This window comes from Bombina bombina, chromosome 1 (assembly GCF_027579735.1).
Source record: "Bombina bombina isolate aBomBom1 chromosome 1, aBomBom1.pri, whole genome shotgun sequence".
NCBI classification, from domain to species: domain Eukaryota; kingdom Metazoa; phylum Chordata; class Amphibia; order Anura; family Bombinatoridae; genus Bombina; species Bombina bombina.
Genome location: NC_069499.1, coordinates 1,221,472,556 through 1,221,544,644, shown reverse-complemented (window position 1 = coordinate 1,221,544,644; position 72,089 = coordinate 1,221,472,556). Strand labels below are relative to the sequence as shown.

At 39.0% G+C, this 72,089-nt stretch overlaps 2 protein-coding genes across 3 annotated transcripts in view; one reads left to right on the top strand and one right to left on the bottom strand.

The window, feature by feature from the left end:
* Nucleotides 1–18,510: 18,510 nt before the first annotated feature.
* On the bottom strand, nucleotides 18,511–35,141 carry PDCD2L (programmed cell death 2 like). The gene is made up of 7 exons (XM_053694737.1): nucleotides 34,998–35,141; nucleotides 29,404–29,567; nucleotides 29,106–29,172; nucleotides 28,534–28,874; nucleotides 19,668–19,781; nucleotides 18,922–19,067; nucleotides 18,511–18,848 (listed from the first exon to the last, which is right to left on the bottom strand). Exons 1-7 carry the CDS (start codon nucleotides 35,094–35,096, stop codon nucleotides 18,718–18,720), a joined length of 1,062 nt encoding a protein of 353 aa, XP_053550712.1. The 5' UTR covers nucleotides 35,097–35,141; the 3' UTR covers nucleotides 18,511–18,717.
* Nucleotides 35,142–54,340: 19,199 nt separating this feature from the next.
* Nucleotides 54,341–72,089, top strand: part of TRADD (TNFRSF1A associated via death domain) — a 266,331-nt gene continuing 248,582 nt past the window's right edge. Inside the window, exon 1 of one of the 2 annotated variants that reach the window (XM_053700348.1) lies at nucleotides 54,341–54,598. Coding sequence is in view for 1 of the 2 variants with exons in the window: in XM_053700343.1 (XP_053556318.1) it covers nucleotides 68,696–68,716 (21 nt within the window). In the remaining variant the exon portion in view is untranslated. Of the gene's footprint in view, nucleotides 54,599–68,574; nucleotides 68,717–72,089 lie in introns of those variants that run through there. The other variant, XM_053700343.1, reaches the window with a different exon arrangement.

The following is a 72,089-nucleotide window of genomic DNA, read 5'->3' as shown; positions in this document are numbered from 1 at the left end:
AATAGAGATTATGATCCTGCCCGTTTCTTTTAAATTCATACATATTTGAGGGGGGTCTGTGTCTCTACAGTATTCTAACTATTTTACTTGAGTATATGTATTATATTCCTTAATCGATTAGTGATGTATAGGATTCAGTATATCAGTTCAGTCTCTATGGAGGCAAAGTATTCACAACATTGTCCTTTGTAAAATATGTTAGAATTTTAAATATGAAATTTTTATTATCAGCCACTAGGTGGAGCGGGAACTCCAGTTTTGGACAAATTGGCACCAATGCTAAAGGTTTAAAGGTATAATTTGCAGTATACATTGTATCAAGCATGAATAAGGGGCTGTGACCCCAAAACGTCGCTGTTTTTCACGTAATAAATTGCTGAAAATAATTTTTTGGAGTGCTGTGGACTATTTACGTTGTATCAACTTTAGGAACAGTTTCCCAAAGTTCTAAATTGGCTACAGGTTAAGGATACAATTTCTTAAACCTAGAAGAAGGGTTAAAAGAGGTACCAGGCTTAGACCATTCATTAGCAATCACATTAGAGATAGCGTCAGGAATAAGAAATACTTCAGGAGTAATAACAGTAGTCTTAAATACAGAATTTAGTCGATTACTATCTTTATTATCAGGAGGTTTAGACTCCTCAATACCCAAAGTAAACAAAACTTCCTTAAAGAGAGAATGAATATATTCTATCTTAAAGGGACATAATACTCATATGCTAAATTACTTGAAACTGATGCAGTATAACTGTAAAAAGCTGACAGGAAAATATCACCTAAGCATCGCTATGTAAAAAAGGAAGATATTTTACCTCACAATCTACTCAGCTAAGCAGAGTAAGTTCTGTGTAAAAAGTTATAATTCAGCTGCTGCCCAGCTGCAGGCAAAAAAAAATAAAAAATGAAGAAATGAACAGCAGCCAATCAGCATCAACAGTGCTGAGGTCATGAACTCTTTTACTGTGATGTCATGAGATTTGACTTAACTCTCATGAGATTTCATTGTAAACTTCCTTACACTGAATAGAGAAATAAGATGAGTGTGCACGAAAGCTCGCTCCTTCCGCTGTCCCAGGACAGACATACTGATTTGCTGCTTAGAAGTCCTTTACAATGGGATGTGGCTACTGAGGAATTTTTGAGGTAAAATATCTTTCTTTTTTACATAGAGATGTTCAGGTGATATTTTCTAGTCCGCTTTTTACAGCTATGCTGCATCACTTTCAAGTGTTTAAAGATTTGGGTATTATGGCCCTTTAAATAAAAAAGATTTGTCTATATCTGTCTCTGATGTGGCATCCTCAGAATCAGAGGAAACCCCTTGAGTTGAGGATACATCAGTATGCTGAAGGTCAGAACTTAATTCACTAGGTTTAGGAAAATGTTGCAAAACCCTTTTTACGTTTATTTGAAGGCGGAATAGCAGTCATTGCCTTCTCTATAGCTGCAGCAATAAAAAGGAAAAATTATGCTTATCTGATAAATTGATTTCTTCTAAGATACGATGAGTCCACGGATTCATCCTTTACTTGTGGGATATTATCCTCCTGCTAACAGGAAGTAGCAAAGAGCACCACAGCAGAGCTCTCTATATAGCTCCTCCCTTGACTCCACCCCCCAGTCATTCGACCGAAGGTATTGGAAGAAAAAGGAGAAACTAAAAGGTGCAGAGGTGACTGAAGTTTTAAACAAAAAATATAATCTGTCTTAAATTGACAGGGCGGGCCGTGGACTCGTCGTATCTTAGAAGAAATCAATTTATCAGGTAAGCATAAATTTCCTTTTCTTCTATAAGATACGACGAGTCCACGGATTCATCCTTTACTTGTGGGATACATTATGATAAATGTATCCCAACTTGTCAGCTATGATTGCCCCACAAGAAAAGGAATACTTAACCCTTAAAAACACAAAACGTTATACCAAAAAACGTTATAGTTAAACAAAAACACCCCCTGCACCTCGCCACAGCCCTGCTGTTGCGCCTACCTGCCCTCAGGGGTCTGCAAAATCGGATTAACCCTTCGATTAGGCCCAAATTGTCCTGAAAGGCCCACCGGAGCTGAAGTTTGCTGCTTGCATAGGGAATACAACTGCGCAACTGAGGCGCGAAAATAGGCCCCGCCCATCTAACTCGATGTCTCACAGCCTTAACAATAACCGCACCAGAGCGGTCTAAAAAACACAATTTATGCTTACCTGATAAATTTATTTCTCTTGTAGTGTATCCAGTCCACGGATCATCCATTACTTGTGGGATATTCTCCTTCCCAACAGGAAGTTGCAAGGACACCCTCAGCAGAGCTGTTATATAGCTCCTCCCCTAACTGCCATATCCAGTCATTCGACCGAAAACACGCAGAGAAAGGAGAAACCATAGGGTGCAGTGGTGACTGTAGTTTAAATGAAAAAATTACCTGCCTTAAAATGACAGGGCGGGCCGTGGACTGGATACACCACAAGAGAAATAAATTTATCAGGTAAGCATAAATTGTGTTTTCTCTTGTAAGGTGTATCCAGTCCACGGATCATCCATTACTTGTGGGATACCAATACCAAAGCTAAAGTACACGGATGAAGGGAGGGACAAGGCAGGTACTTAAACGGAAGGGACCACTGCCTGTAAAACCTTTCTCCCAAAAATAGCCTCTGAAGAAGCAAAAGTATCAAATTTGTAGAATTTGGAAAAAGTATGAAGCGAAGAACAAGTCGCCGCCTTGCAAATCTGTTCAACAGAAGCCTCATTTTTAAAGGCCCAAGTGGAAGCCACAGCTCTAGTAGAATGAGCTGTAATCCTTTCAGGAGGCTGCTGTCCAGCAGTCTCATAGGCTAAGCGGATTATGCTTCTTAGCCAAAAAGAAAGAGAGGTTGCCGAAGCCTTTTGACCTCTCCTCTGTCCAGAGTAGACAACAAACAAAGAAGATGTTTGACGAAAATCTTTAGTAGCTTGTAAGTAAAACTTTAAAGCACGAACCACGTCCAGATTGTGTAATAGACGTTCCTTCTTTGAAGAAGGATTAGGACACAAGGATGGAACAACAATCTCTTGATTGATATTCTTGTTAGATACCACCTTAGGTAAAAACCCAGGTTTGGTACGCAGGACTACCTTATCCGTATGGAAGATCAGATAAGGAGAATCACATTGTAAAGCAGATAACTCGGAGACTCTACGAGCCGAGGAAATAGCTACCAAAAAAAGAACTTTCCAAGATAAAAGTTTGATATCTATGGAATGAAGAGGTTCAAACGGAACTCCTTGAAGAACCTTAAGAACCAAATTTAAGCTCCATGGGGGAGCAACAGGTTTAAACACAGGCTTGATTCTAACCAAAGCCTGACAAAATGCCTGAACGTCTAGAACATCTGCCAGACGCTTGTGCAAAAGAATAGACAGAGCAGAAATCTGTCCTTTTAAGGAACTAGCTGACAATCCTTTTTCCAAACCATCTTGAAGAAAGGATAATATTCTGGGAATCCTGACCTTACTCCATGAGTAACCTTTGGATTCACACCAATAAAGATATTTACGCCATATCTTATGGTAAATTTTCCTGGTAACAGGCTTTCGTGCCTGTATTAAGGTATCAATGACTGACTCGGAGAAGCCACGCTTTGATAAAAACATAATTTATGCTTACCTGATAAATGTATTTCTCTTGTAGTGTATCCAGTCCACGGATCATCCATTACTTATGGGATATTCTCCTTCCCAACAGGAAGTTGCAAGAGGATCACCCACAGCAGAGCTGCTATATAGCTCCTCCCCTCACTGCCATATCCAGTCATTCAACCGAAACAAGACGAGAAAGGAGAAACTATAGGGTGCAGTGGTGACTGTAGTTTAATTAAAATTTAGACCTGCCTTAAAAGGACAGGGCGGGCCGTGGACTGGATACACTACAAGAGAAATAAATTTATCAGGTAAGCATAAATTATGTTTTCTCTTGTTAAGTGTATCCAGTCCACGGATCATCCATTACTTATGGGATACCAATACCAAAGCTAAAGTACACGGATGATGGGAGGGACAAGGCAGGATTAAACGGAAGGAACCACTGCCTGAAGAACCTTTCTCCCAAAAACAGCCTCCAAAGAAGCAAAAGTATCAAATTTGTAAAATTTTGAAAAGGTGTGAAGCGAAGACCAAGTCGCAGCCTTGCAAATCTGTTCAACAGAGGCCTCATTTTTAAAGGCCCAGGTGGAAGCCACAGCTCTAGTAGAATGAGCTGTAATCCTTTCAGGGGGCTGCTGTGCAGCAGTCTCATAGGCTAAACGAATTATGCTCCGAAGCCAAAAGGAAAGAGGTTGCCGAAGCTTTTTGACCTCTCCTCTGTCCAGAGTAAACGACAAACAGGGAAGATGTTTGGCGAAAATCTTTATTAGCTTGTAAGTAAAACTTCAAGGCACGGACTACGTCCAGTTTATGTAAAAGACGTTCCTTCTTTGAAGAAGGATTAGGACACAATGATGGAACAAGAATCTCTTGATTGATATTCTTGTTAGAAACCACCTTAGGTAAAAACCCAGGTTTGGTACGCAGAACTACCTTATCTGCATGAAAAATCAGATAAGGAGAATCACAATGTAAGGCAGATAACTCAGAGACTCTTCGAGCCGAGGAAATAGCCATCAAAAACAGAACTTTCCAAGATAAAAGTTTAATATCAATGGAATGAAGGGGTTCAAACGGAACTCCTTGAAGAACTTTAAGAACCAAGTTTAAGCTCCACGGGGGAGCAACAGTTTTAAACACAGGCTTAATTCTAACCAAAGCCTGACAAAATGCCTGGACGTCTGGAACCTCTGCCAGACGCTTGTGCAAAAGAATAGACAGAGCAGAAATCTGTGCTTTTAAAGAACTAGCTGATAATCCTTTGTCCAAACCCTCTTGGAGAAAGGACAATATCCTAGGAATCCTAACCTTACTCCATGAGTAATTCTTGGATTCACACCAATAAAGATATTTACGCCATATCTTATGGTAGATTTTCCTGGTGACAGGCTTTCGTGCCTGTATTAAGGTATCAATGACTGACTCGGAGAAGCCACGCCTTGATAGAATCAAGCGTTCAATCTCCATGCAGTCAGTCTCAGAGAAATTAGATTTGGATGATTGAAAGGACCTTGTATTAGAAGGTCCTGCCTCAGAGGCAGAGTACATGGTGGAAAGGATGACATGTCCACTAGGTCTGCATACCAGGTCCTGCGTGGCCACGCAGGCGCTATCAGAATCACTGATGCTCTCTCCTGCTTGATTTTGGCAATCAGTCGAGGGAGCAGAGGAAACGGTGGAAACACATAAGCCAGGTTGAAGAACCAGGGAGCTGCTAGAGCATCTATCAGCGTCGCTCCCGGGTCCCTGGACCTGGATCCGTAACAAGGAAGCTTGGCGTTCTGGCGAGACGCCATGAGATCCAGTTCTGGTTTGCCCCAACGATGGATCAGTTGAGCAAACACCTCCGGATGGAGTTCCCACTCCCCCGGATGAAAAGTCTGACGACTTAGAAAATCCGCCTCCCAGTTCTCTACGCCTGGGATGTGGATTGCTGACAGGTGGCAAGAGTGAGACTCTGCCCAGCGAATTATCTTTGAGACTTCTAACATCGCTAGGGAACTCCTGGTTCCCCCTTGATGGTTGATGTAAGCCACAGTCGTGATGTTGTCAGACTGAAATCTGATGAACCTCAGGGTTGCTAACTGAGGCCAAGCTAGAAGAGCATTGAATATTGCTCTTAACTCCAGAATATTTATTGGGAGGAGTTTCTCCTACTGAGTCCACGATCCCTGAGCCTTCAGGGAGTTCCAGACTGCGCCCCAACCTAGAAGGCTGGCATCTGTTGTTACAATCGTCCAATCTGACCTGCGAAAGGTCATACCCTTGGACAGATGGACCCGAGATAGCCACCAGAGAAGAGAATCTCTGGTCTCTTGATCCAGATTTAGTAGAGGGGACAAATCTGAGTAATCCCCATTCCACTGACATAGCATGCATAATTGCAGCGGTCTGAGATGCAGGCGCGCAAATAGCACTATGTCCATTGCCGCTACCATTAAGCCGATTACTTCCATGCACTGAGCCACTGACGGACGTGGAATGGAATGAAGGACACGGCAAGCATTTAGAAGTTTTGATAACCTGGACTGCGTCAGGTAAATTTTCATCTCTACAGAATCTATAAGAGTCCCTAGGAAGATGACTCTTGTGAGTGGGGATAGAGAACTCTTTTCCACGTTCACTTTCCACCCATGCGACCTCAGAAATGCCAGAACTATCTCTGTATGAGACTTGGCAATTTGAAAGCTTGACGCCTGTATCAGGATGTCGTCTAGATACGGAGCCACCGCTATGCCTCGCGGTCTTAGAACCGCCAGAAGTGAGCCCAGAACCTTTGTAAAAATTCTCGGGGCTGTGGCCAACCCGAAGGGAAGAGCTACAAATTGGTAATGCCTGTCTAGAAAGGCAAACCTTAGAAACCGATGATGATCTTTGTGAATCGGTATGTGAAGGTAGGCATCCTTTAAGTCCACTGTGGTCATGTACTGACCCTCTTGGATCATGGGTAGGATGGTCCGAATAGTTTCCATTTTGAATGATGGAACTCTGAGGAATTTGTTTAAGATCTTTAGATCCAAGATTGGTCTGAAGGTTCCCTCTTTCTTGGGAACCACAAACAGATTTGAATAAAACCCCTGTCCCTGTTCCGTCCGCGGAACTGGATGGATCACTCCCATTACTAGGAGGTCTTGCACACAGCTTAGGAATGCCTCTTTCTTTATCTGGTTTGCTGATAACCTTGAAAGATGAAATCTCCCTTGTGGAGGAGAAGCTTTGAAGTCCAGAAGATATCCCTGAGATATAATCTCCAACGCCCAGGGATCCTGAACATCTCTTGCCCACGCCTGGGAGAAGAGAGAAAGTCTGCCCCCCACTAGATCTGTTTCCGGATAGGGGGCCGTTACTTCATGCTGTCTTGGGGGCAGCAGCAGGTTTTCTGGCCTGCTTGCCCTTGTTCCAGGACTGGTTAGGTTTCCAGGCCTGTCTGGAATGAGTAACAGTTCCCTCTTGTTTTGAAGCGGAGGAAGTTGATGCTGCTCCTGCCTTGAAATTTCGAAAGGCACGAAAATTAGACTGGCCTTTGATTTGGCCCTGTCCTGAGGAAGGGTATGACCCTTGCCTCCAGTAATGTCAGCAATAATTTCCTTCAAGCCAGGCCCGAATAAGGTCTGCCCCTTGAAAGGAATTTTGAGTAACTTAGACTTTGAAGTCACGTCAGCTGACCAGGATTTAAGCCATAGCGCCCTACGCGCCTGGATGGCGAATCCGGAATTCTTAGCCGTTAGTTTAGTCAAATGAACAATGGCATCAGAAACAAATGAGTTAGCTAGCTTAAGCTTTCTAAGCTTGTCAATAATTTCCTCCAATGGAGCTGTATGGATGGCCTCTTTCAGGGCCTCAAACCAGAATGCCGCCGCAGCAGTGACAGGCGCAATGCATGCAAGGGGCTGCAAAATAAAACCATGTTGAATAAACATTTTCTTAAGGTAACCCTCCAATTTTTTATCCATTGGATCTGAAAAAGCTCAACTGTCCTCAACCGGGATAGTGGTACGCTTTGCTAAAGTAGAAACTGCTCCCTCCACCTTAGGGACCGTCTGCCATAAGTCCCGTGTAGTGGCGGCTATTGGAAACATTTTTCTAAATATAGGAGGTGGGGAAAAGGGCACACCGGGTCTATCCCACTCCTTGCTAATAATTTCTGTAAGCCTTTTAGGTATAGGAAAAACGTCAGTACACCCCGGCACCGCATAGTATCTATCCAGCCTACACAATTTCTCTGGAATTGCAACTGTGTTACAGTCATTCAGAGCAGCTAATACCTCCCCAAGCAATACACGGAGGTTCTCAAGCTTAAATTTAAAATTAGAAATCTCTGAATCAGGTTTCCCCGAGTCAGAGATATCACCCACAGACTGAAGCTCTCCGTCCTCATGTTCTGCATACTGTGACGCAGTATCAGACATGGCTCTTACAGCATTTGCGCGCTCTGTATCTCTCCTAACCCCAGAGCTATCGCGCTTGCCTCTTAATTCAGGCAATCTAGATAATACCTCTGACAGGGTATTATTCATGATTGCAGCCATATCCTGCAAGGTAATCGCTATGGGCGTCCCTGATGTAATTGGCGCCATATTAGCGTGCGTCCCCTGAGCGGGAGGCGAAGGGTCTGACACGTGGGGAGAGTTAGTCGGCATAACTTCCCCCTCAACAGAACCCTCTGGTGATAATTCTTTTATAGATAAAGACTGATCTTTACTGTTTAAGGTGAAATCAATACATTTAGTACACATTCTCCTATGGGGCTCCACCATGGCTTTCAAACATAATGAACAAGTAGGTTCCTCTGTATCAGACATGTTTAAACAGACTAGCAATGAGACTAGCAAGCTTGGAAAACACTTAAAACAAGTTTACAAGCAATATAAAAAACGTTACTGCGCCTTTAAGAAACACAAATTTTGTCCAAATTTGAAATAACAGTGAAAAAAGGCAGTTACACTAACGAAATTTTTACAGTGTATGTAACAAGTTAGCAGAGCATTGCACCCACTTGCAAATGGATGATTAACCCCTTAATACCAAAAACGGAATAACAAATTACAAAAACGTTTTTTAAACAGTCACAACAACTGCCACAGCTCTACTGTGGCTTTTTACCTCCCTCAATACGACTTTTGAAGCCTTTTGAGCCCTTCAGAGAAGTCCTGGAACATGCAGGAAGAAGCTGGATGTCTGTGTCTGTAATTTTTGCTGTGCAAAAAAGCGCTAAAATAGGCCCCTCCCACTCATATTACAACAGTGGAAAGCCTCTAGGAACTGTTTCTAGGCAAAATTCAAGCCAGCCATGTGGAAAAAACTAGGCCCCAATAAGTTTTATCACCAAACATATATAAAAAACGATTAAACATGCCAGCAAATGTTTTAAAATACACTTTTAGAAGAGTATGTATCTCTATTAATAAGCCTGATACCAGTCGCTATCACTGCATTTAAGGCTTTACTTACATTACTTCGGTATCAGCAGCATTTTCTAGCAAATTCCATCCCTAGAAAAATATTTTAACTGCACATACCTTATTGCAGGAAAACCTGCACGCTATTCCCCCTCTGAAGTTACCTCACTCCTCAGAATATGTGAGAACAGCAAAGGATCTTAGTTACTTCTGCTAAGATCATAGAAAACACAGGCAGATTCTTCTTCTAATTACTGCCTTAGATAAACAGTTCACTCCGGTACCATTTAAAAATAACAAACTTTTGATTGAAGAAATAAACTAAGTATAAAACACCACAGTCCTCTTACGACCTCCATCTTTGTTGAGAGTTGCAAGAGAATGACTGGGTATGGCAGTGAGGGGAGGAGCTATATAGCAGCTCTGCTGTGGGTGATCCTCTTGCAACGTCCTGTCGGGAAGGAGAATATCCCATAAGTAATGGATGATCCGTGGACTGGATACACTTAACAAGAGAAATCAAGCGTTCAATCTCCAGGCAGTCAGTCTCAGAGAAATTAGACTTGGATGGTTGAAAGGACCCTGAAGTAGAAGGTCCTGTCTCAGAGGCAGAGTCCATAGTGGAAAGGATGACATGTCCACCAGATCTGCATACCAGGTCCTGCGTGGCCACGCAGGCGCTATCAAAATCACTGATGCTCTCTCCTGCTTGACCTTGGCAATCAGTCGAGGGAGCAGAGGAAACGGTGGAAACACATAAGCCAGGTTGAAAGACCAGGGCGTTGCTAGAGCATCTATCAGCGTCGCCTTGGGATCCCTGGACCTGGATCCGTAACAAGGAAGCTTGGCGTTCTGGCGAGACGCCATGAGATCCAGTTCTGGTTTGCCCCAACGATGAATCAATTGGGCAAACACCTCCGGATGGAGTTCCCACTCTCCCGGATGAAAAGTCTGACGACTTAGAAAATCCGCCTCCCAGTTCTCTACACCTGGGATATGGATAGCTGATAAGTGGCAAGAGTGAATCTCTGCCCAGCGAATTATCTTTGAGACTTCTAACATCGCTAGGGAACTCCTTGTTCCCCCTTGAGGGTTGATGTAAGCCACAGTCGTGATGTTGTCCGACTGAAATCTGATGTACCTCAGAGTTGCTAACTGAGGCCAAGCCAGAAGAGCATTGAATATCGCTCGTAGTTCCAGAATATTTATTGGAAGGAGTGTCTCCTCCTGAGCCCACGATCCCTGAGCCTTCAGGGAGTTCCAGACTGCACCCCAACCTAGAAGGCTGGCATCTGTTGTTACAATTGTCCAATCTGGCCTGCGAAAGGTCATACCTTTGGACAGATGGACCCGAGATAGCCACCAGAGAAGAGAATCCCTGGTCTCTTGATCCAGATTTAGTAGAGGGGACAAATCTGTGTAATCCCCGTTCCACTGACTGAGCATGCATAGTTGCAGCGGTCTGAGATGTAAGCGTGCAAACGGCACTATGTCCATTGCGGCTACCATTAAGCCGATTACTTCCATGCACTGAGCCACCGAAGGGCGCGGAATGGAATGAAGAACACGGCAGGAATTTAGAAGCTTTGATAACCTGGACTCCGTCAGGTAAATTTTCATTTTTACAGAATCTATCAGAGTCCCTAGGAAGGAAACTCTTGTGAGTGGGGATAGAGAACTCTTTTCCTCGTTCACTTTCCACCCATGCGATCTCAGAAATGCCAGTACTATTTCCGTATGAAACTTGGCAATTTGGAAGTTTGACGCCTGTATCAGGATGTTGTCTAAATAAGGGGCCACTGATATGCCCTGTGGTCTTAGGACCGCCAGAAGCGACCCCAGAACCTTCGTAAAGATTCTTGGGGCTGTAGCTAATACAAAAGGAAGGGCTACAAACTGGTAATGCCTGTCTAGAAAGGCAAACCTGAGAAACCGATGATGATCTTTGTGTATCGGAATGTGAAGATAAGCATCCTTTAAATCCACTGTAGTCATATATTGACCCTCCTGGATCATAGGTAGGATGGAACGAACAGTCTCCATCTTGAATGATGGAACTCTGAGGAATTTGTTTAAGATCTTTAGATCCAAAATTGGTCTGAAGGTTCCCTCTTTTTTGGGAACCACAAACAGATTTGAGTAAAAACCCTCTCCCTGTTCCTCCTTTGGAACTGGATGGATCACTCCCATAACTAGGAGGTCTCGTACACAGTGTAAGAATGCCTCTCTCTTTATCTGGTTTGCAGATAATTGTGAAAGGTGAAATCTCCCTTTTGGGGGGGAAGCTTCGAAGTCCAGAAGATATCCCTGGGATATAATTTCCAGCGCCCAGGGATCCTGGACATCTCTTGCCCACGCCTGGGCAAAGAGTGAAAGTCTGCCCCCTACTAGATCCGTTACCGGATAGGGGGCCGTTCCTTCGTGCTGTCTTAGAGGCAGCAGCAGGCTTTTTGGCCTGCTTACCTTTGTTCCAGGTCTGGTTTGGTCTCCAGACCGTCTTGGACTGAGCAAAAGTTCCCTCTTGTTTTGCATAAGAGGAAGTTGATGCCGCACCTGCCTTGAAGTTTCGAAAGGCACGAAGATTAGACTGTTTGGCCCTTGATTTGGACCTGTCCTGAGGAAGGGCATGACCTTTTCCTCCAGTGATATCAGCAATAATCTCCTTCAAACCAGGCCCGAATAGGGTCTGCCCCTTGAAGGGAATGTTAAGTAGCTTAGATTTTGAAGTCACGTCAGCTGACCATGATTTAAGCCATAGCGCCCTGCGCGCCTGTATAGCAAAACCAGAATTCTTAGCCGTTAGTTTAGTCAAATGAACAATGGCATCAGAAACAAAATAATTGGCTAGCTTAAGTGCCCTAAGCTTGCCAAGTATGTCATCCAATGGAGTCGCTACCTGTAAAGCCTCTTCCAGAGACTCAAACCAGAACGCCGCAGCAGCAGTGACAGGAGCAATGCATGCAAGGGGCTGTAGGATAAAACCTTGTTGAATAAACATTTTCTTAAGGTAACCTTCTAATTTCTTATTCATTGGATCTAAAAAAGCACAACTGTTCTCGACAGGGATAGTAGTATGCTTTGCTAGAGTAGAAACTGCTCCCTCCACCTTAGGGACTGTCTGCCATAAGTCCCATGTAGTGGCGTCTATTGGAAACATTTTTCTAAAAATAGGAGGGGGAGAGAATGGCACACCTGGTCTATCCCATTCCTTAGTAATAATTTCTGTAAACCTTTTAGGTATTGGAAAAACATCAGTACACACCGGCACTGCATAGTATTTATCCAGTCTACACAATTTCTCTGGCACTGCAATTGTATCACAGTCATTCAGAGCAGCTAAAACCTCTTTGAACAGCACGCGGAGGTGTTCAAGCTTAAATTTAAATGTAGAAATATCAGAATCAGGTATCCTACCTGAGTCAGAAACATCACCCACAGACTGAAGCTCTCCTTCCTCAGCTTCTGCATATTGTGAGGCAGTATCAGACATGGTTCTTAAGCGTCAGTATGCTCTGCATTTCGTCTAACCCCAGAGCTATCTCGCTTACCTCTAAATTCAGGTAGTCTGGCTAATACCGCTGACAGTGTATTATCCATGACTGCCGCCATGTCTTGTAAAGTAATCGCTATGGGCGCCCTAGATGTACTTGGCGCCATTTGAGCGGGAGTCCCTTGAGCGGGAGTCAAAGGATCTGACACGTGGGGAGAGTTAGTCGGCATAACTTCCCCCTCGTCAGATTCCTCTGGTGATAAATTTTTTAAAGACAGAATATGATCTTTATTGCTTAAAGTGAAATCAGTACATTTGGAACAGATTCTAAGAGGGGGTTCCACCATGGCTTTTAAACATAATGAACAAGGAGTTTCCTCTATGTCAGACATGTTTACACAGACTAGCAATGAGACCAGCAAGCTTGGAAAACACTTTAAATCAAGTTAACAAGCAAATATAAAAAATGGTACTGTGCCTTTAAGAGAAACAAATTTTGTCAGAATTTGAAAAACAGTGAAAAAAGGCAGTTACACAAACGAAATTTTTACAGTGTGTATAATAAGCTAACAGAGCATTGCACCCACTTGCAAATGGATGATTAACCCCTTAGTTCAAAAAAGGGATCAAAAAACGTTTTTTTTAACAGTCACAACAAACTGCCACAGCTCTGCTGTGGCCCTACCTTCCCCAATAAACGACTTTGGAAATCCTTTGAGCCCTTTAGAGATGTCCTATAGCATTCAGGGGACTTCTGAGGAAAGCTGGATGTCTCAGTCTGTAATTTTAACTGCGCAAAAAAGCGCTAAAATAGGCCCCTCCCACTCATACTACAACAGTGGAAAGCCTCAGGAAACTGTTTCTAGGCAAAATTTAAGCCAGCCATGTGGAAAAAAACTAGGCCCCAATAAAGTTTTATCACCAAAGCATATATAAAAACGATTAAACATGCCAGCAAACGTTTTATATTGCAATTTTATAAGGGTATTACCCCTGGGAGTAAGCATGATACCAGTCGCTATTAAATCACTGTATTCAGGCTTAACTTACATTAATCCGGTATCAGCAGCATTTTCTAGCATTTCCAATTCTAGAAAAAATTGTAACTGCACATACCTCATAGCAGAGTAAACTGCACGCCATTCTCCCGCTGAAGTTACCTCTCTCCTCAGACATATGTGAGAACAGCAATGGATCTTAGTTACAACCTGCTAAGATCATAGAAAACTCAGGCAGATTCTTCTTCTATTTACTGCCTGGGATAAAATAGTACAACTCCGAACTGAAGATAAAAAACTAACTATTTTTCACCACTCTCTCTTACTACCTCCATGCGTGTTGAGAGTTGCAAGAGAATGACTGGGTATGGCAGTTAGGGGAGGAGCTATATAACAGTTCTGCTGTGGGTGTCCTCTTGCAACTTCCTGTTGGGAATGAGAATATCCCACAAGTAATGGATGATCCGTGGACTGGATACACCTTACAAGAGAAAAGCCTAGCCATGTGGGTTCATATACCCATCTAAATGAAGCCATGTGTACCCATTGCCAAATTAAATTGAAAACGTTTGTCACAAAAAAACGTCATTTAACCTCCCAACATAGAATCGTTTGCCCACAAACATCATGCCATCAGTGTCAACCATTTTTTACAGCCCAACATACAGGTTCAGTAATACCCCTCTCTATACATAAGGATTACTGCTTACCCTTTCCCTCATGGGGATACTGTCAGCCAATTCTGAAATAACACAGTCTCTCCAGAAAAAAAAATGACTGAACATACCTCAATGCTTGTAGCATGAAAAAACGTTCCTCACACTGAAGTTTCTTAAGTACTCCTCAGCCATTCTGTGGGAACTACTCTGGATCTTAGTAACAACTGCTAAGATCATCAGTCTCCAGGCAGAAATCTTCATCCATCTGCTGCCTGGGAAAAAATAGCACTCACCGGTACCATTTAAAATAAAAAAGTCTTGCTTGAAGAAAATAAAGACTAACATTTTATCACCTCTTTCATTTTACCCTTCCTATTACTTAGAGTAGGCAAAGAGAATGACTGGGGGGTGGAGTCAAGGGAGGAGCTATATAGACAGCTCTGCTGTGGTGCTCTTTGCCACTTCCTGTTAGGAGGATAATATCCCACAAGTAAAGGATGAATCCGTGGACTCGTATCTTATAGAAGAAATCTTTCATTTCTGCACTAATGCAATGTACATTAGACTGAAATGGAATAACAGTGGGTGTATTTGTACTCATAGATATATTATCATCATTTAACAATTTGTCAAAACAAGAGCCACATAATTAACCCTTTAAGGACACAGCTTTCAGTTTGCTCAATTGTTTTATGACGGAAAAATTCCGTCATATGTCCTTAAGAGGTTAAGCTGAAGAATTTAGATCAGCTTTATTACAACAAACACAATTTATTGGCGCCAAACAAATGGCGCAAAATGATGACACATCACGCTATGACATAAATAGCATCATCAAATGCGAGACATGCAAAGCTGTAGTGGATTTCTAATACACCTATCACTCTAAAAAGCAGGTAAGAATTGTGATTGTATATACAAAAAAACAAAATGTACCTAAGTAAAGCCTAATGGATACTTCTATTATAGCTGCATAAAATGTGATTATCAAAATTCCACGAGACTAACATAATACTTAGAATCCTAATTTATAAATAAATTACTAGCTCAAAAAAAACAAAAAACTGTATGTTTCACAGACTCTACTAACCTTGACAAATATTTACCCGCAAATAATGACGCTAAAAAAGAGCACTGAATTATTGACTCAAGGCATGTATACAAACAATATATAACAAATTTACTTAAAAAGTGCCCAATCCATAGCTGAGAGTGTCTTGTATAATAAAAGTATATACAGTTCTTACCGTGTAAGACACCCATCCACATATAGCAGACAGCCAAACCAGTAATGAAACATATCAGCAGAGGTAATGGTACAAGGGTATATTGTCGATCTATAAAAGGGAGGCAGCAGATGAATCCCTGCAACTGATTTACAGAGAGCCTTATGAAAAGCTTTCCCATATGGTATCATCAGGCAATACTCCCTTCACATCCCTCAGACAAACACTGCACTTAGAGAGGAACTGGGCTTCAATATGCTTAGAAGCGCCTTTCATTGAAGAAATCAAGCACATCATGCTTCACCATTTCCTAAGGAGGTAACGTTTTTAAAACGGAGGTATGAGTGAGGTGGGAGGTGTATTTATAGGCATTTGAAGTTTGGGAATCTTTGCCCCCTCCTGTTAGGAATGTATATCCCATCAGTAACTAGCTCATGGACTCTCGCCACTTATATGAAAGAAATTGGTGTATACTGTCCCTTTAAGTGGTGGCACATAATATAGCCTATGTATGAAGCGAGGGAAGCTAGGCCCCTGCACACCATTTACATTTAAATTAACAAAAGTCCAGAAGTAACTTGGTAGTCTCATCTAAAAAGTCTCAGACTTTCTCAATTCTATTCAATTTTGCATAAAATATTTGTATTTTGTTTCAGTGGGAGATATAATGTACGCTATATGGAGTAATATGCTAGCAACTAAACAATAATTATTTCCTACATTTTTGGGATATTGAAAAGTGATTTTACTAACAGAGTTGCTTTGGCACTGCAAAGTGAGGATAAATATTAAAGTTTAAATGGCAATTATAGTGAAATAATGACATGCTCTAATTTGTTACAGTATTAATTTTAACAGTATCAACGGTGCAACTATGGGAGTTTAAACTTCACAGTGGGGTTAAACACATAGGTAAAGTACCATTAGGGAGCCTCACAGAAATACCGGTCCTGTGAGGAAACTGTCACTGATGCAAATCAGCAGTCCTGTACCTAAATGTTTAACCCCTTTGTGTGGATTAAACACAGAGTTGAAGTACTGATAGTGTTACAATTGCATGCTCTAATGAATTAGAACATAAGGTTTTCACTACAATGACCCTTTAAATATCAATTGCAGTAGGATTTTGTATACAGGGGGCGCTGCTGCAATATGGAAACACTGCTTAAATAGAAATAATTAGGATTTTAAAAAAAAAATTCTAATACTGTATAAGGATAACATTTTTCTAATACTATAGATAATAAAGCATAAACAGAAGTGCCACATGACCTATGAATGCCAGGAATGAAGGGGAGTGGATGTCAAATTGCATCCAAGGAAGATGGTGCAAATAAAGCAGGCTGGAATATCTCAGTCACCCAGCAGACTGGCTTCCCGTGGTACACCGACGACAGGTGAGCAATAAAGTGGTATATAGCAGGTTGTAAGATTAAAACAATAAAATAAGCAACGCCTTTTTCAGCTAAAAAGGCTGTTGAAGCCTGATGAAACGTGTTGCTTATTTTATTGTTTTATTGCTCATTTTTTCACTCCTGCTTTGGAGATAAATCATTAGAAGACCACCATTCCTGTCGTCGGTGTACCACGGGAGGCAAGTCTGCTGGGTGACTGAGATATTCCAGCCTGCTTTATTTGCACCATCTATACTGGGGTGCTATTATACACGTGAGTGAAATTTGACATTTTGTATCCACTACACTTCATTCCTGGCATTACTAGACAATGTGGCGCTTCCACTTATGCTTATTATCTACAGATTGCCGATTCTGGGATTTGGACCACATATCCCCCCCCACAGAGAGCTGCCTGTATATATCACCTTATTGGACTTTCCACTTTGTGCTTATATGAACATTCATTACTATATTACTTGTTTCATATATTGATATTTTGATTGTATGTCCCCATATACACTCTAATATTTTTCTTGTGACATTCTACATAGTCTTAGATTATTTGATAACAATCATTTGCTAATTTGACCTAGGGTGCCCCCTATTTTTCTATATAGTTTCATTTTTCAAATTCGACCGCAAAACGTGGCACAACATAATGATAAAGGCAAATTGTAAGTGAAAGGCCCTTCATTGAATGTTAAGGGGAACATTAGCGCTATATAGATTAGTGAGATGTTGTAAATCCAGGACTATATGTTTTGGTGTAAAACCAATACATTTCCAGATCAATCTAATGTTATTTTTCTTTAACAGAATTTTAAGAAACCTGAAGATTTATGAGAATAAAAAACAATTGGAAATAAAAAAAAAGGTCTACAGTTTCTAAATAAATATTGCTTCTATTTAGTTTTACATCATCACCATCTGAATGTTCTAAAGCAAATGTATATGTATATATATATATATATATATATATATATATATACACACACACACACACATACATATATACACACACACATATATACACACACACACACACATATAAAGTATTATGCTAAAGTTTTAGGCAGGTGTGGAAAAAAAATGCTGTAAGAATGCTTTCAAAAATAGAAATTAGTTTGCATTTTGTTAATTGATAAAAATAAAGTGAGTGAACAGAAGAAATATCAAATGAATATAAATGTCAGCAGGTGCTCTGGACTGATGAGTCAACATTTGAAAGATTTGACTGTAGTAGAAGGCAGTTTTTGTTCACCAAAAGGGCTGGAGAGCAGTACAAGAATGAGTCGTATGAGCAGACAAGAATGTCTGCAGGCAACAGTGAACCATAGTGAAGGTTCCTTGCAACATTGGGGCTGCATTACTCCAAATGGAGTTGAGGATAATAGTCTCCTCAAGGCTGAGAGATACAAGCAAATATTTATCCATCATGCAATCACGGAGGCATCTGATTGGCCCCTAAATGTATTCTGCAGCATGGCAATGACCCCAAACATATAGACAAGGTTATTAAGAACTATCTTCAGCATACATAAGAACAAAAAGGCCTGGAAGTGATGGTATGGCCCCCTGATCTCAACATCACCAAGTCTGTCTGAAATTACAGGAAGAGACAGAAGCAACTGAGGATGCCTAAATCCGAAGAACTGTGTTTAGTTCTCCAGGATGTTTGACCCAACCTGCCTGCCAAGTTCCGTAAAAAACTGAGTGCAAGTGTACCTAGAAGAATTGATGCTGTTTTAATGGCAAAGGGTGGTTTTATATATATATATATATATATATATATATATATATACATACACATACACATACACACACATATACACACAATACATAATAATAATATAAAAGTTAATTATTTAAATACTTAAATGGCACTCTTTGGTTTTGTGCAAAATGTTCATATTCAGTTTTAGAAAATTTCTATTTAAAAAAATGTTGGTCTGGATCTTCTTGCACCAAGCAGAATTCATGCACCGGAACATGTTCACCGTCAGACCAGCAGCTACTCGCGCAGGTGAAAATCAGAACTGTCCCAAACTCCAAGGCCACATCTGAAAGATATGTAGTAGGGTGACTTATGTGCTGTAGCAGAGATGACAATATTAAACAGACTAACCATATTACCTCCTCTTGTACTATGTAGCATGGAGACTAGCGCTGGCATCAGCTGGAATTCGAATACTCTGTGCCCCCCACACTGTGTACATGGAGGGGGTCCTGAACCTAAGGCTGTTTGACTCATGTACAGAGGTGTCCCATTCCAAGAATATCTGGAAGAGAACATTTGAAAAATGTAAAGCAACAAACTCGAGAGTAATGGCTTCCGTTACAAAAATGGTGGAGATCTGAATTATTATCCTGAGTGAAAAACATCATAATGAGGCATGTGAATGAAAGAAAGTCATCACACAAAATCATGGCTACATGCTTTTATTATTCTAGGGAGACACAAAATGATGTTACAACATAATAAAATCTTAATGTCAGATAGTGTACAATTCACTGCCTCAACGCTATAAATGTAGAACTTTTTAGGGACACTCAGCACAAGATTGTACAAGGGAAAACCAATTAAGTCAAAGCTTTAGTTTGGTTTTATAATCTTACTGTCCCTTTATGTCCACTGTGTATAAGTTATCTTATTCACAGTAAGATCTTGTATTCATTTCAGACCTGATCAGACAAAGTATTAATTTACCTTCTCTCATTCTTTATTTTAACTGCATATTTTGAGTACATTAAGAGGTATACTTTTATTAGCTGAAATGTTATAATTAAAGTTTACTTTTTTTCCTTAGAGCGTTCACACACTTGTTATTTAACAGAACTTAAAGGAATTTAGTGTCATAATTCGTATTTGACATTCTGACCTGAGAATCTGATTTTTGCATGGAGAGATCTTCTTTAAAAATTTGTGGAACACAAGATCCTTACTCTTGAAATCATTCTTCTCATACTTCTCATTATCGCCTTTTGTAACAGAACTGAAAGACATGGAGGTTTTTATTTTAGAACAAAAGTTGGGTGGAGGTATACAAGAGAAAAAAAAAAAAAAAAAGCTGGGGAACTTCCGGGCGGCGGCCATATCTAGCCGCACAACTGTATACTGCTCCAGCATTTCCACGGTTTCTATATGATTTTATAATTCTATCAATCCATTCTAGTGCTAACTAACTAGATATCAGACCTACTACAGATCCTGCATTTATTGAGCCCAATCTTACAGAAATAGCTGCTAATTTCAGGGCCCGGAGCGTTGCAGGAGGCTGAGGCCTCTGCTAGACCCCCGGCGAGGTGCCATCTGGCCTTGTTGTTAGGCAGCACTCAGAGCTATATCCACCTAACATGATAATGTCTACCATGGCGACTGCTGGTTACTTATTGGAGGAACTGAGGGCTCTACTGCACACACATCAGCTTGTTTTCTTAGAGAATATACATACAAACAGCCTTTGACCTGCATGGCTCAAATGCAAAGATTGCAACGCGGCGGAGGCTAGAGGATGCGGCCCTAAATGAGCGGGGACATACAGGGGAAAACAGAATTTATGTTTACCTGATAAATTTCTTTCTCCAACGGTGTGTCCGGTCCACGGCGTCATCCTTACTTGTGGGATATTCTCTTCCCCAACAGGAAATGGCAAAGAGCCCAGCAAAGCTGGTCACATGATCCCTCCTAGGCTCCGCCTACCCCAGTCATTCGACCGACGTTAAGGAGGAATAATAGCATAGGAGAAACCATATGGTACCGTGGTGACTGTAGTTAAAGAAAATAAATTATCAGACCTGATTAAAAAACCAGGGCGGGCCGTGGACCGGACACACCGTTGGAGAAAGAAATTTATCAGGTAAACATAAATTCTGTTTTCTCCAACATAGGTGTGTCCGGTCCACGGCGCCATCCTTACTTGTGGGAACCAATACCAAAGCTTTAGGACACGGATGAAGGGAGGGAGCAAATCAGGTCACCTAAATGGAAGGCACCACGGCTTGCAAAACCTTTCTCCCAAAAATAGCCTCAGAAGAAGCAAAAGTATCAAACTTGTAAAATTTGGTAAAAGTGTGCAGTGAAGACCAAGTCGCTGCCCTACATATCTGATCAACAGAAGCCTCGTTCTTGAAGGCCCATGTGGAAGCCACAGCCCTAGTGGAATGAGCTGTGATTCTTTCGGGAGGCTGCCGTCCGGCAGTCTCGTAAGCCAATCTGATGATGCTTTTAATCCAAAAAGAGAGAGAGGTAGAAGTTGCTTTTTGACCTCTCCTTTTACCTGAATAAACAACAAACAAGGAAGATGTTTGTCTAAAATCCTTTGTAGCATCTAAATAGAATTTTAGAGCGCGAACAACATCCAAATTGTGTAACAAGCGTTCCTTCTTTGAAACTGGTTTCGGACACAGAGAAGGTACGATAATCTCCTGGTTAATGTTTTTGTTAGAAACAACTTTTGGAAGAAAACCAGGTTTAGTACGTAAAACCACCTTATCTGCATGGAACACCAGATAAGGAGGAGAACACTGCAGAGCAGATAATTCTGAAACTCTTCTAGCAGAAGAAATTGCAACTAAAAACAAAACTTTCCAAGATAATAACTTAATATCAACGGAATGTAAGGGTTCAAACGGAACCCCCTGAAGAACTGAAAGAACTAAATTGAGACTCCAAGGAGGAGTCAAAGGTTTGTAAACAGGCTTGATTCTAACCAGAGCCTGAACAAAGGCTTGAACATCTGGCACAGCTGCCAGTTTTTTGTGAAGTAACACCGACAAGGCAGAAATCTGTCCCTTCAGGGAACTTGCCGATAATCCTTTTTCCAATCCTTCTTGAAGGAAGGATAGAATCCTAGGAATCTTAACCTTGTCCCAAGGGAATCCTTTAGATTCACACCAACAGATATATTTTTTCCAAATTTTGTGGTAAATCTTTCTAGTTACAGGCTTTCTGGCCTGAACAAGAGTATCGATAACAGAATCTGAGAAACCTCGCTTCGATAAAATCAAGCGTTCAATCTCCAAGCAGTCAGCTGGAGTGAAACCAGATTCGGATGTTCGAACGGACCCTGAACAAGAAGGTCTCGTCTCAAAGGTAGCTTCCAAGGTGGAGCCGATGACATATTCACCAGATCTGCATACCAAGTCCTGCGTGGCCACGCAGGAGCTATCAAGATCACCGACGCCCTCTCCTGATTGATCCTGGCTACCAGCCTGGGGATGAGAGGGAACGGCGGGAACACATAAGCTAGTTTGAAGGTCCAAGGTGCTACTAGTGCATCCACTAGAGCCGCCTTGGGATCCCTGGATCTGGACCCGTAGCAAGGAACTTTGAAGTTCTGACGAGAGGCCATCAGATCCATGTCTGGAATGCCCCATAGTTGAGTGACTTGGGCAAAGATTTCCGGATGGAGTTCCCACTCCCCCGGATGCAATGTCTGACGACTCAGAAAATCCGCTTCCCAATTTTCCACTCCCGGGATGTGGATAGCAGACAGGTGGCAGGAGTGAGACTCCGCCCATAGAATGATCTTGGTCACTTCTTCCATCGCTAGGGAACTCCTTGTTCCCCCCTGATGGTTGATGTACGCAACAGTCGTCATGTTGTCTGATTGAAACCGTATAAACTTGGTCCTCGCTAGCTGAGGCCAAGCCTTGAGAGCATTGAATATCGCTCTCAGTTCCAGAATATTTATCGGTAGAAGAGATTCTTCCCGAGACCAAAGACCCTGAGCTTTCAGGGATCCCCAGACCGCGCCCCAGCCCATCAGACTGGCGTCGGTCGTGACAATGACCCACTCTGGTCTGCGGAATGTCATCCCTCGTGACAGGTTGTCCAGGGACAGCCACCAACGGAGTGAGTCTCTGGTCCTCTGATTTACTTGTATCTTTGGAGATAAGTCTGTATAGTCCCCATTCCACTGACTGAGCATGCACAGTTGTAATGGTCTTAGATGAATGCGCGCAAAAGGAACTATGTCCATTGCCGCTACCATCAACCCGATCACTTCCATGCACTGAGCTACGGAAGGAAGAGGAACGGAATGAAGAATTCGACAAGAGTCCAGAAGTTTTGTCTTTCTGGCCTCTGTTAGAAAAATCCTCATTTCTGAGGAGTCTATAATTGTTCCCAAGAAGGGAACCCTTGTTGACGGGGATAGAGAACTCTTTTCCACGTTCACTTTCCAGCCGTGAGATCTGAGAAAGGCCAGGACGATGTCCGTGTGAGCCTTTGCTCGAGGGAGGGACGACGCTTGAATCAGAATGTCGTCCAGGTAAGGTACTACTGCAATGCCCCTTGGTCTTAGCACCGCTAGAAGGGACCCTAGTACCTTTGTGAAAATCCTTGGAGCAGTGGCTAATCCGAAAGGAAGCGCCACGAACTGGTAATGTTTGTCTAGGAATGCAAACCTTAGGAACCGATGATGTTCCTTGTGGATAGGAATATGTAGATACGCATCCTTTAAATCCACCGTGGACATGAATTGACCTTCCTGGATGGAAGGAAGGATAGTTCGAATGGTTTCCATCTTGAACGATGGGACCTTGAGAAATTTGTTTAAGATCTTGAGATCTAGGATTGGTCTGAACGTTCCCTCTTTTTTGGGAACTATGAACAGATTGGAGTAGAACCCCATCCCTTGTTCTCTCAATGGAACAGGATGAATCACTCCCATTTTTAACAGGTCTTCTACACAATGTAAGAACGCCTGTCTTTTTATGTGGTCTGAAGACAACTGAGACCTGTGGAACCTCCCCCTTGGGGGAAGTCCCTTGAATTCCAGAAGATAACCCTGGGAGACTATTTCTAGCGCCCAAGGATCCAGAACATCTCTTGCCCAAGCCTGAGCGAAGAGAGAGAGTCTGCCCCCCACCAGATCCGGTCCCGGATCGGGGGCCAATATTTCATGCTGTCTTGGTAGCAGTGGCAGGTTTCTTGGCCTGCTTTCCCTTGTTCCAGCCTTGCATTGGTCTCCAAGCTGGCTTGGCCTGAGAAGTATTACCCTCTTGCTTAGAGGACGTAGCACCTTGGGCTGGTCCGTTTTTACGAAAGGGACGAAAATTAGGTCTATTTTTTGCCTTGAAAGGCCGATCCTGAGGAAGGGCATGGCCCTTACCCCCAGTGATATCAGAGATAATCTCTTTCAAGTCAGGACCAAACAGCGTTTTCCCCTTGAAAGGAATGTTTAGTAGCTTGTTCTTGGAAGACGCATCAGCCGACCAAGATTTCAACCAAAGCGCTCTGCGCGCCACAATAGCAAACCCAGAATTCTTAGCCGCTAACTTAGCCAATTGCAAAGAGGCGTCTAGAGTGAAAGAATTAGCCAATTTGAGAGCATTGACTCTGTCCATAATCTCCTCATAAGGAGGAGAGTCACTATCGAGCACCTTAATCAGTTCATCAAACCAGAAATATGCGGCTGTAGTGACAGGGACAATGCATGAAATGGGTTGTAGAAGGTAACCCTGCTGAACAAACATCTTTTTAAGCAAACCTTCTAATTTTTTATCCATAGGATCTTTGAAAGCACAACTATCCTCTATGGGAATAGTGGTGCGTTTGTTTAAAGTAGAAACCGCTCCCTCGACCTTGGGGACTGACTGCCATAAGTCCTTTCTGGGGTCGACCATAGGAAACAATTTTTTAAATATGGGGGGAGGGACGAAAGGAATACCGGGCCTTTCCCATTCTTTATTAACAATGTCCGCCACCCGCTTGGGTATAGGAAAAGCTTCTGGGAGCCCCGGCACCTCTAGGAACTTGTCCATTTTACATAGTTTCTCTGGGATGACCAAATTTTCACAATCATCCAGAGTGGATAATACCTCCTTAAGCAAAATGCGGAGATGTTCCAATTTAAATTTAAAAGTAATCACATCAGATTCAGCCTGCTGAGAAATGTTCCCTAAATCAGTAATTTCTCCCTCAGACAAAACCTCCCTGGCCCCCTCAGATTGGGTTAGGGGCCCTTCAGAGATATTAATATCAGCGTCGTCATGCTCTTCAGTAACTAAAACAGAGCATCCACGCTTACGCTGACAAGGGTTCATTTTGGCTAAAATGTTTTTGACAGAATTATCCATTACAGCCGTTAATTGTTGCATAGTAAGGAGTATTGGCGCGCTAGATGTACTAGGGGCCTCCTGAGTGGGCAAGACTCGTGTAGACGAAGGAGGGAATGATGCAGTACCATGCTTACTCCCCTCACTTGAGGAATCATCTTGGGCATCATTGTCATTATCACATAAATCACATTTATTTAAATGAATAGGAATTCTGGCTTCCCCACATTCAGAACACAGTCTATCTGGTAGTTCAGACATGTTAAACAGGCATAAACTTGATAAGAAAGTACAAAAAACGTTTTGAAATAAAACCGTTACTGTCACTTTAAATTTTAAACTGAACACACTTTATTACTGCAATTGCGAAAAAACATGAAGGAATTGTTCAAAATTCACCAAACTTTCACCACAGTGTCTTAAAGCCTTGAAAATATTGCACACCAATTTTGGAAGCTTTAACCCTTAAAATAACGGAACCGGAGCCGTTTTAAGCTTTAACCCCTTTACAGTCCCTGGTATCTGCTTTGCTGAGACCCAACCAAACCCAAAGGGGAATACGATACCAAATGACGCCTTCAGAAGTCTTTTATAAGTATCAGAGCTCCTCTCACATGCGACTGCATGCCATGCCTCTCAAAAACAAGTGCGCAACACCGGCGCGAAAATGAGACTCTGCCTATGCTTTGGGAAAGCCCCTAAAGAATAAGGTGTCTAAAACAGTGCCTGCCGATATTATTATATCAAAATACCCAGAATAAATGATTCCTCAAGGCTAAATAAGTGTTAATATCAATCGATTTAGCCCAAAAAAGGTCTACAGTTTAAATAAGCCCTTGTGAAGCCCTTATTTACAATCGTAATAAACATGGCTTACCGGATCCCATAGGGAAAATGACAGCTTCCAGCATTACATCGTCTTGTTAGAATGTGTCATACCTCAAGCAGCAAAGGACTGCAAACTGTTCCCCCAACTGAAGTTAATTGCTCTCAACAGTCCTGTGTGGAACAGCCATGGATTTTAGTTACGGTTGCTAAAATCATTTTCCTCATACAAACAGAATTCTTCATCTCTTTTCTGTTTCTGAGTAAATAGTACGTACCAGCACTATTTGAAAATAACAAACTCTTGATTGAATAATGAAAAACTACAGTTAAACACTAAAAAACTCTAAGCCATCTCCGTGGAGATGTTGCCTGTACAACGGCAAAGAGAATGACTGGGGTAGGCGGAGCCTAGGAGGGATCATGTGACCAGCTTTGCTGGGCTCTTTGCCATTTCCTGTTGGGGAAGAGAATATCCCACAAGTAAGGATGACGCCGTGGACCGGACACACCTATGTTGGAGAAAACCCGATCGCCACAACTGTGACCAGTGATCTGATAAGGAACACTAACGCCTGTGCAGAGCTAGCACCTGAGCTGAAACCTGATGATCTCCAGGGACTTGCGATATCCCTTACATAGGAACCTGGCGAGAGGAACCTGCACTTTACTTTGGAGGTAGCTGGGCAATCACCCGGGATAGGTCTTGCACCATATCAGAGAAGCTCTCCTAAGAGACCGCGAAGCGGTCAGCACCGCATAGCAAACCATCTAATCAAACAGGAGTGCAATGTGGGGACTCCAGTTAAAGATTTTTAACACTCTGCAACCCACTTCAATACCGAATGTTTGGCTTTCTCTGGGCAGTAGTGAGTACGATCGCACTGGGGTCAGTTAATATAAGAGACCTGGTCCCCTGAACTCTCCATGTATCTCGCATAAACAATTGATTAGGTTATTTCAGACCTTCACAGTTTTTCAGCACCGGACTTAAAGGGACAGTCTACACCAGAATTGTTATTGTTTAAAAAGAAAGATAATCCCTTTTTTACCCATTCCCCAGTTTTGCATAACCAACACAGTTATATTTATATATTTTTTTACCTCTGTGATTATCTTGTATCTAAGCCTATGCAAACTGCCCCTTTATTTCAGTTCTTTTGACAGACTTGCAGTTTAGCCAATCAGTGATCGCTCCCAGGTAACTTCACGTGCATGAGCACAGTGTTATCTATATGAAAAACATGAACAAACACCCTCTAGTGGTGAAAAACCTGTTAAAATGCATTCTTAAGAGGCGGCCTTCAAGGTCTAAGAAATTAGCATATGAACCTCCTAGGTTAAGCTTTCAACTAAGAATACCAAGAGAACAAATAAAAATTGGTGATAAAAGTAAATTGAAAAATTGTTTAAAATTACATGCCCTATCTGAATCATGAATGTTTTTTTTGGACTAGACTGTCCCTTTAACTTTCCCTAATGACTATCATGAAGCTTACTTAGGCTGATGTTTGTTTATAATGTTATTTCCTTAAAAAGCTGTACATTACACTACTTCATTGTGCACATCTAGGCAGTGAATATTTGTGGTATCTCTGTCCTACTTATTGGCATCCCAAACATTATCACTAGATATTTCTGCTCCTATATTCCATTTATAACTATAATAGCTAATATGACAATAGTCAAAGAGGCACTACTGTTCCCTAGCTGTGTTATTATATGTTGGTGCTATAGCTTTGACGTGAGGTGGCCCTGCTGTCTATGGCCGGGATGGCAGACTATCTCTGCTCTATTATAATGCCTCACAGTCAATTACTTGGACATAGCTTATAATAAGCTTACACTGCATTTTTGCCCTATGTCAATTCGCTACCATAATGCTCATTAAGCACTAAATAGACATGTGGATATTTGTTTTTTAACTCTTGACCTTAATGAGTTAAACGAACACGATGCACATTATATTTTGAACGCAATTTATTTAGGTACTTATACCAATATACTCATCTAGGCTATCCATCTTAAGCTCATTTAAGCATATTACTTCTGTCGCAAAACCCATTGACATGAATCACTTAGTACTGATACTGTCTAAATTATCATAGCAGCTCCCTTTACTCACAACTACTATTCTCATTGGGCTCAGCGTCACTTGTGTGCTTAATATTATAAAACTTACATGAACTGTCTCCACACTTCCATTATAGTGATTTGAGTCTTTCAGTGCATGTGTAGTCACATTTTAGATTCAAAGGTTACCCCGACTGCTAACTGTAAGATTTTTTTTTCAGGCCCAAAGCTTGTTATAAGGTTAATATATTATGTTCAATAGGTATATGCAGTTCTATTAATGTTATTTACAGATGTTTTGTTTCTAACAGACCTTCTTAGAGTGTTTACTATAAAATGAGGCTTGTCAGTTGAGATCCATGAGTGGTCTCCATCATTGGGAATAACCGCCTACTCTTTGGATTTACAGTGATGAGGTCCATGAGTGACCTCTCTTATCTTTACAGAAGTTAACAGAATATTAGGCATTTTATTACTTAATATATCCTTGGACCTTTGTCATAGCTATATACATTGTACACTTACAACTTCATACCGTGAGATATTTGTACTCTATTAATACTGTGTTTCACTGTCCTATGTTTTATGTATGACTTATTTCAAACTTCAAATTAAAAAAAAGGCTCAATATTGCCTCAGCTCAAGTTAAAAGGGAATAAAGGACATGCACATGTGATTAGGTGTAGGGGCAGAAGAGAGTGGACAGAATTGACATGCAGTTTAAGATATAACTATACTTAGCTATGTATAATCATCATTTGTTTATTGCACATTAAGGTGCGTTACCATCTTTCAGGATCATCCTGTAGGACGGTCTCGCATTTTTCATACTCATGTAAAAGATGCAAGGCATGGTCGAGATCCACGGATGATGCAAAGTCTTCCTCTATTTCCACTGCCACATAATAAGAGCGGAACATTGCTTTTGCAACATCCACAACCCATGATCTTTCATTGAGAGAGAGATTCTGAAGAAGGGATGTGCACGGAACATGAGAGGCCTCTACTTCACAACTTGTGGCTTGTGGTGTAACATGAGGAGATGGAGTCGCTCCCAAAGAATCACTGCTGTCAAATCCCCAGTCATCTGCATCCGCACACCAATCATTAGCTGCTAAGCTACCCTCCTAATGAAAGAAAAGGGAAATTATACATTAGTATTATGTCAAATTACAAAAATACATTATTAATAAAAAGAGAACTTAAAAAGTAGGTAAAGCTCAATTTATGTTAAAGAGAGGCCTTATAGTTTGGAATCATACAGGTTTGAAAACATCTGTATGAGTCAGAGACTGAGTACATCTGAAGACATGTAAAGAAAAGTCAATGTAATTAAAAAAAACAAATGAATACATAACCTGTGGTACTAAGCTTTCTTTGATCTTGTCTTGCACTTGTAGGCTCTGGGATCGTAATATCACCCAACTGCACAGGAAGGGAAAGAAAAAAAAATAGCTCTATTTTTTTTTTAATCTAAAATCAGAACGAGAACACTCACGTAAAACCTAAATTGTACACAGGTAAAAAGAGCAAAAGATTTAGAAAGTGATGGCTGTAATTAGTAGACTTTTAAAAATGATGATGTTGTCAATATATATTATTTGGTGTCTACCAACCACTGGCACATTTAGCCTATATATTAGCCTATATATTTACCTCTCCTGTTTTCCCCAGCAAGCCTTGTTGTAACACGCAAACACATGAATGACACGGTGACACAGTGAACCTTCTAGGGGGCAATACACCTGAACGACATGGCAGAGAAATGCAGAACATAAAGGGCAGGATGGGTAGAGAAAATTCACATCAGGAAGGATGTCCTGTTAAATAGAACAAATCAACAGAAGGATAATCAATAGTGCACAGTTGACCCCTATGCTATACGCTACGCTGTAACACTATACTGGCAGGGCAGGCACATCGGAACAAGTCTGCTCAACATTTAGGAGCTAGAAATTTTCAGCAGGCACAATATATATATATATATATATATATATACATACATACATACATACACACACATAGTATACGCATACACACAGTATACACATATGCACACACACGTCTATTCTATTACACATGCACACATTATAAATAAAACTTCAGCAGACTAGAAATAGCTTATGATGTAAAATGTAATGTTGTACTTGATAGGAGCAGTAACCTAACCGAAAGTCACATTTTGCATCATAAAACAATTTTAGATCTGCTAAAGTTTTATTTTTGATTAATTTGTTTAAAAAAACTTTGGAAAATACATTTTAACTGGCGTATTCTTCAAATTTGATAAATATTATATACAACATTTTCCAAAGTCTAGGACATCAACATGGAAATATAAGTTTCTAATAGAAATAAAAATAATTAACTTGCACCCAAGCATTACCCCTCTAGCAAAAGGAGCCCATCAGTTGTGGCATAAATTTTTAAAAAAAAAATTATTTTTGTCCTACAATATGAGCTTTTGTCCCAGGAACGGTTTTAGCTCAGTCTTTTACAGCAGAAAATCACTACACACACTGAAGTAGGTGTAAAAGCATTGGCATGTATTCACAGACAATTTGCAGGAATACAATTTAACATAAACAAACCAAATAATACCTTGCTCAATAGTTCTTTCTTAACAGAATAAAGCAGTCCTGACTAAAGTTGTGTGGCTTCTCTACACATCTGCAAAATACAAACAATAACAAAACTTACAGGGCCTTTATACAGCAGAACAGCATCAGCATGATTTCTGTCTCTCTCTAGCAGCCGCAGCACACACTATTTAATGAGAGCTAATTGCTTCATGTGAGAAAACCTTTATACAGCAGACCAGCATCAGCAGGATTTCTGTCTCTCTCACACAGGTTCTCTCTAGCAGCTGCAGCACACACTATTTAATGAGAGCTTATTGCTGCATGTGAGAAAACCTTTATACAGCAGACCAGCATCAGCATCATTTCTGTCTCTCTCACACAGGTTCTCTCTGGCAGCCGCAGCACACACTGTTTAATGAGAGCTTATTTCTACATGTGAGAAAACCTTTATACAGCAGAACAGCATCAGCATGATTTCTGTCTCTCTCTAGCAGCCGCAGCACACACTGTTTAATGAGAGCTTATTTCTACATGTGAGAAAACCTTTATACAGCAGAACAGCATCAGCATGATTTCTGTCTCTCTCACACAGGTTCTCTGTAGCAGCCGCAGCACACACTATTTAATGAGAGCTTATTGCTACATGTGAGAAAACCTTTATACAGCAGAACAGCATCAGCATGATTTCTGTCTCTCTCTAGCAGCCGCAGCACACACTGTTTAATGAGAGCTTATTGCTATATGTGAGAAAACCTTTATACAGCAGACCAGCATCAGCATGATTTCTGTCTCTCTCACAGAGGTTCTCTGTAGCAGCCGCAGCACACACTATTTAATGAGAGCTTATTGCTACATGCGAGAAAACCTTTATACAGCAGAACAGCATCAGCGTGATTTCTGTCTCTCTCACACAGGTTCTCTGTAGCAGCCGCAGCACACACTATTTAATGAGAGCTTATTGCTACATGTGAGAAAACCTTTATACAGTAGAACAGCATCAGCATGATTTCTGTCTCTCTCACACAGGTTCTCTCTAGCAGCTGCAGCACACACTATTTAATGAGAGCTTATTGCTGCATGTGAGAAAACCTTTATACAGCAGAACAGGATCAGCAGGATTTCTGTCTCTCTCACACAAGTTCTCTCTGGCAGCCGCAGCACACACTATTTAATGAGAGCTAACTGCTGCATGTGAGAAAACCTTTATACAGCAGAACAGCATCAGCATGATTTCTGTCTCTCTCTAGAAGCCGCAACACACACTGTTTAATGAGAGCTTATTTCTACATGTGAGAAAACCTTTATACAGCAGAACAGCATCAGCATGATTTCTGTCTCTCTCTAGCAGCCGCAGCACACACTGTTTAATGAGAGCTTATTGCTACATGTGAGAAAACCTTTATACAGCAGAACAGCATCAGCATGATTTCTGTCTCTCTCACACAGGTTCTCTGTAGCAGCCGCAGCACACACTATTTAATGAGAGCTTATTGCTACATGTGAGAAAACCTTTATACAGCAGAACAGCATCAGCATGATTTCTGTCTCTCTCTAGCAGCCGCAGCACACACTGTTTAATGAGAGCTTATTGCTACATGTGAGAAAACCTTTATACAGCAGAACAGCATCAGCATGATTTCTGTCTCTCTCTAGCAGCCGCAGCACACACTGTTTAATGAGAGCTTATTGCTACATGTGAGAAAACCTTTATACAGCAGACCAGCATCAGCATGATTTCTGTCTCTCTCACAGAGGTTCTCTGTAGCAGCCGCAGCACACACTATTTAATGAGAGCTTATTGCTACATGTGAGAAAACCTTTATACAGCAGAACAGCATCAGCGTGATTTCTGTCTCTCTCACACAGGTTCTCTGTAGCAGCCGCAGCACACACTGTTTAATGAGAGCTTATTGCTACATGTGAGAAAACCTTTATACAGCAGAACAGCATCAGCATGATTTCTGTCTCTCTCACACAGGTTCTCTCTAGCAGCTGCAGCACACACTATTTAATGAGAGCTTATTGCTGCATGTGAGAAAACCTTTATACAGCAGAACAGCATCAGCAGGATTTCTGTCTCTCTCACACAAGTTCTCTATGGCAGCCGCAGCACACACTATTTAATGAGAGCTAACTGCTGCATGTGAGAAAACCTTTATACAGCAGACCAGCATCAGCATGATTTCTGTCTCTCTCACACAGGTTCTCTCTAGCAGCCACAGCACACACTATTTAATGAGAGCTTATTGCTGCATGTGAGAAAACCTCTCACACAGGTTCTCTCTGGCAGCCGCAGCACACACTGTTTAATGAGAGCTTATTGCTACATGTGAGAAAACCTTTATACAGCAGACCAGCATCAGCATGATTTCTGTCTCTCTCTAGCAGCCGCAGCACACACTGTTTAATGAGAGCTTATTTCTACATGTGAGAAAACCTTTATACAGCAGAACAGCATCAGCATGATTTCTGTCTCTCTCTAGCAGCCGCAGCACACACTGTTTAATGAGAGCTTATTGCTACATGTGAGAAAACCTTTATACAGCAGAACAGCATCAGCACGATTTCTGTCTCTCTCACACAGGTTCTCTCTAGCAGCTGCAGCACACACTATTTAATGAGAACTTATTGCTGCATGTGAGAAAACCTCTCACACAGGTTCTCTCTGGCAGCCGCAGCACACACTGTTTAATGAGAGCTTATTGCTACATGTGAGAAAACCTTTATACAGCAGAACAACATCAGCATGATTTCTGTCTCTCTCACACAGGTTCTCTCTGGCAGCCGCAGCACACACTAATGAGAGCTTATTGCTGCATGTGAGAAAACCTTAGCTTGAAGGGAAAACTGGAACTGGATTCCTCACCTACAATGCTCTGCCAGATCCAAACTATGGAGTGAATTTCCAGCCCATAAATCACAATTAATAGCACATTTTCAACACCACCAACAACATTGCAAAGTTTGTGGGGAAACGTATACTCCATTGTACACAACCTCATTATCTCTGTCACAATATGTATAAAGCAAAGCATTGGCAATGTACTGCTCAGGAACAGTCTTAGAGAGCAGCTTTACTTATGCATATAACACACATGTTAAAAATAAAATGCTTTACAAGAAAAAAATCATTTCATTTTTACCCTAGAATGTAACTTAGATATCATATTATTTCAATATATAGGTTCTTAGAATTGTTTACCATCAGTTTCCGGATATTAAAGGGACACTGAACCCAATTATTTTCTTTTATGATTCAGATAGAGCATGCACTTTTAAGCAACTTTCTAATTTACTCCTATTATCAATTTTTCTTTGTTCTCTTGCTATGTTTATTGGAAAAAGAAGGCATCTAAGCTATTTGTTTGGTTTAGGACCCTGGAAAGCACTTATTCATTGGTGGATGAATTTATCCACCAATCTGCAAGAACAACCCAGGTTGTTCACCAAAAATGGGCCGGCATCTAAACTTACATTCTTGCATTTCAAATAAAGATACCAAGAGAATGAAGAAAATTTGATAATAGGAGTAAATTAGAAAGTTGCTTAAAATTGCATGCTCTATCTGAATCACAAAAGAAAATTTTTGGGTTCAGTGTACCTTTAAGAACTATAATTTTTACTTTATATCAATCCTTCAAAGACACATCTAGTCTATTATATTTAAAGTGAATGTCAACTTTCATGAATCAGTGCCTGTTTTTTTAAAAAAAAAAAAAACTATTAAAGGAACACTCAAGTCAAAATTAAACTTCAAGATTCAGATAGAGCATGCAATTTTAAACAACTTTCCAATTTACTTCAATTAACAAAATGTGCACAGCCTTTTTATATTTACACTTTTTGAGTCACCAACTCCTACTGAGCATGTGCAAGAATTCACTGCATATACGTATATGCATTTGTGATTGGCTGATGGCTGTCACATGATACAGGGGGAGTGGAAACAGACATAACTTTGCAATTTATTTAACAAAAATCTACTACTCATTTGAAGTTCAGACTAAGTGCTATTGCATTGTCTTCTTCTTATGCATTTGTTGATTATGCAAATCTATTGTATTGACTGGTCCTTTAAAAACAGGGGCACTCTAATTCATGAAAGTTTACAATGCATTTTACAAAAACTTACCTTCTTCCCCTGAAATGCCGGACCGCCGATCCCATGCCTGCAACCCCTCTGTACTTCGTCAGCAATGACGAAACCGGCTCTCTCCAATCAAGACTTCCCCCCCAGGAGTGTTCATCTGGTGAGGCCACGCCATGATTGGAGGAAGCCGGTTTTGTCATTGCTGTGTAAGTACAGCAGGAAGAAGCAGGTGGGGGAGGATCGGCGATCTGGTGTTTCAGGAGAAGAAGGTATTTGTAAAACCCGGTGCAATGTAAACTTTCATGAATTAGGGTGCCCCTGTTATTAAAAGTTTTTCTAAAAACCTGGCACTTTATCATGAAAGTTGACATTCACTTTAAAACATAATCATACTAGGTGTCTTGACGTCTTCAAAAAGTGACAGTGATCATTTATATAGTGTCTATTACTCTCATCATCAAACTGAGCTTACAATATAAACAGAATGGAACCAAAGGCAACTTCAATAATTACAGATTTGATTTTAACATAGTGCAAAAACTTGTAGAATATTTTTGTACACACAGCTCTTTTCTCACCGGTAGTCCACCAATTTTGCTATCGTGCCATGATGATTCCCCATCTTCCAACACTGCATCTTTAAATCCAAGAAGTACAATAGGTGGAGCCTGTGCCATAGCATCAAATTATACAAGAATGGAACAGATAATCCTTTGTTTAAAAAAAAAAAAAAAAAAAAAAAAGGCCTGGGAAGCACAGAGGAGTACTAGAAAAGAAAGAAAGACATTATTTATTACCTAAGGATACACGTTTTCAAGGTCTTTGAAAAGTCTTTATGGCAAAACGTGTTAGGGGGTTTAAAGAGGAGCGAATGGGAATTCCCTTTTAACTTTAATTTGTTTACATTGGAAAGTTGTTGTTTGTTAACCCTCATTAATCCCTTTAATTCAGGCATAGTTTTATTTGCGGCAAACTCCCTCTGGGCATTTCCATATATGGAAAGTGCTATCCAGGCCTTAGCTATGGCAGAATGCACTCATGCACATGCACAGTAGGGGGCAGTCACATGACACCTGACTAAAGCAGTGCACACTATAATGCTAAAGCTTTCACAACGCATGTGACATTATCCCCATTGAAACAAGCAAGCCTCTTGGTAACAAACAATAGCAGTACCTGCTGTCCCTTCTCAACCCCTCACATGCACACTTTGTTATATGATACCAAATGGTTTTGACTAGGACACTGATAAGGGGGGTGAAGCAGGCTACACTAAGTAAGTAATTTTGCAGATTTTTGGAAAGCTTATTAAAATATTTATACGCTTTTTTTTCACACTTTTTTCCCCACACACAGTTTTACCTCAGTTAATTTTTTTTTTTTGGCAATTTAAATCCCATTGTGTGAGAAAGGAGGGGCAAGCAGTTAAAATAAAAGTGAAACCTATAAAAAAAATATCTAAATTAATACTATTTATATTGTTAAGATAATTATTAAATTTCTTTAGTTAAAGGGACACTGAACCCAAAATTTTTTTTTTTTTTGTGATAAAGATAGAGCATGCAATTTTAAGCAACTTTTTAATTTACTCCTATTATCAATTTTTCTTCTTTCTCTTGCTATCGTTATTTGAAAAAGAAGGCATCTAAGCTTTTATTCTTGGTTCAGAAGTCTGGAAAGCACTTTTTATTAATGGTGGATGAATTTATCCACCAATCAGCAAGGACAACCCTGGTTGTTCACCAAAAATGGGCCAGCATCTAAACTTACATTCTTGCATTTCAAATAAAGATACCAAGAGAATGAAGAAAATTTGATAATAGGAGTAAATTAGAAAGTTGCTTAAAATTTCATGCTCTATTTGAATCACAAAAGAAAAAAATGGGTTTAGTGTCCCTTTAAATAAAACAATTTAAATGCTTATTCTTCTTATTCCAATAACGTACAGCAGAAAAGTTTATCAAATATGAATGATTAACCTATTATACTGGACATCTCCCAATAACTTTATAATTATCTATGTATTTCTAATGGTATATAACTAAACCTGTAATTTTGTGATATAACTGAATTTTTTTTTATCTTAAAAGGTTATTCTAAAATTGAAACCTTTATGTAGAAAGCCACTATCTAAATTTAATTTTACTGACTAGTGATTTAAATCCACCCTAGTTTACGTATATGGCAACCAAACATTTACATAATGATTATATCCTTTGCAGATAATGACCCCTTTAAGAATTGTTTCAAAGATATAAAAAGGCTGGTGAAAGCAGGGGCAAACTTTGCACAGTCTTCACAAATAATACATCCTTTCAAATTTAAGTTAATTATGGATCAATATAAAAAAACAAGTAAAAAAAATCCCTGAATATTTAAATCACAATTACTAAGTCTAACTAATAGTTCCCTAACCAATTCCAAGGCTGTTCGGTGTAGAATAGCTGAATATAGGCCAACATTATATACAGAAAGCCAGCCATGTTACTCACCCCAATCTTGATCCTCCAATATCTTAAAACAAATGTTTGTTATTCCTCAAGTAAGATCAGCGATTCCACTCAATTTGTAAATGTATTAAAAAGCAAGACAATTCCTGATATAACTGGCCTCCCTTTCACCTCGTCCAAGGACTTATGTATCTTAGGGATGTGATGAAGACTGGTAATACAGAATATTGTTCATACAGATACTCATAAGAAGCTTGATCATTTACCCACCACAAAAAAGTCCATCATCAAATAAACTTCTCAAGTGTCACTATAACCTTTTACTGGATTCCCACTTACTCTAACACACTTCTTCATTAAAGGAACAGTATACTGTATTGTTCTCCCCTAAATGCGTTTCCATTGACTTATTATATAAAATTATGAGAAATGCACATTTGGGTTTATTTTTGTATATAAAATAGATGGTTTTGTTCTTTGACACCACATTCTATTAAAATGGGCTGAGCTTGCGGGGAAATCAAATATCCCTATTTTATCACTTTGTATACAAGCAAATAATTAATTTTTTATCCCTATCCATATACCAAGCCCAATACTTTAACACTGAACATTGTATTACTTATCTTTCCTACCTCCCCCATGAGTGTAACTTCTTCTGCTTGCTATCTTTACAATGGTTTTCTATAGCAATTTCTTAAGTATTGAAAATTTCAATATAGGTGGGGAGGGAAAATAGATAACTAGGAACAAACTGTCCCTTTAAGTTGTCTTAAAGCCATCATTCTATCTGACTGACTACTCAGAGCTATAACACTTATGAGAAGAGATAATCCAACACCATGTGTGAATACAGCACCACTGAATGTGCACGGTGTAGAGGAAAAACTGCAACTCCTCTAAATCACTTAGTAATTCATATAATCCACCAGCACTTATGGGTATAAAACTTTCATCTTTTATTGAAGGATCAAGTTAAAATAAGCAACGTTTCGTGACCTTGTGTCACTTAATCATGCTCTCTGTTACATACTAACAAAATATTCCTTTTTAAACATTTGATTTCTCACGCCAAATTGTTGCAAACAATATTCTTGCGCCATCTGCTGTTATATTTTCATATTACATTTCCAGACATTTCTTCTTTTTTTAAAAAGGATGCATATGTAACAATATTAAAAACAAGTGTCACTATTGGAGCATTTATTTGCAGCTACATATATTCTGTTATGGATTTATGGTACTTGTTAAAGTATAATCACATATTATAAATTTGAGATAAATGTTACTGTAATTACAATAACCCATTGACGAATTACCAAGGAAGGTTTACAAAAAACATGACAGATCAAAATCTCTATTTAACCCTTTTGGTACCATGGATTCCATTTTATGAATCCACCACATTTCCCTTTGTTTGAGCAACTGCTCACGGTCTGATCCATTCCTAGGTATCTGTATCTGTTCTATCACTTGCCAGCGTAATTGGCTAATCCCATGCCCCTTCTCTATAAAGTGTTTAGCTAGGGGGGCCTCAACATTTTTTCTCCTGATGTTGCTGCGATGTTGTGTAAGGCGGTCCCTGATCTTTTGGGTAGTTTCCCCCAAATAGATAAGGGAGCACGGACATTTAATGAGGTAAATGACATGTGTACTATCACATGTATAAAAACCTTCAATTGTAAATTTCTTGCCACTTTGTGGGTGAAAGAAGTGTGGACCCTTGATGATAGAACTACAAGGCATGCACCCCAGACAAGGGTAGCTCCCTTTCTTTTTGCTGCCTATATATGTTTGTCTGCATTCTCTACTAGGGCCAACATCTGATCTTATCAAATGGTCCCCTATATTCTTCACCCGCCTATAGGTCATAAGCGGTGGATCTTGTAATTGTGGTATATCTGGGTTACAATTTTTTAGAATGTGCCAATTCTTTCTAATAATTTTGCTCACCTTGTTACTGTACGGGTTATGTTGGGACACAAATACTATCCTATCCTTTGTATCTTTTTTATCTTTTTTCGGTCTAGGATGTCTTACCTCTTCTAGCTTATTGTCAATGAGTTTGGACGGATACCCTCTAGTTAGAAACTTGTGCTTCATCTGTTCTAGTCTAACTGTTCTCTCCTTCTCATCGCTCACTATTCTCTGTACCCTGAGCAGCTGACTCTTGGGCAAGGAATCCACCAATCTCCTGGGATGAAAGCTATCATATTTTAGCAGAGTATTCTTATCTGTCTCTTTTACATAGAGATCAAATTTCAATCCATCAGCAGTTTTGCTTATCTTTGTATCCAGGAAGGTGACGGATTCCTCGCTGTGAGTAATAGTGAAATATAGACCTCTTAACTCCACATTGAGCTCTCTGACAAACCTCTCTAGGGTTCCAACGTCACCCCACTACACGCCGAATATGTCGTCTATGTATCTCCACCAAACTGCTCCATATTTCTTGTAAAGGTGATTCTCATAGACTCTCCTCTCTTCGAATTTGTTCATAAACAAATTCGCGTATGATGGGGCGACGTTGGAGCCCATTGCCGTGCCCTTGACCTGGATAAACTAATCATCCTGAAAAAGGAAATAGTTCCAATATAAGACTAGGCACAACAGTCTCTCCACAAATTCACACTGGTCAGCCGTGTATCTGACGCTCACCATGAGTGTCTTTCTAATATTGGATATTCCAGTCTCATGGTTAATGGATGTATATAAACTCCTGACATCCATGGTGAACAGCAGATACCGGCTGGTCGGTAATTCCAAGATTTTTGCCTTCTCAAGAAAGTTACCTGTGTCCTTCACAAAACTAGCAATTTTAGTAACCTCAGGTTGAAGTAATCTGTCCAGAAATTTTGATATGTTCGTAAAGATAGACTCCACACTGGAGACTATGGGCCTCCCCGGTGGTCTCTTTAAGTCCTTGTGAACTTTTGGTACCGTGTAGAATACCGGTGTCCTTGGTTTGTCCACATACAAATATTCCGCTAATTTTTTATCTATGTTCTCGGCCTTCACAGCCTGATCTAAGATGTATCTTATCTCTTTTTGTATTTTATACACTGGATAAGTGGATATTTGATTGTATGTGTCAGGGTCCCCCAATTGTGTTCTAATCTCTTGTATGTAGTAAGCCTTATCCATTACTACTGTGGCTCCACCTTTGTCCACCCCCTTCAGTATTACATTTTTATTAGATTTTAATGTTTTTAATGCTCATTTATCATTCCTAGAGAAATTATCCGTTGTTACTTTTTTTATCCTAGCATTAGCTTTGTTTTTAGTTGTAGTCTGTAATTGTTTGATTTCATTCTCCACTAAATTGATAAATGTGTTTACACTGTGATTTGCTGTATTAGGACAAAAAGAACTTTTTTTCTTGAGACCATAATCCTGCAACGTTAACATAGTTTTATTTCCTCCACCATTTACACCCTTATTACTGACTATTGAATGACTCATGGACTCTCCATACCACACTTTTAGCTTAATATTTCTGAAAAGTCTGTATAGATCTTTTGATAACTCAAAATAGTCAATGTCTCTAAACGGACAATATGAGAGTCCTTTGTCAAGTACATTCAATTCCTGTATAGTAAGATCTTGGCTAGATATATTTACCACCGTCATCTGCTTGTTTGTTATTTCATCTGTGCGGCTTTTCTCTGAGACTTCCTCACTTTCTCCACCTGAAGATGTTTTTTTCTTTTTGTCTCCCTGTGCGATGTTTGCGGCCTTCCCGGCGATATCCCTCTCGCCGCCGCTCTGCTCTAAAGGGGACCCGTATGCGCCTTCTGATGACGTATCGGACCGGTCTGACCCACTCCCGCTGCGCGTCTGATGTTGTCTCCTCTGATTGGCCCTCTCCCGGCCTCTGTATCTGTTGACGTTCCGGTTACCATGGGGACTTCCACGCCACTTGTATACTCTCCCCATCTTGTAATCATCTTCATCGCGCTGGAACTTTGTGCGCTTCACTTCCTTGATGATCTTTTGTTCGGCTTGGATTTTTTCTTCCAGCTTCTTGTCAAGGCTCTCGACCTCCTCCTGGGTAAGTGCTGCTGCCAGCTCCGCTCTCTGGGTCTTAGACACCTCCGTCTGTAGCTCAATCTCTTTTAGAAGGGCCTCTACTGTGCATACCATGAGGTCTAGAGAACACTTGTTTAGTATAGCCTCAAACCGATCACAGCAACTTTTATTCTCCTTCAGTAAGGTTGGGCAGGTGTGCATTCTCAGGCCTCGAGGGATCCTCCTTACCCTGTAATACTCCGCCAGGGTAGTAGCATGGAGGTCCCATTTCATTAATTTCATTTTTAACGCCTCATATTCCTTCCCCACCACCTCAGATGGGGCTGATCTTAGAAAGTCTCTAGACCCTCTTGTTAAGGCCGTTATTCGTGCCGTATCAATTTCACTATATGCATAGGTTTTGCTGCCGTCTGCTCCAGTGACTTGTCCTTCTGCATTCTCCATATCCCGTAGACTGTGTGCTCGTACTCTGCAGTTTCCAACAGATAATCCAACACCATGTGTGAATACAGCACCACTGAATGTGCACGGTGTAGAGGAAAAACTGCAACTCCTCTAAATCACTTAGTAATTCATATAATCCACCAGCACTTATGGGTATAAAACTTTCATCTTTTATTGAAGGATCAAATTAAAATAAGCAACGTTTCGTGACCTTGTGTCACTTAATCATGCTCTCTGTTACATACTAACAAAATATTCCTTTTTAAACATTTGATTTCTCGCGCCAAATTGTTGCAAACAATATTTTTGCGCCATCTGCTGTTATATTTTCATATTACATCTCAAGACATTTCTTCTTTTTTTAAAAAGGATGCATATGTAACAATATTAAAAACAAGTGTCACTATTGGAGCATTTATTTGCAGCTACATATGTTGAGGCCCCCCTAGCTAAACACTTTATAGAGAAGGGGCATGGGATTAGCCAATTACGCTGGCAAGTGATAGAACAGATACAGATACCTAGGAATGGATCAGACCGTGAGCAGTTGCTCAAACAAAGGGAAATGTGGTGGATTCATAAAATGGAATCCATGGTACCAAAAGGGTTAAATAGAGATTTTGATCTGTCTTGTTTTTTGTAAACCTTCCTTGGTAATTCGTCAATGGGTTATTGTAATTACAGTAACATTTATCTCAAATTTATAATATGTGATTATACTTTAACAAGTACCATAAATCCATAACAGAATATATGTAGCTGCAAATAAATGCTCCAATAGTGACACTTGTTTTTAATATTGTTACATATGCATCCTTTTAAAAAAAAGAAGAAATGTCTGGAGATGTAATATGAAAATATAACAGCAGATGGCGCAAGAATATTGTTTGCAACAATTTGGCGCGAGAAATCAAATGTTTAAAAAGGAATATTTTGTTAGTATGTAACAGAGAGCATGATTAAGTGACAAAAGGTCGCGAAACGTTGCTTATTTTAACTTGATCCTTCAATAAAAGATGAAAGTTTTATACCCATAAGTGCTGGTGGATTATATGAATTACTAAGTGATTTAGAGGAGTTGCAGTTTTTCCTCTACACCGTGCACATTCAGTGGTGCTGTATTCACACATGGTGTTGGATTATCTGTTGGAAACTGCAGAGTACGAGCACACAGTCTACGGGATATGGAGAATGCAGAAGGACAAGTCACTGGAGCAGACAGCAGCAAAACCTATGCATATAGTGAAATTGATGCGGCACGAATAACGGCCTTAACAAGAGGGTCTAGAGACTTTCTAAGATCAGCCCCATCTGAGGTGGTGGGGAAGGAATATGAGGCATTAAAAATGAAATTAATGAAATGGGACCTCCATGCTACTACCCTGGCGGAGTATTACAGGGTAAGGAGGATCCCTCGAGGCCTGAGAATGCACACCTGCCCAACCTTACTGAAGGAGAATAAAAGTTACTCTGATCGGCTTGAGGCTATACTAAACAAGTGTTCTCTTGACCTCATGGTATGCACAGTAGAGGCCCTTCTAAAAGAGACTGAGCTACAGACGGAGGTGTCTAAGACGCAGAGAGCAGAGCTGGCAGCAGCACTTACCCAGGAGGAGGTCGAGAGCCTTGACAAGAAGCTGGAAGAAAAAAATCCAAGCCGAACAAAAGATCATCAAGGAAGTGAAGCGCACAAAGTTCCAGCGCAATGAAGATGATTACAAGATGGGGAGAGTATACAAGTGGCGTGGAAGTCCCCATGGTAACCGGAACGTCAACAGATAGAGGCCGGGACAGGGCCAATCAGAGGAGACAACATCAGACGCTTAGCGGGTGTGGGTCAGACCGGTCCGGTACGTCATCAGAAGGCGCATACGGGTCCCCTTTAGAGCAGAGCGGCGGCGAGATCGATATCGCCGGGAAGGCCGCAAACATTGCACAGGGAGACAAAAAGAAAAAACATCTTCAGGCGGAGAAAGTGAGGAAGTCTCAGAGAAAAGCCGCACAGATGAAATAACAAACATGCAGATGACGGTGGTAAATATATCTAGCCAAGATCTTACTATACAGGAATTGAATGTACTTGACAAAGGACTCTCATATTGTCCGTTTAGAGACATTGACTATTTTGAGTTATCAAAAGATCTATACAGACTTTTCAGAAATATTAAGCTAAAAGTGTGGTATGGAGAGTCCATGAGTCAGTAATAAGGGTGTAAATGGTGGAGGAAATAAAACTATGTTAACGTTGCAGGATTATGGTCTCAAGAAAAAAAAAGTTCTTTTTGTCCTAATACAGCAAATCACAGTGTAAACACATTTATCAATTTAGTGGAGAATTAAATCAAACAATTACAGACTACAACTAAAAACAAAGCGAATGCTAGGATAAAAAAAAGTAACAACGGATAATTTCTCTAGGAATGATAAATTAGCATTAAAAACATTAAAATCTAATAAAAATGTAATACTGAAGGGGGTGGACAAAGGTGGAGCCACAGTAGTAATGGATAAGGCTTACTACATACAAGAGATTAGAACACAATTGGGGGACCCTGACACATACAATCAAATATCCACTTATCCAGTGTATAAAATACAAAAAGAGATAAGATACATCTTAGATCAGGCTGTGAAGGCCGAAATCATAGATAAAAAATTAGCGGAATATTTGTATGTGGACAAACCAAGGACACCGGTATTCTACACAGTACCAAAAGTTCACAAGGACTTAAAGAGACCACCGGGAGGCCCATAGTCTCCAGTGTGGAGTCTATCTTTACGAACATATCAAAATTTCTGGACAGATTACTTCAACCTGAGGTTACTAAAATGGCTAGTTTTGTGAAGGACACAGGTCACTTTCTTGAGAAGGCAAAAATGTTGGAATTACCGACCAGCCGGTATCTGCTGTTCACCATGGATGTCAGGAGTTTATATACATCCATTAACCATGAGACTGGAATATCCATTATTAGAAAGACACTCATGGTGAGCGGCAGATACACGGCTGACCAGTGTGAATTTGTGGAGAGACTGTTGTGCCTAGTCTTATATTGGAACTATTTCCTTTTTCAGGATGATTAGTTTATCCAGGTCAAGGCCACGGCAATGGGCTCCAACGTCGCCCCATCATACGCGAATTTGTTTATGAACAAATTCGAAGAGAGGAGAGTCTATGAGAATCACCTTTACAAGAAATATGGAGCAGTTTGGTGGAGATACATAGACGACATATTCGGCGTGTGGTGGGGTGACGTTGGAACCCTAGAGAGGTTTGTCAGAGAGCTCAATGTGGAGGTAAGAGGTCTATATTTCACTATTACTCACAGCGAGGAATCCGTCACCTTCCTGGATACAAAGATAAGCAAAACTGCTGATGGATTGAAATTTGATCTCTATGTAAAAGAGACAGATAAGAATACTCTGCTAAAATATGATAGCTTTCATCCCAGGAGATTGGTGGATTCCTTGCCCAAGAGTCAGCTGCTCAGGGTACAGAGAATAGTGAGCGATGAGAAGGAGAGAACAGTTAGACTAGAACAGATGAAGCACAAGTTTCTAACTAGAGGGTATCCGTCCAAACTCATTGACAATAAGCTAGAAGAGGTAAGACATCCTAGACCGAAAAAAGATAAAAAAGATACAAAGGATAGGATAGTATTTGTGTCCCAACATAACCCGTACAGTAACAAGGTGAGCAAAATTATTAGAAAGAATTGGCACATTCTAAAAAATTGTAACCCAGATATACCACAATTACAAGATCCACCGCTTATGGCCTATAGGCGGGTGAAGAATATAGGGGACCATTTGATAAGATCAGATGTTGGCCCTAGTAGAGAATGCAGACAAACATATATAGGCAGCAAAAAGAAAGGGAGCTACCCTTGTCTGGGGTGCATGCCTTGTAGTTCTATCATCAAGGGTCCACACTTTTTTCACCCACAAAGTGGCAAGAAATTTACAATTGAAGGTTTTTATACATGTGATAGTACACATGTCATTTACCTCATTAAATGTCCGTGCTCCCTTATCTATTTGGGGGAAACTACCCAAAAGATCAGGGACCGCCTTACACAACATCGCAGCAACATCAGGAGAAAAAATGTTGAGGCCCCCCTAGCTAAACACTTTATAGAGAAGGGGCATGGGATTAGCCAATTACGCTGGCAAGTGATAGAACAGATACAGATACCTAGGAATGGATCAGACCGTGAGCAGTTGCTCAAACAAAGGGAAATGTGATGGATTCATAAAATGGAATCCATGGTACCAAAAGGGTTAAATAGAGATTTTGATCTGTCTTGTTTTTTGTAAACCTTCCTTGGTAATTCGTCAATGGGTTATTGTAATTACAGTAACATTTATCTCAAATTTATAATATGTGATTATACTTTAACAAGTACCATAAATCCATAACAGAATATATGTAGCTGCAAATAAATGCTCCAATAGTGACACTTGTTTTTAATATTGTTACATATGCATCCTTTTTAAAAAAAGAAATGTCTGGAGATGTAATATGAAAATATAACAGCAGATGGCGCAAGAATATTGTTTGCAACAATTTGGCGCGAGAAATCAAATGTTTAAAAAGGAATATTTTGTTAGTATGTAACAGAGAGCATGATTAAGTGACACAAGGTCACGAAACGTTGCTTATTTTAACTTGATCCTTCAATAAAAGATGAAAGTTTTATACCCATAAGTGCTGGTGGATTATATGAATTACTTATGAGAAGAGAACACTCCAAAAGAAATCACCTCCCTCGAACTGAAAAATGGAGCCAATTGGAAACACTAAACAGATGGCAATCTAACTTTAGTCTCAGAAAACTATCACAAGTCCTTTTATCACTAACGGAGGGAGGCCTCCACCTGATAAGAGAGTTTAAAGGGACGTGAAACCCAATTTGTTTCTTTCATGATTAAGATAGAGAATACATTTTTTTTCTAATTTACTTCTATTATCAGATTTGCTTTGTTCTCTTATTATTCTTTTTCAAAGCGATACCTAGATAGGTAGCGTGCACGTGTCTGGAGCACTACGTGATAGGAAATAATGCTGCCATCTCTTGCTAGTGTATAACATTATTACAAAACTGCTGCCATACAGTAATGCAGACACGTGCACGCTCTTATCTTCCTGCTTTTAAACAAAGGATAACAAGTAAACAAAGAAAATGTGATAATAGAAGTATTGGAAAGTTGTTTAAAATTGTATGTTCCATCTGGATTTGGATATGGACCAAGATCTGAAAGATTTGAATTACCAAGAGGTCTAAAACTTTGTGTTGAAGCACAAACACCTTCCAAAATCCAAATCAATAGAGATAGTAGTAATTATATGTTATTTACAGAGCACCAACAGATAGCAGAATATCTGTAGAGAAAGCATTAAATTGGATTATCCAAGAGAAAAAACAAAACCAGTATCAGTAAAACAAAACAAAACAGACGTTATAGGTTTACAAGGCTAAACAAAATCAATTGCAGCAAACAGACGATTTCAGCAACCATGCCTTCAACCTAAAACTATGAGAGTTTGGACACAACAGGAGGATCCTGAAGCAGCATGTTCCGAGATATTGTGAATATCTATGCCAAAAAAGGAAGGATTACAAAAAATGTTACCTTTTCCTTTAGGATTCTCTTCAGTAAATAAGGAATAGGAGTAAAGAGTGAAAACAGAAATCCGACTGAACTACCACATAAGAGTATTCACTCCCAAAGCTTGAACATTAGAGACTAGAGGTGCATTCCGGAGGTAGTCACCTGTCCTGAAGTCCAGCGGCGAAGGTCCTGTTCCAGGAGGTGAAGTCTTCTTCCAAGCAGCGACCTCTTCTTTCTTCTTCCAGGAACCAGTCGGCGCGGAGCGGAGGGCGGAGTTGAAGACCGATGACCGCAGAGCTTCAGGACAGGTGAGGACCACTTGGGGGTTAGACTTAGGTTTTTTTTAATTTTTTTTTTTTTGGGGGGGGGGGGTTATTTTATTAAGATAGGGTGGGCAGAAAAAGAGTTAAATGTCCTTTTAAGGGCAATGCCCAACCAATGCCCTTTTCAGGGCAATGGGTAGTTTAGGGTTTTTAGTGTTAGGTTATTTTATTTGGGGGGTTCGGTGGGTGAGGGGTTTTACTGTTGGGGGGGGTTGTGTATTTTCTTGAAAAGGAGCTGATTATCTTGGGCAATGCCCTGCAAAAAGCCCTTTTAAGGGCTACTGGTAGTTTATTAGATTAGGGGGTGTTTTTATTTGGGGGGGGTTATTTTCATATGGATTAGGTATTATTGTTGTAAAATTTGGTAAATTTCTTTATTTTCTGTAATCTTAGATTTTTTTTATTTTCTGTAATTGTAGCTTAAAGGGACAGTCTACTCGAGAATTTTGATTAGACTGTCCCTTTAATTTATACTTAGTTTATTTGTATTTTTAAAGTAGCGTTAGTTTTTTTTTTTAATTTAATAGTAACTTTAGTATTTTGTTAATTAGGTAATTTGGGTTCATTTAGGGGGTGTTAGGTTAGGGGTTTTAGGCTAGGGGTTAGGTTTATTGCGTTGTGGGCTATGGCGGTTTAGAGGTCATTACTTTAATAAGTTTATTGGGTTGTGGGTTAATGGCGGATTAAGGGTTAATAGTTTTAATAGGTAGTTTGCGATGTTGGGGTTGGCGGATTTAGGGGCTAGTAATTTAGTTATTATTTGCGGTGTGGGTTTGATGGCGGATATAGGGGTTAATAGTTTAATTAGGCTTATTGCATTGTGGGGGGTTGTCAGTCTAGGGGTTAATACATTTATTATTAGTAGTGAGGGGGGGGATTGCGGATATAGTGGTTTTTACCTGTAGTGCTTATTTTTGGGAGGCGTGTTAGACTTTTACGGGAGATTTGTTATTTTCTTTACTTTTCTTAGGCGCTAAAGTGCCGTAAGTCACTGGCGACTCCAGAAATTTGTATTTACGCTAATTTCTGGACATTGCTAGTTTATACGACTTACGGCACTTTATGAGCTGCCGGCGGGGTTTATTGGATACCCCGATATGCAAGGTGAAATTATGGGCGGCGCGGGTTGCAGCACTTGCGCTGAAGCCTGCGCTGTATATATGTAATCGCGCCCTCAGAGTCTAATATAGCCTTAAAGGGACAGTCTAGTCCAAAACAAACTTTCATTATTCAGATAAGACATGTAATTTTAAACAATTTAAAAGTGGCACAGGGCTAAAACACAAGCCAAACACACACACGTGTGTGTGTGCGCATGTATACCAAACATATGAAAACACAACATGCATTAATATAAAAAAAAATGCAACATACCTTGTCTTTTTGTCATAGAGATCCTTAGCAGTCACAATCTCAGAGGCAGTATCCTCTATAATGCTGTCTATATTAGCATACTGCACGCAGAAATTTTAAATCCTGAAATTCAATTTAACGCTTTCCCAAATACCAGCTATAACCGGCTTACATATTTGCAGTTTAGCTGAACATAAATTTCTTCATGGAGTTCCTACTGCTTAAGAAAAGCAGCAAACCCACTGGGGGGTAACTTGGGGTGTGGGTAGTTTTGCCCAAGCCCCTTTGGGGAGGGGTTCTCACTGGTAGGTATTACTACCAGGGAGGGCCAAGATATATGTAATTGGCCATTGTTACTCAAACCACACTGCATCACAAGTGGAGGCAGGACAAAAGACAGATAGCAGAAAACAAAGAACAGTTCCATTTTTCTTAGCCAAACGAAGTTCACTTCTGCTACATTTCATGTCACATGGGTTCTCTGCAGACAAGACTATGTGGCGAGCATCTTAGGAAAATGGAGTTTCAGAGAACAGTAGCAAGAGTAGGCCAAGGCAGGCTAATAGCAAATATTATATAACAAATACAAATATTTGGATGAGGGACTAATTCAAAATTTTGCGCCTCATAAACAATGTTATTTACTTTAAAATCTGTATACTAGAAAGAGACTGAAAGAAAAAGTTTCAACATCAGCACTCATTTGGCTTTTTTGATGGTTAATGCATGGACCTGAAAAGAATGGCTTTAGGTTTCATTTTATAATCCTGAGCGAGACAAGTCCAGCAGGAATATGTGAAATAACAGTCTCTAATTGGGAAACAAATACAAAATATTATTTTACCATTTGTATATGCACAGGGTTCAGTACAAGACAAGCAATCTGAAAAATCTGTAACTACTCCTGCAGTATAACAATGTTTTCTTGAGGTTAAACAGTTACAGCATAGAACAAAAGTCAATAAGTTAACACTTTCAAGTGCTTAGAGGTGCCTATATGTTGGGACCACTTGCGAGTCCATAAATAAACTTTTGTAGTAGTAAGCATGCTGTATTGAGAGTGGTCAAACCTCCCATCTCCTATACTATACAGGGAGTGCAGAATTATTAGGCAAATGAGTATTTTGACCACATCATCCTCTTTATGCATGTTGTCTTACTCCAAGCTGTATAGGCTCGAAAGCCTACTACCAATTAAGCATATTAGGTGATGTACATCTCTGTAATGAGAAGGGGTGTGGTCTAATGACATCAACACCCTATATCAGGTGTGCATAATTATTAGGCAACTTCCTTTCCTTTGGCAAAATGGGTCAAAAGAAGGACTTGACAGGCTCAGAAAAGTCAAAAATAGTGAGATATCTTGCAGAGGGATGCAGCACTCTTAAAATTGCAAAGCTTCTGAAGCGTGATTATCGAACAATCAAGCGTTTCATTCAAAATAGTCAACAGGGTCGCAAGAAGCGTGTTGAAAAACCAAGGCGCAAAAAAACTGCCCATGAACTGAGAAAAGTCAAGCGTGCAGCTGCCAAGATGCCACTTGCCACCAGTTTGGCCATATTTCAGAGCTGCAACATCACTGGAGTGCCCAAAAGCACAAGGCATGCAATACTCAGAGACAGGGCCAAGGTAAGAAAGGCTGAAAGACGACCACCACTGAAAAAGACACACAAGCTTAAACGTCAAGACTGGGCCAAGAAATATCTCAAGACTGATTTTTCTAAGGTTTTATGGACTGATGAAATGAGAGTGAGTCTTGATGGGCCAGATAGATGGGCCCGTGGCTGGATTGGTAAAGGGCAGAGAGCTCCAGTCCGACTCAGACGCCAGCAAGGTGGAGGTGGAGTACTGGTTTGGGCTGGTATCATCAAAGATGAGCTTGTGGGGCCTTTTCGGGTTGAGGATGGAGTCAAGCTTAACTCCCAGTCCTACTGCCAGTTTCTGGAAGACACCTTCTTCAAGCAGTGGTACAGGAAGAAGTCTGCATCCTTCAAGAAAAACATGATTTTCATGCAGGACAATGCTCCATCACACGCGTCCAAGTACTCCACAGCGTGGCTGGCAAGAAAGGGTATAAAAGAAGAAAATCTAATGACATGGCCTCCTTGTTCACCTGATCTGAACCCCATTGAGAACCTGTTGTCCATCATCAAATGTGAGATTTACAAGGAGGGAAAACAGTACACCTCTCTGAACAGTGTCTGGGAGGCTGTGGTTGCTGCTGCACGCAATGTTGATGGTGAACAGATCAAAACACTGACAGAATCCATGGATGGCAGGCTTTTGAGTGTCCTTGCAAAGAAAGGTGGCTATATTGGTCAATGATTTGTTATTGTTTTGTTTTTGAATGTCAGAAATGTATATTTGTGAATGTTGAGATGTTATATTGGTTTCACTGGTAAAAATAAATAATTGAAATGGGTATATATTTGTTTTTTGTTAAGTTGCCTAATAATTATGCACAGTAATAGTCACCTGCACACACAGATATCCCCCTAAAATAGCTATAACTAAAAACAAACTAAAAACTACTTCCAAAACTATTCAGCTTTGATATTAATGAGTTTTTTGGGTTCATTGAGAACATGGTTGTTGTTCAATAATAAAATTAATCCTCAAAAATACAACTTGCCTAATAATTCTGCACTCCCTGTACATACCTACAGTTACCTACCCCAGTGGTCTAGAGGCCATTCACCCACCTGTTCTGATATGGTTAGACAACAGCTAAGACAGAAAGATGTTTTTACATCTCCTTGAGTTTTCCTTGAGGGATGTAAAAGATGATATTAAAATTATTTAGTAACTCAAATTTTATCTTGAGAGATGTTTAATCTCACTATGCAGAGTTATTTGTGTAGAGGAGAGACTCCTACTTTACAACATAAGGTCTAAAAAAAACAAAAAGGTTTTGTGTGATTTCTCTCCATGCCAGCGAGATTTTGATAATCAGGCCTTATTTGGTCTTGCTGTGTATAAAAGGAGATAAGGTAGATGTTGTATAAATATAGAGAAATAAGCTAATAATGCCTGCTCTTTTTGCAGCTCAGCCCATTTGATTTGGTTTGGGTTTCAAATACCAGAGATAGCTATTTCACGTACAGAAATATTCCTAAAGGAGCAATTTTAAACTGCATCAGGTATAACAATTCATTGTAAACACATTAAGGGGAAAACAAGTAAACTTACACTGTCCCTTTAAAGTATTTTTTCATATATACATACCATTAATATTTAATTAAGCATTCTCTGCAAATTAACTTTATATGCAATTCAAACATAATTTCCAGTATGAAGATGCAGAGCTTCACCAACTAGCTTCAGTTTATGATTAAAGGGATACTAAACCCAAATTTTTTATTTCATGATTCAGATAGAGCATGAGATTTTAAGCACCTTTCTAATTTACTCCTATTATAAATTTTTCTTTGTTCTCATGCTATCTTGATTTGAAAAAGCAGTACTGTAAGCTTTAGAGCCAGACCATTTTTTGTTCAGTAACTGGGTAGCACTTGCTGATTTGTGGCTAAATGTAGCAAACCAATCAGCAGCTCTACCAAGGTACTGAACTAAAAAATGGGACGGCTCCTAACCTTTTATTACTGCTTTCTCAAATCAAGATAACATGAGAACAAAGAAAAATTGATAATAGGAGTAAATTAGAAAGTTGCTTAAAATGGTATGCTCTATCTGAATGATGAAAGAAAAAAATGAGGGGTTAGTATCCCTTTAACATAAGAGAATGGTTTTGAAGGAATCTGCAGTATGGCGAGTAGCAACCCTGTTACTGTATTTGCATCCACTTAAGCAGAGTTTTTGAATTGTTTGTGGTAAAAATACAGCATTATTTTACTTCAAAAATTGTTATGGTGGTTCAGATGAGCTCTACCAACAATACTGCAGTGTTTGTGTCTCCAGGAACAAAAAGCAGAGCCATATTTTGGGGTATAAAGTCCCTATTTTCCCCATAGACTTTTTCCAGCCAGCCCTGCTCACCTATATGGATACAGTGTATCAAACCCTCAGCCTACATGTTTTTATACATTTCTGCATGTTTGTATACATATGTAACTGTTTACTGTACACAGAGTCTCAAAGCAGCCCTGTCAGTACCTACTGTACAAACTGCTGACAAAATAATGTTCCCAAAGCACCGCCTTAAAGTGACAGTCTAGTCAAAATTAAACTTTCATGATTCAGATAGGGCAAGCAATTTTAAACAACTTTCCAATTAACTTTTATCATTAAATTTGCTTTGTTCCCTTGGTGGTATTTTTGAAAAGCTAAACCTAGGTAGGATTAAACTGATTTCTAAACCGTTGAAAAACGCCTCCTAGCTCAGAGCATTTTTAAAGTTTTTCACAGTTAGAAAGTACTAGTTAATGTATGTCATATTAGATAACACTGTGCTCGTTCCAGTGGAGTTATTTAGGAGTCTGCATTGATTGGCTAAACTGCATGTCTGTCAAAAGCACTGAGATAAGGGGCAGTCTGCAGAGGCTTAGATACAAGGTAATCACAGAGGTAATACATGTATTAAAGGGATATTCCAGACAAAAAAAACAGATGGGTGCATTTCGGTAATGAACAGAAGCAATTTTGTATTATATATGCATTAGCAAAAATGCTTCTGATAAAAGCTATAGCTGTTTCAAAAGTATATTTAAGTATGCACCTTGCACCAGCATTTTAAACACAGCACTTGCTCAGTAAGCCTAAGGTGCTTTTACCATCTGTACTTGACTCAATTTGTTAATTGCTGACATGATACAAGCCCCACTGATGATCAGAGCAGCTGCATTATTTAAAATGTGGGTGAAATAACAATATCTAGCTATGCTTCACATGCAGAGAAAAATATTAACAATAAAACAGTGATAACTTTTACTAGAAGCATTTTTGCCAATACATGTATATTGCAAATATGTTGTAATAAATCTATGTGCATTTAAATTCTGACTGGAATGTCCCTTTAATATAACTGTGTTGGTTATGCAAAAGTGGGGAATGGGTAATAAAAGGGTTATCTATCTTTTTAAACAATAACATTTTTCAAGTAGACTGTCCGTTTAAAGGGCAGCTCACTCCATGGACTATGACAGTAACCATGACAATAACTCATTAGCACAACTCACTTGGTAGAAATGCCAAAATACCCAATTACACAGTTCCTTGATACTGTATGAAGAGTAAAACACAAACCTGAAATCCACAGCACATGTACACAGCACAATTCGTCGCACAAACGTCAAACTAATTACAACCAATAGAAATCGAGTTAACCGGAAAAACAAGCAGAGTGCGTTCAGTGACAGCTCTCTGACCAATCGGCTTTGAGGAAAATAGGCCAATCAGTATCCTCATGCTAACAGGGTCTCCGTACCTGTCACAAGAAGGGGTAGGGTCGGGGCAAGTTTTAACATTTCCACTAGCCTAAGTCCTGAGATATACCCTTGTATTACAGTACTGTGTACACCCCATACTACATTCGTTCTATCGAGACATTTCTAAATAGTTCTTGTTAGCTTTAGAAACTCTACTGAACATGAACCTATGCTCTCTTATAGGAGGGCTCAGAAGAAAACTGCGCCTTAGAGTAAATGTGACTATAACCGAACGAGAATTCTGTGCAACACACAAAGTCTTTGTAATACATAAACCAATGTATGTCAAACAGAGGTGTTGGGAGGTTCTATAATTCATAAACAAGTCCTTACTCTTAACCAAATAAGTGTGTAGCAAATGTGTTTCTATAATACCGAAATCCGCCTGTACAGAGTGGTGTTTGTAACACGGGAGCAGTATTTTGAAACTCGCATGAGTATTATACAGAAGTGTTTCCTGTTCGCGGCGGTGTGTTGGTTAATTGGGCGGTTACAGACACAGCCTGGTCTGGGCACTGTGAATTCTGGGGTGTGATCTCTGTAAGGAGTTCAGGAGGAGATAGCCGAGCGAAACTCTAAACAGGTAAATAAATAAACCCACTTACCTTATTATAGGAGTAAGAGCAGGCCATAATCCAGTGTAATTACCTCCACTTCCATGATAAAGCAAACTTGTATATGTACAATCACGATAACTTCCTTAAGTGTAGAGTTAGAAGACTGATGAATACCCCTTCATGTCTGAGTTTATATTCTTTTAAAGAGAGAAGAATATTGAGACGCATTGTATTACATTCACTTGCCTGTCTAAAACTTAGAAACAGACTTCTTTTTTTTCACTGAGTTTGCTATCTAGTAAATATACTCTGATTGTCAAGGTCAGCCGCCACAGCACCTGGTTGGTGGTGTCACTGGGAGAAGGGAATTATAAGAATATGTACAAAATGGTGTACAATTTACAAATATGGTAAAATGTTTTGTTTTCACATGTTGGTTTGTATTCATTTGCGATGAGCCATCTGTAAAAGATAAATAAAAAGGTGTATGTATGATACATAACCCTTTATTAGGCATTCCCCAGTTTTGCATAACCAACACGGTTATTAATATATTTTTACCTGTGTGATTACCTGGTATCTAAGCCTCTGCAGTCTGCCCCCTTATTTAATTTCTTTTGACAGACATGCATTTTAGCCAATCAGTGCTCACTCCTAGGTAACTGTTGGAGTGAGCACATTGTTATCTATATAGCACACATGAACTAGTGCTGTCTAGCTGTGAAAACTGTCCAGATAAGAAGGCAGCCTTTAATTGCTTAGAAATTAACATTTGAGCCTACCTAGGTTTAGCATTCAACAAAGAATATCAAGAGAAAAAGCAAATTGAATGATAAAAGTAAATTGGAAAGTTGTTTAAAATTGCATGCCCTACCTGAATCATGAAAGTTTAATTTTGACTGACTTTCCCTTCTAAAGAGACATTAAACGTAAACCTTTCCTTTCATGATTCACATTGAGCATGCAATTTTAAACCACTTTCTAATTTACTTTTGTTATCTAATTTTCTTCATCCTCTTAGTATCTTTTGTTATAAAAGCAGGGATGTAAGCTCAGGAGCGTGCAGTTGTCTGGAGCACTATATGGCAGCAGTTTAAAAGGAATGTTATCCAATAGCAAGAGCACTAATCCCTACCATGTAGTGCCCCAGACACCTGCGTAGGTATCTCTTCAACACACAACAGCATGGGAATGAAGCAAATTTGAGAATAGGCGTAAATTAGAAACTTTTTTTTTTTTTTTTTAAATTGTATGCTCTGCCTGAATCACAAAATATATTTTTTTGTGTTTCATGTATCTTTAAAAAAATAATCAGGGGTGTTAAAAAAGACAAAAAAAAGAAAACAAAGAAACTTCAGAAACGAAAATTGTTGTACCTGGAGGAGTGACAAAAATAAAACAGCTTCTGCTGGGGTTAGTGCTTGAAACAAGTCCGTATTCCAATCCCTGCAAAGAAACAGTCATATTCCCACATGTGAGTACAAAGGCTAGATGCTGATTGCTTGAGTCTACAAACTGACAGACATGAATACTTAGTTATATGCAAGCACCAGTGCAATAATAAAAGGTTCTAGCACAGGGCTCCTACATTTTAAACAGTTTGTTGACCCCTGTTCTAACATACTAGAGCATTTTCTTTTCACACTTTTATGTCCTTTTTAAATAATTTACTGTTTACATTTGCTTGAGTAAACCAGGTAGAAGCAGACAAATATTCACACTTCTTCTATAATCTTGTTGCCCATGCTGGAGCTAAAAAAAAGGCAACAGCCACTTCCACTAGCAGGGGTCAAAAACACAATATGTCACTTTCTTGAGCAATACCGAAAGAGGTAAATATTCACCTACTTGAATAGAGGATTACGGAGACTTTTTCCTACCCTGTCACAACGTCCTGCTGCACTTTGCAAATGCGCAAAATAAGGTCACATCATTCCACACTCCGTGAAAATTTGCTCCCCGATGATTGTGCATGTGCTCAGCTATGTCACTGCATTCATGAGGAATGCGGGAATACGTTTTTAACTATAAAAATGTCATACCAAGCGATGTGCGCATGAGCAAACAGACAGCGCATTCCACACATGCTTTAGGATCATGTAGAATGCTGTGACATCATTTTGTGCATTCGCAAAGTGCGATAGGAAATCTTGACAGAACGCTGGAAGATATTCCCGTTTACTAGAAAAAAATAAAACTCATAAAGCATGTGACATAGAAACAGCCATAAAGAGCTAGATTTAATGATCTATGGATGGACAAGGTTCACATTTCATTGCAAATTGTGGGGCACATTTGTTTCCCATATTTAGCTTGTGCAATACCGCACCCTGTTCTTGCACAACCAATTGCATGAGAGCAGGGCTTGTCATTCACCTAGGTTGAAGGAGTTCCAGGGTGATTTTATTTTGCCAACTCTAAGCTGGAGAAGAGGGTTTTGGAAGCAACTGTTTAAACTTCTGCTTGAAAAATATCAGTTGTAGGCTCAAATGATAGCGTCAGTAACAGATGGGGCATTGTTACAAATAAACCCCATATTCACACTTTCTACACATAAGAGCTGGAAACTACTTTCCCTGAGTGCAGGAGCAGAAGGTGTCTCTACTGAAAGTAATGGCTAGAGTTAAATAATTTCCCATTCCCAATTAAATAATTTTATTCCCTGTCCATAAGAAATAAATTACAATAAAAACAAGCAAATAGTTCTATTTCCTTATATAGATTAGCTAGAAGCATGCTTAGTATTTCAGCACTATAGTAGATAAGAACTAGTAATATTTACACTTCTATATTATAATAAAGGCAGCAGTTAAAAAAGAAAATGTGATTTTTATACCTTCCATGAATTTGCCCAAGATGGCTGCCTCACCCTTTTGCTGCTCCTGAACTTCTCTTGCAAATAACTTAAAGGTTCAGTGAACACTAAAATTATTGTTTAAAAAATGTTATTTTTTAAAAAAGATAGACAATGCCTTTGCCTTTACTACCCATTCCCCAGCTTTGCACAACCAACATTGTTATATTATTATACTTTATAACATTTAAACCTCTAAATGTCTGCCTGTTTCTAAGCCACTATAGACAGACTCTTAATCACATGCTTTTTTTATTTGTTTTTCACAACAGGGGACTGCTAGTTTATGTAGACCATAATAGATAACATTGTGTTCACGCCCGTAGGTTCTGCACAACACATCTAAAATGCAAGTCAATAGATAATACATAACAAGTCATGTGATCAGAGTACTGTCAAGAGGCTTAGATACAAGGTAATCACAGAGGTAAAATTTGAGTTAACTGTCCCTTTAAAAAAAAAAGACTATCTAGCAAATAAAATCAAAATACCACTTCAATTTATTTATATTTTTTCCTTTAACTGTGTGCCACAAATCTCTTTCCAAAGTAAAGTAAACAAACTGAATTTCTATTCTGAGATACACACTGGATTACCTTGCTAGTAAACACAGTGGATGAACTGAACACATCCTTTATATAGTGGAGAGTCTACAATTCTTCATTGGATTCAACTGTATACATCTTGCTACAATGGAAACTGCTACACCTCAGTGAATGCAGCTGAAAACATCCTCATTGCAGTAGAGAGACAAATGATACCCTGCACCACAATTTCACTTACCTACAGACTGAAGGAAATCCAGCAAATATAATTAATCTCTGGTAAAGTAATTTATATCCAGCTTTGAAAATTTTGTAAATATCCTAATTTATCTTGTAAAACAAGCTGTTTTCATTTAACAGACCATTTCATATCACAGCTTTCCTAATCAACACACCCATGTGGCCTTATCAGACCGAATTGATCCAATTAGAATTCTCTCACCTCAGTCAAGCAAAAAATGTTCTCACCTCACTCAGAGCCTCAAAGCAAAACGTATTCCTACACCCCTTGTATTTTGCCTGCACTGTGCAAACCAAGATTCAATTCAGACTATAACACCATCACAAATATCAATTTTTAAGAATCTTGGTATTTCAAAGAAAACACATAGAGGCTGCAGAGGAGGACACCTCAGACTACAACACTTACATTGGAGAAAGACATTTATATGTGGTTCCAAATGCAGAACAGAAACATGTTAATCATCCCAACCCCATCACATTTCCAGCACTAACTACATAAAACTAATATTCTCACCCCCTGATTACCGCGTTTCTCTGTAATGCAAGATATAAAATAATAATAATACAAAAAAACTGCCATTATCTATGACCTTATTAAATCAGCAGACCTAGGGAACATTACAGAAACCTGCCTTAATGGATATGCAGGCCCAATTCTAGAAGCAACAGTACCACCAAATTATTCAACAATCCACCAACTAAGGCAAAACAGAAACAAGTTGAAATAGAAGTTTATATTTCTGTTGTGTTTATAGTAACAACAGTTTCATTAATTATTTAGCAATGTGCAAGCTATGAAAATGATTAAAGTTGTTTTCTCCAGATGAATCAATACTGGATACTGTAGTATGGATTGTTATATTCTTATTCCCTTAAAACTGAAGAGGCCACAAGGATTCCAGTATTTCTTTGGAATTGAGGTGTCTCCAGCATTGCTAGTTTTGCTGCTGGTACACAATGGAGAAAGGAGGGAATTTTATTGAATCAGCTTTACAGAATAAAATAGGAACAGGTGAAACTGGAGATCAGGGTTCGGCAAACCCAGTAGCCAGGGAGCCACTGGCTCCTAGAATTTTACTCCTGCTCCCTAACTTTTTGGGTTATTCTTCATAAATCTATATGCATATATCACTGTCTGACTCCTAAATATTCTTACTGGCTCCTAATTTGTTGACTCCTGCTGGAGATTTTGGAGAAATGTAGCAGTATCTTAAAAGTAATTACATTTGGTTAATTTATAGAGACTAGACTTTGTGGCTATTTAGGAATGGATTTGGACATCCTTGCTCTAAACATTCTAAAGTCTGCACAAAATACAATTTTTACCCTTTCTCCAAGGGCTATTACAGTGGGAAAAATAACGTGCTCCAGCATGTCATTTTAACACTAGTGACCCTGCAGTACTATGTATATGACCCCTGCAAATGTGCTTAACACATACATAAAGTATTACTCAGGAGCCAAAGAGCACTGCTGTTTCTGAGAGGAAACGGCCACTGACCCAAAAAGCGACTTTTTCTGCCCGGAACCAGCAGTGTTCTGCTCCCCCTGAGTGGCACTTTCAGTATTAACCCATTTGTGGGGGGATACATACATAGCATTGTAGGGTTGCTAGTGTTAAAATGACATGCTCTAATGAGTTACAATTTTTCCACTATAATGGCCCATTAAGTCTTGGGATGAAAAGGAATTTAGTACAGCAGATGTGAGAGTTGCAGACTCCATGTACAAAGTAGTGAGAGATGATTGACATATACGCCAGTTTCCTATTTCATTTTTCAGATGTTTGTATGATTTCAGAGTATTGTTCTCTCGTACTGTACCAAGCCCATGGTTTAATGTCCCCAATGTAGTGACCATGTTATGAGAATTTTGATTGTCAAATAATGTGCCAGAGACAGCTCATTCAATTTACTTTTTGATTCACTGTGTCTGAGCTCTTGCAGTCTTACTTAAAAGGACAGTCAACTCCGCAACATTTTATTGTTTAAAAGATAGATAATCCCTTTATTACCCATTCCCCAGTTTTGCACAGCCAACATGGTTATATTAATATACTTTTTACCTCTGTTATTATCCAAGCCTCTTCTGACAGCCCCCTTATGACATGACTTTTCATTTATTATCTATTGACTTGCATTTTAGCCAATTAGTGCTGTGTTGTGCACAACTCAGTGAGTGAGCATAATTTTATCTATATGGCCTACATGAACTAGCAGTCTCCTGTTTTGAAAAGCAAATATAAATGCACGTGATAGGTTGAAGGAGACTTCCGTTGGGAGTAGCGTGAGGAGGCTGCGCGCGTTCCAGGCTCGATTAAGAAAGCCAGAAGGGAGAACCAAATCACCTACACCAAACTCTCATTGGCCGGGGAAAGTTAATCCAGCCCGGAGAGAGCACCACCGTCAGGTGTATCCGGAGGCCTATCGTAGGCGGGATCAGTCGAGTTGCTCAGGCCGCAACCATAACGGCAAGTTACCAGCACTAGGGATAGAGACCGTCTGATACAGCGCAATACAGGTGACGGTGCCTGTTTGCCAGCTCAGGACAGGTCGTGGTGAAACAGAACGGACGAAGTCCAAATTACGAGCAAAGGCACAGCTCCAGGAGTATCTACTGGTGGAACGGTTGCAGTCACGATTTGGAGGTGTCCCGACCTGATCAGCACCCAGAGGAAGCGAAGAACGAAGAGGAGGAGCCAATAAGCCTACACTAAATTCTTGTTTTGCCACAATAAGAACCGCAAGTATTAAAAGTATTTTGGATGGCCTAGAACGAATAAAGGCTTTTTTTTTTTTTTTTTGTGAGCTTGCTGATGGAAAATAGGCCCCGAGTTGCTGGTCTGGTCTAGGCTCTACCTAGTATTAATGTGTCAGGGGAAGAGTATAAATATTCCTGATTAGGAAACTGTTTTTGCTATGCCTATAAGCTGCTAGAGCTTACACTGTCTATAAATAAACTGAGCTATATGAGAGTGATTGGCCCTGATCTAAAAGCTTTGGCAGTGTTTGGGCTCTATATGTTTAATATCCAGGAGGGAAGGCGATTCCTGAAGGCACTGTTACTACAGCAGATTAGAGAAAAGAATCACACTGTTATGTAAAAGGATAGTTGGAGGCTGTACATATTTTTTCCTTTGTGGAAACAGCTATTTGGACACTATTCATACAGAGACATTTATAGATGGTTACTCAGTAGGGGCTAAAATGAAATAGAAAATAGTATTTTATTTATGTAGCTTCCATAGAAGCAGTAAAAAAAAATAAGTATCACTTGTATAACATACTGAAAAGTTTTGCCATGCACTTAAAAAAAAATTGTACTAACCCCATTGTGTGTGTACAGAGCGGAGATATATTGTTTTATATTTAATTTGGCAATATAATTTTGTATTCCTGTCTGGTGGCCAGTCCTAATTTCACTATTAGCACTTTATAGCACATAAGAATTAACTACACTTTTTGTAGAATTAATAATTAAGAATAGCCTGCAAGGTTTAGGAAAGCTGCACATCAACAAAGAACATAATTTTTGCTTAATTTACAAAAATAATAGTTTTTTTTTTAATATATATATTATCCACTAGTTTGTTTTTGTTTTCTAATATACACATTATCGTGTTTTGGTTTGTATAGTTTTGCACATTACACCTAATGGGAAAGATTTGTCACTAGTTCTAAAAATAGATCTCCATCCATGCCTTCAAAAAGAGACAACAAATCTAAAATGGGTATAGATACCAGTACAGATGCTCAACAGACTCACAAACTACTCTGATTCATAGTTCAGAGTTACAGGTGACTAACAATCAATTAGTGGAGCTATTACTTCCACAGTTTGAGGCAATCAAGAAAGAAATAACAGGCCTCACATCGGAAGTAAGACAATTCTCAAACAGAATAGCAGAGGTAGAGTCAAGAGTATCAGAACTTGAAGACTGTTCTAGTTCCCAGGAAACGAACAATAACAATTATGCAGATAAAATAAAAACACTTCAAGCTAGAGTTGAAGATTTAGAAGACAGATCTCTACGAAATAATATAGGAATAGTAGGCTTACCAGAAAGCAGTGAATTTTAGAATCTAATTACCTTTGCTTTGCTAACCCTACCTCAAATGGTAGGTGTAAACACCCAAACAGATAAAATAATAGTAGAAAGAGCGCACAGAACAGGAAATATCAAGAAATACCCAGATGGAAGCACAAGGGACACATAGTTATGATTCGTTACTTAAATTTCCAAGATAAAGTCAACATTATAAGATAGTATAGGAAATCTAACAATTTAATGATAGGTCTCAATAGAATACACCTTTTTCAAGATTTTTCATCAGAGACTGCGTCTAAGAGGAGGAAAATGGCACCTTTCTGTTATTATTCACCACACTTGGTAACTTTGTTTTTTCTGCTCTAATTAAAGCAGGATAAATCTCCCAAAAAACTTTCCAGGATAGATCTATTCTTGCTGGAAGATAAATAATTAAATAAGAATCTAAATACTTTCCGAGATACATGGTGAATAATATTCACTTTTTAAATTGGCTGACTGGAAGATGGCGAGATTATTATAAGAATAATATCAGTTACTTACATAAAATTGAAACTTTTTGGGAAGCTAGAAAGGCAGTTCTCAGAGAAGAAATGAAAGCATATATGGTCAAGATTAAAAAGAAAATGAGAGAAATCTAGCTGTCAAATCAAGTTAAAAATAAATACAAAGCATACTTAAATACTCCCACTAGAATAAACTGGACTACGTATTGTCAGGTTAAAGAGGAAAGGGAAATCTATTTGAAAGAAAAATGGTCATTAGATGATTAAAAGAGTAGAGCTTTCTTTCAGGGCTACCAAGGGATTTCAGCCAAACACCTGGCTTGACTTATACAAATAAGAAAAGGCAACAAAACAATAGCAGCAATTAAAATGGAGAATACAAGATATATTGCGTCATCTGAGATTAGAAAATGCTTTTTCAATTATTATCAAAAAATCTACGCAGAACCGAAAGTCAATAAGAACGAGAGAGAGAGATTCTGGCAGAAAATAAAGCTTCCTAAAATTACTGGCGAGGCTCTTCAGCAACTTAATGACCCAGTTTTAGAGAAGAGATTGAAATAAATAGGTATAAAAAGGATGAAGCATAATAAAGCAACGGGCCCAGATGGGCTACCATCTGAATTCTATAAAATCCTGAAAAAGTATGTATTATGTATTAACGTTAGTTAACCTTTTTTTTGTATTTTTGTGAAAATAAAATGGATTCCTCATTTTTTGCAGACTCAATAATTTCACTTATTAATAAAAAGGGGAAAGACCCAGAAGATATGCGGTCATATAGACCTATATCACTACTTAATAGTGATTATAAGTTATTGATGTCAGTGATAGCAGGCTTAAAAAAAGTGGTAGGAACACTAATTCATGCAGATCAAACAGGGTTTATGCCAGGAAGAAATGTTGTACGTAATATAAGAAAGGTTCTTATTACTCTAGATTATTACTTTAATGTGTTACAGTATGACACTGCTAGAAAAGCTATGGCCCTATTGACGTTGGATGCGGAAAAGGCTTTCAATGCGATTATCTGGGACCATTTATTCACCACACTTGGTAACTTTGTTTTTTCTGGTAATATGGTTAATTTACTGGCTTTGATATATAATAAACCTAGATCACAATTACTGATTAACGGAGAGACGTCGAAACATATTACATTGTGTAAAGGAACATGACAGGGATGCCCTTTATCTCCTTTTGTTGTTTAATATTTCACTGGAACCATTGGCAATCTGGTTGAGACAGGAAATAAGGGGCATTCATTTTGGTAAGTAGCATATAGTTCTTTCCCTATATGCAGATGATCTTATTTTATACCTAAGTAATACCGGTGTATCTATTCCTAAATCTCTCGAGATGATTCATTGCTACACTTCATTCACAGGATATAAAATCAATTACATGAAATATGAAATCCTGTGGATTTGTAAATCACCAGATAGCTATTCCCAACATAAGTTTCAGGAAGTAAAACATATTAAATATCTAGAAATCAAGCTAAGTAGGAATCCGAATGATTGGTATTCTTTAAACTATGAAGAGTCTTTCATGAATATTACAAAGGAAATTAATTGATGGACTCTACACTATCTATCGCTAAAATAATGCTAATAAAAACTATTATTTTCCCCACGGTTACTATTTCTGCTACAAAATCTCCCATTATTCATTCTTAAGAGGGACATCGCTAAATTCCAGACAGCATGCTCAATTTTCTTATGGGGTAAAAATAAGCTGCGTATAGCATTAGATATATTAATTCAGTTAAAAAAAATTGGAGGCTTCTCAATGCCCAGTATTAAATATTACAACTGGATTTCTATGATTAAATTTGGGATAGATTGGTTTACGGAATCCAATTACGTTACATATTTAGATATTGAGACAGATTTGGTAGCACCTTTTTACCTAAAAGCGCTACTACATTATCGCCCTGTAAGACTACCAAGTATAATTGGTATTATGAAGACATTTTTAAATATTATTTTAGCCTGGCAGAAGTTCTGTGCTTTATTGGGACATGACTTCAGGGCGTCAAAATTTCTTCCTATTAGGGGAAATCAAAATTTCGTCTGGACTGTATAACAAGGTATTCAAAGAGTGGCGGTTGCAAGGAATCCTTTATATTTCACAACTTAAAGGATTACTTTCTGTTATAATTTTTAAGCTAAACAACTAACATATTAAAGTTAATAAACATTAATTAAAACCTACTGACCTATATTTTCTCCAAAACTAAGTTTCATAACGTTCTAAAAGTTATATCTTTTATTCGCCGATGATGTCACGTTATCCTGCCCACTATTTTCAGCACTGCATGTTCAAAATACTTAAACCAATAACTTTGTGTTTAAAGCACCATTTTGAAACCTAGGTATTGTAAACGGATTGGTACAGAGCAAAGGATACCCACGGAGTGGGTTTGGAAAACAATTAAATTTGCAGACAAGATTTCTGATCTTCGGTAGAGATATGTTAATGAAATGCTATTGATAAAAAGCGTATTTGGGGTAGTTAGTTAGTAACAGGCATAGAAAATATTTACTTACAGTGGCCCTTTAAGCAGGAAAATAGCAAAATGATTCAATCATTTGTGATGATGGCAGCTAGATACCATCTCCCTGCTATTTACAGGTTAGAGATTATTTCTTACAGACTGCGAAAATATGGCTTTCAATGGGGAGCACATGAAATGTCTTGTGGTATTAAATTATGCAGCGCAGGTAATAGATCTAAAAAATTTTGTTTTTAGTGCTTTATTTCCCATTAAACAGTTTTTTGCTACTTTGGAGGATTTTCGTCATTTGCTTCCTGTGCAGCCTGATCTTTTGTTTTGAATAGATCTATATCATTCTGGTAAATCCTTTCTGACAAGACTAGGACAAATTAATATAAAAAAAACTTGAAGATAGATTAAGGAAACTCTTTCCAATAATAACGGAACAAGATATAATGAAAAGTATTAGACAATCGGAGATTGCAACAAAGGTAATATGCTGGAATGAATCTCAATTGAAATTAGTAAATAATTATTACCTTACCCCAAATAGGATCTATAAATGGACTAAAAATAAACAAAGTGAATGTGCTAAATATCAAGCGGAGTTGGTGGATATTATGCACTATATGTGGTCGTTCCCAAAAATCAGACATCTATGGAATAAAGTTAATTTTTGGTTAAATACATTTTTGGATAATAAGATATCTTTTACTAGTACCCATGTTTGTTTTTTTGTTTTTTGTGTGCAGTGATTGTCCTAATGCTGGAGAGCAAACATTGATCAATATGACTATATTAGCCGTACGTAATTTAATACTAAAGGGTTGGAAAGCAATAACATCTCCCAGCATCAATGAACTAGTCAATAAACTTAATTTACAAATGACAATAGAGATGCATGATACGGGACTACTTTCTAAAATGCATATTGTTTTTTTTTCCCCCAAATGGAAAAAAAATATTTTAGCTTGATCAATACCAGTTCGGCCACAATTCCTTGATATTTTCATGAAATCAGAGGTTTTCCAAGAGTTTATTCTGGAAGGTACTCTTCCACAGCATTGGATGAATACCAGAAGGCCAGTGGTTCAGTTGGATAGACCTGGTGCCGGCCTCCCAGGGAGAAAGAGAGGGGGGTCATGGTGGGGTGCCCCCCCCCCTAAGAACACAGTCTGAGTCTTTTATATAAGTGAGATATTGTGGGAGATAGAGGTACAATAATATTAACTGGAAACTCAATATATTGCAGAAAATGGATCTTAGTAACATGAATATATGATGTGATGATACTGTGTTCCTTAATAGGAAAGCAAATTTATGAGATATTAGTGGAAAAGCTTCCAATAAATTAGGGTATCATGTTTGTGTTTCTGTCTTTTTTTCTGTTGTTTACTTGTTTATCATTTGTATGACAATTTATATTAGAAAATGAACCAACCTTAATGTACACTATATATAAGGAGCTGTGACTCCATAAGATATTGTCTTTATTTCGGAATCAATAAAGTTGGTTTAAAAATATGCATGTGATAAGAGACTGTCTAGTGACTTAGAAAGAGGCAGACATTTTAGAGGGTTTTAATGTTATAAAGTATATTAATATAACAATGTTGGTTGTGCCAAGTTGAGGAATGGATAGTAAAGGCAATATCTATTTAAGAAATAACAATTTTTGTGTAGACTGTCCCTTTAATATTTAAAATAGATGTTTTTCTGTATTCTTAATCACTGTAAACCTCTGTCTTAAGTATAAGAGTGATAATAATATGTTTTAATCCCATAGAGTATTTTATTATTTTACAGATTTGCATTGCTGTCTATGTGGAAATGGGTTAAATACATAGTTGTTGCATTGCCTGCATATTAGCAAAATGCTTCTAGACATAACATAGTATATGTACATATGCCAAGTGCACCCTCATTCTAGAACAGCACCTCCTCAGCACATTGTTTGCTCAGTTTGTGTTATTGCTGACCGATGCCTGTTGCCCGGCCTGTTTATGCAGGCGAATGATGGTTCGCAAGGTGTAGCTACATATACCCTGTGAATAGTAACCGCTATTACTAAACAACTATAACTTTTACTTTAAGCATTTTTGCTAATATAAGTTAGTGGAAAATTGACTTAAAGGGACAGTAAACATCTTACAATTATAATATAAAATGTTTCAATAAGCTTAGTATAGCAACTTTATATACTTTCATTATCTATTTTGCTCTTTTTTTCCACTAAGGGTTTTCCAGTTAACTCAGTGTTTTACAAGGCTAACCCTGACACACATTGTACCTAAATGGCTTCATCAGAGATGAGATAAAAACTACAGAGGATATTTTGTTAACATAATGATTGTGACTAGCAAGGTCTACTCCAGGAACAAGCCCACATTGCCTCCTCCAAATAAGCCAAGTGATAGATGGAGTTTAAATAGTGAAATACATTAAAGGAACAGTCAAATGTTGTATTGTTTAAAAAGATAGATAATCCCTTTATTACCCATTCCCCAGTTTTGCACAGCCAACATGGTTATATTAATATACTTATTACCTCTGTGATTACCTTATATCTAAGCCTCTTCTGACAGCCCCCTGATCACATTACTTTTTATTTATTATCTATTGACATGCATTTAAGCCAATTATTGCTGTGTTGTGCACAACCAACAGGCGTGAGCACAATGTTATTTATATGACTCACATGAACTAGCACTCCCCTGTTGAGAAAAGCTAATAATAAGCATGTGATAAGAGGCTGACTTTAATGACTTAGAAACAGACAGAAATGTGAAGGTTTAAAGGTTCTAAAGTATATATAACAATGTTGGTTGTGCAAAGCTGGGAAATGGGTAGTAAAGGCGTAACTTTTAAAGCAATAAACATTTTTGTGTCGACTGTCCCTTTAATACATACTGTTCTGTAACTGAAAGTGACCTTCTCTAGAAATGAAGTTACTAAAACATTAAAATATATGTATTCTGCACTTTTTACACTGACCATTATTTAAGAAACAACAGGACATGCAGGTAGCAAATCCAAATCCCCTCCCTGCTCACATGAGCAGTCCCTAGTCACTAAGTATAAAAAAGCCTGCCAGCCTTTCTATGAAGCAGGCTGAGATCCCTAAACCAAACACACTTCCCCTGCACTTGTTACAGAGCACAACAGGAAGAGACTGGGATCTGTGAACTTTGTAAGGGGATTATTGCAAAACTACAAAACCACTTAATTGTTCAGAGGATTTGTCAAGAAGAGAAGCTGCACAGTGCTGTGGTGAAAAATGTTATAAAAAAAAAACCTATTCTCACATAGTTATTCCCTCACTGTTTAGTGTTGTGCAACAGAATCCGTGCGACATTTTAAATTCTTGTAACCATCCAGTATGTAGCATTCAGCTTAAAGAGACAGTAAAGTAAAGAGGATCGGCGTTATGTTTTACCATAACGCAAAGGTAAGTATTTTAAAAAAAATAAGCATCTTTGAAAACTTTAATGAATTCAAGTGCCCCTGGATAAAGCATGGCATTTTAAAGAACTTTTTCCAATTTACTTCTATTATCAATGTTTAATTGTTAGAGTAATCCTAGGTGAGTTTAGGAGTGTTCACATCTTAAAGGGATATGAAACCCATGCATTTTCATTTGTGATTCAGACAGAACATACAATTTAAAAAAAAACAAGTTTCCAGTTTATTTCTGTTATAAAATTTGCTTTGTTACAATGATATTCTTTGTTGAAGAGATACCTAGGTAGCACAACATGGCAGGAAATAGTGCTGCCATAGAGTGCTCTTATGTTTACATCCCCTTTAAGAAATATTCATGTGTTCGCTATGGGTTTCTTTATGTTGTGAGCCTGCATACCGGAACTGTGGTAATATTTGTAATCCTGTTTGGGAATTTGGGAATTCACCAGCTTGATTTACTGGAAAAATCAAAGGAACAAGCATGGTTTTATTCCATGAGGTGAGGTTAACCTGCTTAGTGCTGGAGGAGAATGTAGTGCACTGCAACAAATGGCTTTGGTATTCAGTAGAAACTGTTGCAAATTCTGTTTAAATTGTAATAAATTATTTTTTTCTTTAATCTTTTAAAATTCATCTGTACTAATTAAAGGGATATGAAACCCAACATTTTTCTTTCATGATTCAGATAGGAAATGCAGTTTTAAACCACTTTCTAATTTATTTCTATTATCAATTTTTATTCGTTCTCTTTTTATCTTTTGTTTAAAAGCAGGGATGTATGCTTAGGAGCCGCATTGGTTTTGCAAGAATGTTATCCATTTGCAAGAGCAGTAGAGGACAGCACTATTTTCTGCCATGTAGTGCTCCAGATGCCTACTTGGGTATCTCTTCAACACAGAATAACATTAGAACAAATCAAATTTGATAAAAGAAGTAAATTAGAAACTTTTTTTAAAATGGTATGCTCTGTTTGAATCATAAAATACATTTTTTGAGTTTTATATCCCCTTAAAGGGACATTAAACACTAAATAAATGCTAGATAGAATGATACATTCAAAGAAAAGATTAGTCTGAGAATAATATGTAGATAGATTTTTTAAAGTTTCATTAACTGTTTAAATATTGACAAAATAAGTATAAAGTTTTAGTGTCTATAAAACAATGGGAGCTGCCATGTTGTAACTTAGGTTTCTTTCTCTGCTGTGGCCAATTAGGGGCTATTATAAATATGTCACTAGAGTGTGCAGCCAATGGTTGTGTGGAATTGCACTTCAATTTCTAACAGGAACTGAAAAGCTCACAATTTCAGAGTGAAATTAGAGGAAAATAAATAATAAAAGTATAGTGCAGAGTTTTATTTATATACATGATTTATCATTTTATATTACCATCTCAAAGTGTTTAATGTCCTTTTAATACAAGTGTTTTACAGGTATTGGAAACAATATTAATAAATTGTACAGGTTTATAGAATTAACTTCACATAAAGTCAAGCTCCGCGAGGAATGCGCCAGCAGCATGTTATTAGCCATCGGCCACCCTGAAGACAAGTGCATCGCCTAAACGTCATTGCTGCCAAGTGACTCTTGATCACTTTGATGTCTGACCGTTGAGACCCCTGACAGCCTGTAAAGCTGCTCTGTCATCATCCATCATAAGGACATCTCATCTTGTACAAAATGAGAGCAGAAAAAAATAAAGGTTCTTATGACCATCTTAGCCTATTCACCAATGGTCCCACACTGCCTTTATTACATTCAGGGTGATTGTAACTCATTGAGGCTTTAACCCAGCCCTCCTTAGAGGAATACCCTCAACTTACCCGACACAGCTGAAGCTATGGACAGTATTTGCAGCTCCCCTGGGTCCTACAGGTGACTGAGCCCACATAATCAAGCGCTCGAGTTGGTTTTACACTGACTGCAGTTGTCATCTTTAAACCAGTGATAAAGTTGTGATAGAACTGGCCACGGAGCTCTTACCTCTGCTGAACATGCTTATCTTCAGCTGCACAGACTTGCGTGAGGAATTGAGATTGGCAAGAGAACAGGCCTACGCTGTGTCAGATGAAGCACCAAGTGCTTTTGGTTTGGTGCCAAATCCAATGCATGCATGTTTGCTCAGCACTTTCCTAACTAATCCTTAAAGAAATCCAGTCCAAGTTCGGGAAGTTCTTGGAGGGCCACCTCAAACATTGCTGGCAACTGACTCTCCTCTTAGAGGACCATTATAGAATTTGTGATGCTCAGATAGAGACTTGCCCTGCTGGGGTTGAGCAAAGCCTAGTGCATACTTCTCTACACCATTATTAGATATGGGGAATCCAGGTTACTCAGCCCCACTCAGCATTTCTACACCCTGCAGGGTGAGCATATTATTATTCAGTGCAACTGAACCTTCAAAAATATCAATCTCTTTTTTTATTGATGCTTAATGCTGGTTACACTGAATACTGTCTACTATGCTCTTTTAATTTTCAAGGTAGAAAAGGCCAAGGAACTAATAACATATGTACATATCACCCTAAGAGAGGTGTTGGCTAGGTAGCTATACATCTGCTTTAGCTGATTACCTGTTAAAAGCTTGTAGGAATTAACAAAGTGTTAATTACCTATAATGAGCTTCTATTCTTACAGATCTCACATCCTGCAAAGAGAATTTACTGTTGAATAATGAGCCATTTAGTTATTTTTTATTCTTTTGTTTCATTTTTAAGTAGTTTTTCTGTGTATTTGTCCATTCTATGACACTATGCCATGTGTACTATCTATAGCCTATCTTGTAATGTATTTCACCCTAGCTTGTACTGGAATATACTCATATTCATAAATTACAGCCCTAAAGGTCTGCAGTACTTTTGATGTCCTTGACATGCAGTCGAATGTACAACTTCTTATTTTTTTCTATAAATTAATTTGTTCCTCTGATATTACAGCTCATGTTAATACAAAATAGGTTATTTAACAGAGTAACGTTCTCAGAGAGCTAGTTTTTATAATGAGGACTATCTATAACTAACGAAACAGATGAGCAAGTCATTTAGGATTATATTATAACATTGATATATTGATAGCAAATACACAACAACATTGTCTTACTTTGTTTATTTACATCCTAAATACTGAATTAGGGCTTTCCCAGGCATAATACAGTGCCTTAGATGAACAGAGCCAGACAGATAGCTCAGCATGCTAAGGCACTGTGGCTGAGCTCTGTAGCAACCCAAGACAGATAGCTCAGCATGCTAAGGCACTGTGGCTGAGCTTTGTAGCAACCCAAGAGTTGCAGGCTCGATCCCTGGCAAGGTCTACTCAGTCTTTCATCCTTCTGAGGTCGATATAATGAGCAGCGCCTTGA

Bases quoted from the DNA above. Each gene is read 5' to 3' on its own strand.
- PDCD2L (XM_053694737.1), bottom strand. From the start codon at position 35,096: ATGGCACAGGCTCCACCTATTGTACTTCTTGGATTTAAAGATGCAGTG. The intron at 19,782-28,533 runs GTAACGCACCTT...CATGTCTTTCAG, and splicing joins CAGGATGATCCTGAAAGATG to TTCTGTTACAAAAGGCGATA. The intron at 18,849-18,921 runs GTAATATGGTTA...CATATCTTTCAG, and splicing joins GCTACATAGTACAAGAGGAG to ATGTGGCCTTGGAGTTTGGG.